Here is a 72,089-nt window from a genome sequence, read left to right on the forward strand (position 1 = left end):
ATAAATGACCAGCAGGGTCAAATAATAATCACAGTGGTTGTCGAGGGTGCAACAGGCCAGCACCTCAAGAGTAAATGTCAATTGGCTTTTCATAGCCTGACCATTCAGAGGTTGAGACAGCAGGTGCGGTAGAGAGAGTCAGAGAGCGAGAGAGGGAGAGTAGAAAACAGCAGGTCCGGGATCTGGAAGGGCATCTAGGAATCTTTGGGTTGTCTGAGAATTTATAGCGCGGCTTTTGATAATCCTTGGTTGAGGTCTGAGCAGATTATTTTCTGTGATTGCAAACGTAATAAAATGGTGGTCCGATAGAACAGGATTACTAGAAAAAACCTTTATATCCACAATATTCATTCCACGGGACAAAACTAGATCCAGGGTATGACTGTGGCAAATGCGTAGGTTCGGAGACGAGTTGGACAAAACCGATGGAGTCAATGATGGGTCCGAAAGCCTTTTGGAGAGGGTCTGTGGACTTTTCCATATGACTATTGAAGTATTTTAGTAAAATTAACCACAATAACCACAGTTAATCTAGTTAGATAACCACAGCCACTCCACAATAAATAAATATATATATATATATATTAACCTAGTTAAATAACCATAACCACTCTATAATACATAACCATAGTTAACCTAGTTAAATAACCATAACCACTCTACAATACATAACCATAGTTAACCTAGTTAAATAACCACAACCACTCTATAATACATAACCATAGTTAACCTAGTTAAATAACCACAACCACTCTATAATACATAACCATAGTTAACCTAGTTAAATAACCATAACCACTCTACAATACATAACCATAGTTAACCTAGTTAAATAACCATAACCACTCTATAATACATAACCATAGTTAACCTAGTTAAATAACCACAACCATAGTTAACCTAGTTAAATAACCATAACCACTCTATAATACATAACCATAGTTAACTAGTTAAATAACCACAACCACTCTATAATATATAACCATAGTTAACCTAGTTAAATAACCACAACCACTCTATAATACATAACCATAGTTAACCTAGTTAAATAACCACAACCACTCTATAATACATAACCATAGTTAACCTAGTTAAATAACCATAACCAATCTATAATATATAACCATAGTTAACCTAGTTAAATAACCATAACCACTCTATAATACATAACCATAGTTAACTAGTTAAATAACCATAACCACTCTATAATACATAACCATAGTTAACCTAGTTAAATAACCACAACCACTCTATAATACATAACCATAGTTAACCTAGTTAAATAACCACAACCACTCTATAATACATAACCATAGTTAACCTAGTTAAATAACCACAACCACTCTATAATACATAACCATAGTTAACCTAGTTAAATAACCACAACCACTCTATAATACATAACCATAGTTAACCTAGTTAAACAACCAGACTTCACATCTCCACCTGAGTGTCTGTGAGTCAGCGTGTAGTGAGGGCTTCCCCTGACAGCTTGATGGCCAGCCAATTCATAGCCAACATGTGTTATTGTTTTAGGAAACGGGGGATCACTGCAGTACATCAGCAAGGACTTCCCCGTGTTCTAAATCAATAAAGTTTGATGGTTCTTTCCGCCTCAAAAAGCACAAGAAAGAGGATTGACCCCCGTCGTCTCAGATTGTGCTGAAATCACTTCTGTAGTTATGAACAGATATGATTAGCACTCCTGAAACATTATTTTGTCGAAATATAATTTGATCTCTGAGAAAATAAACTCCCACCTCAACAACCAGTATGCAGTATCAGTTCTCTATGTCTGACAAGCGTTCTTTATCATAAATTAGTGTGAAAGTACCAGATTTGCCCACTAGATGCCGCTGGTCCTACTACTGCCACCACACCCTTTTATGTAATTTAATGGTCTCTTGTGTTCATTAAATGGCTCACAACATTTTCTTTACAGTTTTGGGAAGAAACCCAATAGCTTTAGGGCATGATGAAAATAGGTGTGGTCATACTCACAATTCAAGCCAGTCCTCCTTGAAAGCAATTCAGTTTGTCCTTCTCTTTGCAACCTAATGCTTCAACCCAACTCTAGTGAATAATCCAACTCTCCCGAGCGTAACTTCGTTAACAGTATATCAGTGTCACCCTCCACATCCCCACAACCCCTCCTAAACTTCGTTAACAGTATATCAGTGTCCCCCTCTACCCCCCCCCCCCCCCGCCCCCCAGACCAAGTTTGGAGCTTAGAGAAACATGTCCCTCAAATACAAAAACAAAGGTCACATATCATGCAATATCTTTAAAATAAATTGTCATAAACTCTTAGTCTGCAGGGTATAAAAATGTTCTCTCCACCCACAAACAGGCCCCAAAATATCTTCTGTCTAATTAAATATCTAAACATTTTGTTAAAGAGTTTAAACATGTATTTAATAGAGTAGATTCAAACAGTATTTGAGTCCCAGTGGTATTTGATGATGTCATAATTTTTGGTAATGGCCACTATCCTTTATATAAATTCAGTGAAAATTAAAGTAATGTAGTGTGGTGCTCCTGGAAGTTGGTGACGCTGGTAAGACAGAGAAACACAGAGGTCTCTCCTCCAATCCATTTCCTTAACCAGACTGGTCCATAATTAACTTGTGCTTGGTTGGCACTTTCAACCAGATATAAGGAGACTGAGGCACCAGCATCCACAAGTCAGATACCTTCTTCCTCTGTGGTAAGGCTGTCTCCATCTCCTCACATTTTTACCTTTGTATCGTGTTTGTGCTCAGCATCTGCAACAGTAACTAACTGCACTGTTTAAATTGAGTTCTAGATTATTTTTTTTTACGTGTCTATTGAAAGATGTTACAATATGCAATCAAGTGGCTTTTGATTTAAAATGTTGCTTAAAAAAATGTGTATTACTTTGAATGTGTTTTACTTAAAATCTGTACCTTTCATTTACTGTCAAATGTGATGCTCCTGCACTTGTTTGGAATTTGAATGTAACTGAGTTTTCAGGGATGTACATTTGAATTCTTTACATAATGTGTAGTAAAGTGAGTTACCAACCAGGAAAATGAAAGTTACCAGTTGCACCTGTAGCTGAATTGGAAATGGCTGTAATGATTGTGTTGAATGATGCCATTCCCCCCAAAAATGATTCGGGGGCTAAATGACAAGGCTTTGGACTTGTGAATATTCACACCCCCTCTCTGTTTCACAGCGTCCTCCAAGAAGTACAACGTAATCTGTAGGAGGAGGGAAAGAAGGTGAGCCATGGTTTTAGTCTTCACATTAAAAAGTGACAAAAAATATGATATGAGATATGTCGCTCACCTAACTCTGATGACTAGTGAGGAAACAGAGTCAGTCCTGTTTCTATTCCTAATTTAATCTCTTTCCTAGTGATCCGTCACCATGAGCACGGACGCAGAGATGGCCATCTACGGCAAGGCTGCCATATACCTCCGTAAGCCTGAGAGGGAGAGGATTGAGGCACAAACAGCACCCTTTGATTCAAAGAATTCCTGCTATGTGTCAGATGCCAAGGAGCTTTACCTTAAGGGTTTAATTACTGGCAGGGCCGACGGAAAGTGTACCGTGACAGTCACAAATCCTAACGGCACTAAGGAGGTAAGCCTGATTTGAAAAGTGTTGAAGTTTGTGGAATTACTCTATTTTTCTAAACCTTAACTAGGCTAGTCAGTTAAGAAAAAATTCTTATTTACAATGATGGCCTACAAAAAGGCACAATACCTCCTGTGGGGACGGGGGCTGGGATATATATATATATATATATTCTTTTATATGAAAAAATATATAGGACAAAACACACATCACGACAAGAGACAACGCTACATAAAGAGAGACCTAAGACAACAACACAGCATGGTAGCAACACAACATGGTAGCAACATGGTAGCAGCACAACATGATGACAACATGGTAGCAGCACAGAACACGGTACAAACATTATTGGGCCCAGACAACAGCACAAAGGGCAAGAAGGTAGAGACAACAATACATCACGTAAAGCAGCCACAACTGTCAGTAAGAGTGTCCATGATGGAGTCTTTGAATGAAGAGATTGAGATAAAACTGTCCAGTTTGAGTGTTTGTTGCGGCTCGTTCCAGTCGCTAGCTGCAGCGAACTGAAAAGACGAGCGACCCAGGGATGTGTGTGCTTTGGGGACCTTTAACAGAATGTGACTGGCAGAACGGGTGTTATATGTGGAGGATGAGGGCTGCAGTAGATATCTCAGATAGGGGGGAGTGAGGACAAAGAGGGTTTTATAAGTAAGCATCAACCAGTGGGTCTTGCGACGGGTATACAGAGATGACCAGTTTACAGAGGAGTATAGAGTGCAGTGATGTGTCCTATAAGGAGCATTGGTGGCAAATCTGATGGCCGAATGGTAAAGAACATCTAGCCGCTCGAGAGCACCCTTACCTTCCGATCTATAAATGATGTCTCCGTAATCTAGCACGGGTAGGATGGTCATCTGAATCAGGGTTAGTTTGGCAGCTGGGGTGAAAGAGGAGCGATTACGATAGAGGAAACCAAGTCTAGAGTTAACCTTTAGTCTGCAGCTTTGATATGTGCTGAGAGAAGGACAGTGTACCGTCTAGCTATACTCCCAAGTACTTGTATGAGGTGACTACCTCAAGCTCTAAACCCTCAGAGGTAGTAATCACACCGGTGGGGAGAGGGGCATTCTTCTTACCAAACCACATGACCTTTGTTTTGGAGGTGTTCAGAACAAGGTCAAGGGCAGAGAAACCTTGTTGGACACTAAGAAAGCTTTGTTGTAGAGCATTTAACACACAATCCGGGGAGGGGCCAGCTGAGTATAAGACTGTATCATCTGCATATAAATGGATGAGAGAGCTTCCTACTGCCTGAGCTATGTTGTTGAAGTAAATTGAGAAGAGTGTGGGGCCTAGGATTGAGCCTTGGGGTAGTCCCTTGGTGACTGGCAGTGGAGAGAGGTAGTTAGCAAACCAGGCCAAAGACCCCTCAGAGACACCAATACTCCTTAGCTGGCCCACAAGAATGTGATGGTCTACCGTATCAAACGCTTTGGCCAAGTCAATAAAAATAGGAGCAAAACATTGCCTAGAATCAAGGGAAATGGTGACATCATTGAGGACCTTTAAGGTTGCAGTGACACATCCATAACCTGAGCGGAAACCAGATTACGTACCCGAGAGAATACTACAGACATCAAGACAGCCAGTCAGTTGATTTTTGACAAGTTTTACCAAAACTTTTGATAAACATGGCAATAGAACTAGGCCTGTAACAATTAGGATCAGCTTGATCTCCCCCTTAAAGAAAAAAATTGTAACAAAAGACAGATTAAGAAGGATTTATTTGTTTTCTATAAACAGAATATAACCTTTAAACACATGATTTTTATAGCTACTATTTAAAAATGGCATCATTTTTATATTGACTAGTCAAAAATCTCCATGTATGTGTCAGTGGGTGATAATATATATGTAGTTTATATGTAGATAACGACAATGTAGTTGGATTGAACAGGGCTGCAAATACACATGTGTATTTAATGAGCAACACGTTTTCAGTCCAGTTTGATCTGCGTGTAATCTAGATTTTCTGACTGTTTCAGGAAGGAAAAGAGTACAAAGAGGCAGACATCTTCCAGATGAACCCCCCTAAATACGACAAGATTGAGGACATGGCCATGATGACCTACCTGAACGAAGCCTCTGTGTTGTACAACCTCAAAGAGCGTTACGCAGCATGGATGATCTATGTGAGTAAACACAGACACACATACATGAACATAACAAACACACACATACAATACTACACATCCGAACACATACCAATACAGCAGATCTACATCAGTATCCCAGACACCCACATCCTCACAGAAATCCAGGTAAATGTCAGTCAGATTTTGCTAATCCCCTAATTGAATCCCCTTTCATCCAGACCTACTCTGGGCTGTTCTGTGCCACGGTGAACCCCTACAAGTGGCTCCCCGTGTACGACATGGAGGTTGTCAACGCCTACAGAGGGAAGAAGAGGATGGAGGCTCCACCCCATATCTTCTCCGTCTCTGACAACGCCTTCCAGTTCATGCAGATCGGTACGAGCTCTCGCGGATGGATGGATGGATGGATGAATGGATGGAAGGATGGATGGATGGATGGATGGATGGATGGATGGATGGATGGATGGATGTATGGATGGATGAATGGATGGAAGGAAGTTAAAATATGCTTTAGAGAGGTATCTACTGCTTTCTAGTCTAGGTTTGAACAGTCTGCTGGGAATATCTGATTTCACTAGCCTTGAATGGAAAATGCCAAGGCAGCAGCTACTCTTCCTGGGGTCCAGCAACATGAAGGCAGTAATATACAATTAAAAACATAGCACATTTCATAGCTACTATTGCGTCAATATGTTTTGACCATAACAGTTTACAATCCAAGCGGTTTAGTCACCTCAAATTGCTCCATTTCCACATGATTTATTGCAAAATTGAGTTGAGGTTTAAGGTTTAGTAAATGACTTGTCCCCAAATACAAGGCTTTTAGTTCAAACAAATATTTAGGACTAATGTATTCCTTTCCACCCATTGTGAAACTGACTGCAGCTCTTTGTTAAGTGTTGCAGTGATTTCCCTTGTTGTAGTAGCTGACATGTAGTGTTGAGTCATCAGCATAGACACACAGGCAGTGTCAGAGACTCCAGTCACCCAAGTCATAGACTGTTCTCTCTGCTAACGCACGACATGCGGTACCAGAACGCCATGTCTAGGACCAAAAGGCTCCTTAAACAACTTCTACCCCCAAGCCATAAGACTGCTGAACAATTCATTAAATGGCTACCGGACCAATAGATTGACCCCCCCTCGCTTTTGTACACTGCTGCTACTCGCTGTTTATTATCTATGCATAGTCACTTCACCCTTATCTGCATGTACAAATTACCTCAACTACCCTGTACCCCCGCACATTGACTCGGTACCGGTGCCCCCTGTATATAACCTCATTATTGTTATTTTATTGTGTTACTTTTTATAAATTTTTACATTAGTTTATTTGGTAAATATTTTTTTAACTTTTCTTGAACTGCACTGTTGGTTAAGGGCTTGTAAGTAAGCATTGCATGGTAAGGTCTACACTTGTTGTATTCGGCGCATGTGAGAAATAAAGCTTGATTTGTTTTACTCAGTGCCAGTTACAGGTCATTAGTAAAGAATGAGACGAGTAAGTGACCTAAACAGCTGCCTGGATTATGGTGGATTCCATTAAAGAACACCCGCGGTGTTCTGTTAGACAGATAACTCTCAATCCACAATATAGCAGAGGACGTAAAGCCATGACTCAATCCACAATATAGCAGAGGACGTAAAGTCATGACTCAATCCACAATATAGCAGAGGACGTAAAGCCATAACTCAATCCACAATATAGCAGAGGGCGTAAAGCCATAACTCAATCCACAATATAGCAGAGGACGTAAAGTCATGACTCAACCCACAATATAGCAGAGGACGTAAAGCCATGACTCAATCCACAATATAGCAGAGGACGTAAAGCCATGACTCAATCCACAATATAGCAGAGGACGTAAAGCCATGACTCAATCCACAATATAGCAGAGGACGTAAAGCCATGACTCAAACCACAATATAGCAGAGGACGTAAAGCCATGACTGAATCCACAATATAGCAGAGGATGTAAAGCCATGACTCAACCCACAATATAGCAGAGGACGTAAAGCCATGACTGAATCCACAATATAGCAGAGGGCGTAAAGCCATGACTCAATCCACAATATAGCAGAGGGCGTAAAGCCATGACTCAATGCACAATATAGCAGAGGACGTAAAGCCATGACTGAATCCACAATATAGCAGAGGACGTAAAGCCATGACTCAACCCACAATATAGCAGAGGACGTAAAGCCATGACTGAATCCACAATATAGCAGAGGACGTAAAGCCATGACTCAATCCACAATATAGCAGAGGACGTAAAGCCGTGACTCAATCCACAATATAGCAGAGGACGTAAAGCCATGACTCAATCCACAATATAGCAGAGGACGTAAAGTCATGACTCAACCCACAATATAGCAGAGGACGTAAAGCCATGACTGAATCCACAATATAGCAGAGGACGTAAAGCCATGACTCAATCCACAATATAGCAGAGGACGTAAAGCCATGACTCAATCCACAATATAGCAGAGGACGTAAAGTCATGACTCAACCCACAATATAGCAGAGGGCGTAAAGCCATGACTCAATGCACAATATAGCAGGGGATGTAAAGCCATGACTCAATCCACAATATAGCAGAGGACGTAAAGCCATGACTCAATCCACAATATAGCAGAGGACGTAAAGCCATGACTCCATCCACAATATAGCAGAGGACATAAAGCCGTGACTCAATCCACAATATAGCAGAGGACGTAAAGCCGTGACTCAATCCACAATATAGCAGAGGACGTAAAGCCGTGACTCAATCCACAATATAGCAGAGGACGTAAAGCCGTGACTCAATCCACAATATAGCAGAGGACGTAAAGCCATGACTGAATCCACAATATAGCAGAGGACGTAAAGCCATGACTGAATCCACAATATAGCATAGGACGTAAAGCCGTGACTCAATCCACAATATAGCAGAGGACGTAAAGCCATGTTTCCAGCGGCAGATAATGTCAAAAGCTGCACTTTCTGTCTAACAAAACATCCCCCACAATCCTTTAATTATAAATTTCTCTAAGTTAATCATCAGTGATTTGTGTAAATGCCATACATGTTGCTTGAGTATGATTTTTATTTAACCTTTATTTTACGAGGCAAGTGAGTTAAGAACAACTTCTTATTTACAACAACAGCCTACCGGGGAAACGTGGTTTAACTGCTCTGTTCAGGGGCAGAACAACAGATGTTTAACTTGTCAGCTCTGGGATTTGATCCAGCAACCTTTCGGTTATTGGCCCAACGCTCTAACTACTAGGCTACCTGCCGCCCAACACTCTAACCACTAGGCTACCTGTCGCCCAACACTCTAACCACTAGGCTACCTGCCGCCCAAAGCTCTAACCACTAGGCTACCTGCCGCCCAACACTCTAACCACTAGGCTACCTGTCGCCCAACACTCTAACCACTAGGCTACCTGTCGCCCCTACACTCTAACCACTAGGCTACCTGTCGCCCAACACTCTAACCACTAGGCTACCTGTCGCCCCTACACTCTAACCACTAGGCTACCTGTCGCCCCTACACTCTAACCACTAGGCTACCTGTCGCCCCTACACTCTAACCACTAGGCTACCTGTCGCCCAACACTCTAACCACTAGGCTACCTGTCGCCCCTACACTCTAACCACTAGGCTACCTGTCGCCCAACACTCTAACCACTAGGCTACCTGCCGCCCAAAGCTCTAACCACTAGGCTACCTGCCGCCCAACACTCTAACCACTAGGCTACCTGTCGCCCAACTCTCTAACCACTAGGCTACCTGCCGCCCAACACTCTAACCACTAGGCTACCTGCCGCCCAACACTCTAACCACTAGGCTACCTGCCACCCAACGCTCTAACCACTAGGCTACCTGCCGCCCAACGCTCTAACCACTAGGCTACAGGTCGCCAAACGCTCTAACCACTACTGTAGACTACCTGTCGCCCAACGCTCTAACCACTAGGCTACCTGTCGCCAAACGCTCTAACCACTACTGTAGACTACCTGTCGCCCAACGCTCTAACCACTACTGTAGACTACCTGTCGCCCAACGCTCTAACCACTACTGTAGGCTACCTGTCGCCCAACGCTCTAACCACTACTGTAGACTACCTGCCGCCCAACGCTCTAACCACTACTGTAGACTACCTGTCGCCCAACGCTCTAACCACTACTGTAGACTACCTGTCGCCCAACGCTCTAACCACTACTGTAGACTACCTGTCGCCCAACGCTCTAACCACTACTGTAGACTACCTGTCGCCCAACGCTCTAACCACTAGGCTACCTGCCGCCCAACGCTCTAACCACTAGGCTACCTGCCGCCCAACGCTCTAACCACTACTGTAGACTACCTGTCGCCCAACGCTCTAACCACTACTGTAGACTACCTGTCGCCCAACGCTCTAACCACTACTGTAGACTACCTGTCACCCAACGCTCTAACCACTAGGCTACCTGTCGCCCAACGCTCTAACCACTACTGTAGACTACCTGTCGCCCAACGCTCTAACCACTACTGTAGACTACCTGTCGCCCAACGCTCTAACCACTACTGTAGGCTATCTGTCGCCCAACGCTCTAACCACTACTGTAGGCTACCTGCCACCCAACGCTCTAACCACTAGGCTACCTGCCGCCCAACGCTCTAACCACTAGGCTACCTGTCGCCCAACGCTCTAACCACTACTGTAGACTACCTGTCGCCCAACGCTCTAACCACTATTGTAGACTACCTGTCGCCCAACGCTCTAACCACTACTGTAGGCTACCTGTCGCCCAACGCTCTAACCACTACTGTAGACTACCTGCCGCCCAACGCTCTAACCACTACTGTAGACTACCTGTCGCCCAACGCTCTAACCACTACTGTAGACTACCTGTCGCCCAACGCTCTAACCACTAGGCTACCTGCCGCCCAACGCTCTAACCACTAGGCTACCTGCCGCCCAACGCTCTAACCACTACTGTAGGCTACCTGTCGCCCAACGCTCTAACCACTACTGTAGGCTACCTGCCGCCCAACGCTCTAACCACTAGGCTACCTGTCGCCCAACGCTCTAACCACTACTGTAGACTACCTGTCGCCCAACGCTCTAACCACTACTGTAGGCTACCTGTCGCCCAACGCTCTAACCACTACTGTAGACTACCTGTCGCCCAACGCTCTAACCACTACTGTAGACTACCTGTCGCCCAACGCTCTAACCACTACTGTAGGCTACCTGTCGCCCAACGCTCTAACCACTACTGTAGACTACCTGTCGCCCAACGCTCTAACCACTACTGTAGACTACCTGTCGCCCAACGCTCTAACCACTACTGTAGACTACCTGTCGCCCAACGCTCTAACCACTACTGTAGACTACCTGTCGCCCAACGCTCTAACCACTACTGTAGACTACCTGCTGCCCAACGCTCTAACCACTACTGCAGACTACCTGTCGCCCAACGCTCTAACCACTACTGTAGGCTACCTGTCGCCCAACGCTCTAACCACTAGACTACCTGTCGCCCAGCGCTCTAACCACTACTGTAGACTACCTGTCGCCCAACGCTCTAACCACTACTGTAGACTACCTGTCGCCCAACGCTCTAACCACTACTGTAGACTACCTGTCACCCAACGCTCTAACCACTACTGTAGACTACCTGTCGCCCAACGCTTCTAACCACTACTGTAGACTACCTGTCGCCCAACGCTCTAACCACTACTGTAGGCTACCTGCCACCCAACGCTCTAACCACTACTGTAGGCTACCTGTCGCCCAACGCTCTAACCACTACTGTAGACTACCTGTCGCCCAACGCTCTAACCACTACTGTAGACTACCTGTCGCCCAACGCTCTAACCACTACTGTAGACTACCTGTCGCCCAACGCTCTAACCACTACTGTGAGCTACCTGTCGCCCAACGCTCTAACCACTACTGTAGACTACCTGTCGCCCAGCGCTCTAACCACTACTGTAGACTACCTGTCGCCCAACGCTCTAACCACTAGGCTACCTGTCGCCCAACGCTCTAACCACTACTGTAGACTACCTGTCGCCCAACGCTCTAACCACTACTGTAGACTACCTGTCGCCCAACGCTCTAACCACTACTGTAGACTACCTGTCGCCCAACGCTCTAACCACTACTGTAGACTACCTGTCGCCCAACGCTCTAACCACTACTGTAGACTACCTGTCGCCCAACGCTCTAACCACTTCTGTAGACTACCTGTCGCCCAACGCTCTAACCACTACTGTAGACTACCTGTCGCCCAACGCTCTAACCACTACTGTACACTACCTGTCGCCCAACGCTCTAACCACTACTGTAGACTACCTGTCGCCCAACGCTCTAACCACTACTGTAGACTACCTGTCGCCCAACGCTCTAACCACTACTGTAGACTACCTGTCGCCCAACGCTCTAACCACTACTGTAGACCTGTCGCCCCAAAATGATAAGCAATGTGTTTTTGGTTCCAGATAATGAGAACCAGTCCGTCCTGATTACGTAAGTTGTATACAAACATTTCAAAGTGTTTCTATTATAACTTGGGTGTGATGAAAATACACGACATTATGATTGGATTAGGCTACGCGTAATGATAAGTCGATTACTGCGAATATTTTAGTGAATCCCAATCTGATACTCAAACATGTGACTGAAAACCCCTATTTCCCTCTCATATAAACCAGCGGAGAATCCGGTGCAGGAAAAACGGTCAACACAAAGCGTGTCATCCAGTACTTCGCCACCATTGCAGTGTCTGGTGGTGAAAAGAAAAAGGACGAGCCCGGCAAAATGCAGGTAGGTTAGGGTTGGGGCTTGTGTTTGCCTTTTTAACACATTTCAGTCTGATGGGCTGTGTAAACTCTTTTTTCCAGCTGTGAATCCTGTTTCAAGAAAAGTGTTCAAGCTATTTAGCAAAAACAAACTTTACCTCTTTATCAGTTTCCGAGCTACTTGTGTTTGTCTCAATCAGGGGTCTCTTGAGGATCAGATCATTGCTGCTAACCCTCTGCTGGAGGCTTACGGTAATGCCAAGACAGTGAGGAACGACAACTCGTCTCGCTTTGTAAGTATGAAGGGCATACTGTGGAAGTTACCTTGCATTGGAAACATTTATTTTAGTAGTTCCCTATTGTTGTATCTATATATGTCCTACAAACTGTAACATTTAAAGGGGTCTATCAAAATAGTTGACCTATTTCTAACCCCCATGCTCTACTATAGGGTAAATTCATTAGGATTCATTTCCAAGGAGGCAAACTGGCTAAAGCTGACATTGAGACCTGTGAGTTGGTTTTGATTGTTTCTCAATGCTTTCCTAAATTCACACATACTTTTTTGAGAACGTTTTTTGTAATCTCTGTCTGTCTGTCTGTCTGTCTGTCTGTCTGTCTCTTGCTCTCTCTCTCTCTCGCTCTCTCGCTCTCGCTCTCGCCCTCTCTCGCCCTCGCTCTCTCTCTCGCTCTCTCTCTCTCAGACCTGCTGGAGAAGTCCAGAGTGTCCTTCCAGCTGCCCGATGAGAGAGGCTACCACATCTTCTTCCAAATGATGACAGGCCACAAACCTGAGATAGTTGGTATGGAAATGTAGAGGTTCAGAGAACATTACATCCCTATCTGTGGAACTTATAAAAAATGGTTAATGGTCCACACTATTAATACTATTAAAATAGGTACATTCAAGGTACCAAGTAATGAACTGTGAAGCACTAGTCCAGGTGTCTCAGTCCCCTCTTTTCATGCTATTTATTGTTGTGACATTACTACCATTAATGCGATGACAGCTATTCATTGAATAATCACATACCACTTTAAATTATTACGCAATTAAATGAATCATATAACAATTCATTAAGTAGTAATCTGCGGGAAAATATAATTTAATGAGTTACCGTTTCCCAACTTCATCAGAATATCTCGATATAATATCCGTCATGCATCATTCATTTGCTCCTATTTCAGTCTCATTCTGAACTTCGTAATATCCAAAAATCTGCACAAACCCTAGTCTCTATGATGAGTCAGCGATACACAAATTGGCTGAATTATTTATTCACTAACTAACTAAATAATCACACAGAATTACATAAATACACAGGATAGATTATACACTAATTGTTCTGACTTCTTGGGGATAGGCGTCCCGCTAGCGGGACACCAGCCGACAACATCCGGTGAAATTGGAGGGCGTGCAATTTAAATAAATCATCGTAATATTAAACATTTATGAACATACAAGTATCTTATATGGGTTAAAAGCTTAAATTCTTGTTAATCTAACTGCGTAGTCCGATTTACAATAGGCTTTACGGCGAAAGCATGCCATGCGATTGTCTGAGGACGGCGCCCCACATCAACATATTTTTCAACCAGCACAGGCTTCATAAAATCACAAATAGCGATTAAATAATCACTTACTTTTGAAGATCTTCCTCTGTTTGTAATCCCAAGGGTCCCAGCTACAGCATAAATAGTCGTTTTGTTATTTAAAATTATTCTTTAATTCCCAAAAAGTCTGTTTAGTTGGCGCTATTTATTTCAGTAATCCGCTCGTTCAACATGCAGACAAAGGAGTCCCAAAAGCTGCCGCTAAACTTTGTTAAAACAAGTCAAACGACATTTCTATTTCATCCTCAGGTACTCTAAAATCAAAATAAACTATAATATTTCATACGGAAAGTAGTATGATTGTTCTTTAAGTCCCTCACAACCACTTCCCTCATTATTTACGGTATAAATATTGTTTCAATGTCCTGCGGATGTTAAAGTTTTGGGCGGAGTCTCTCTCTACACACAAAGGATTGCAGTGCAGAGCGAGTGGACGTTTACGACCGGTCGTTAAAGTCCTAGGACCGGCCCCACTTCCTCTCTGGTGGGAGAGAGGGGGGGGGGGGCTCCCTTTGATCCTCACCCAGGAGGGAAAGTCATGACATTATTGTATACTACATGTATCCTTGAGTCCACCTATGGAGTAAAGGAAGGACAGGTACAGGTAGACAGGTACAGGTACTGTACAGGTAGACAGCAGAATTCTAAGAGATTGAACTGCCATCGTCTGTTGTCCACAGAAATGTCCCTCATCACCACCAACCCGTACGACTTCCCCATGTGCAGCCAGGGTCAGATCACTGTGGCCAGCATCAACGACAAGGAAGAGCTGGATGCCACAGACGTGAGTTATACAAAGGGTTAATCAAACTCTACATATGGAATGGGTAGAACCACCGTACACACTGAATGCACTGAGCAATTTCAACATGGTGGCAGCTGGGAATTGTCACATATGTTTTAGTTTGATTCTAAATGCCTTGTGTTAGTTAGGCCTTCACACTTCACCTTGGGGCACATACATGTAAAACATCCACAAGAGAGTGCCGCTAAACGCCCTGTGGAACTGTGTTAAAACTCCTTTTGTGCTGCCATCTACTAGCGTGTTAGGAAAGGTATGTGAAACAGAGAAGCCAGTCAATTCCATTCATACAATTTTCTTCTGTAGTGAGCACTGTATCGTGCTGTAGCCTAACAAATTATCGTCAGTTAATCACTGTTACACGTCCTCTCCAATGCCAGGATGCCATTGGAATCCTAGGCTTCACTAATGAGGAGAAGATGGGCATCTACAAGCTGACAGGAGCTGTACTGCACCATGGCAACTTGCACTTCAAGCAGAAGCAACGTGAGGAGCAGGCCGAGCCAGATGGCACAGAAGGTGAGTCCCATTCATTGATATACAATATGGAAAGCATTAGTCCCATTTCCAAACATAGAAATAAAACACTTAAGATAGACAGTGCCACATGAGTCCGGCAGGAGACCAAATTCCTACCTCCAGAATTGATTTGAAATGGTGGATGTGGTTGAAAATCAAAACGTTTTGTCATTATGACATCAGAAACCAAATCAAAACGTTTTGTCATTATGACATCAGAAACCAAATCAAAACGTTTTGTCATTATGACATCATAAACAAGCCTGGGTCTGTTGTTGTTGTTGGCTCTCCAGTGGCTGATAAAATCGGTTACCTGCTGGGCCTGAACTCAGCTGAGATGCTGAAGGCTCTCTGCTACCCCAGAGTGAAGGTCGGCAATGAGTACGTGACCAAGGGACAGACTGTGCCTCAGGTAAGGTGGTAAATAACAGCATCTTCTGAGCACAGGAATTATTTTGGGGATGAGTGCATTACCCCCGTTTCTCCCAAATTCAATGACTATCTTGTCTCATCGCTGCAACTCCCCAGAAGCGAACAGTAATGTGTTTTTCCCCTTTTATCACCTTATTACTAGACATGGTCAACATCTCATTCATTTGAGCTGTTATTATTGCAGGTCAATAACTCCGTCTCGGCCCTGGCCAAGTCCATCTATGAGAGGATGTTCTTGTGGATGGTCATCCGTATAAACCAGATGTTGGACACCAAGAATCCAAGGAAGTACTATATTGGTGTGCTCGACATTGCCGGGTTTGAGATCTTTGATGTGAGTATGAGACCAGAATTAGACAATGAGTTGTGATTGAGAGGGATTACAGCCTTGTATGATGATGAAATGATCCCTTATGAAACTCCTTCAACAGTACAACAGCATGGAGCAGCTGTGCATCAACTTCACCAATGAGAAACTGCAACAGTTTTTCAACCACACCATGTTCGTCCTGGAACAAGAGGAGTACAAGAAGGAGGGAATCGTCTGGGCCTTCATTGACTTCGGCATGGACTTGGCTGCCTGCATTGAGCTAATTGAGAAGGTAAGCTGTCTGTGAGAATTCAAATGGACCGTAACAGCATAGCTCATAGGGAGCACTGTGTGAGATTATCACAATGGTACGAGGAATCTGACTGTTGAGAACTCAGTATGTTTCCTATGACATACCCCTAAATGAATATAATCCTATAATAGCATGTTTGGTAAAGGAATAAATGTGATCCTAATTGTACATTCAATAATTTGATATACATCTCTTTTCGTGAAGCCAATGGGCATCTTCTCCATCCTTGAAGAGGAGTGCATGTTCCCCAAGTCTTCAGACACTACCTTCAAGAACAAGCTTTATGACCAGCATCTTGGCAAAAACCAGGCGTTTGAGAAGCCCAAGCCAGCCAAAGGCAAGGCAGAGGCCCACTTCTCCCTGGTGCACTATGCCGGCACTGTGGACTACAACATCACTGGCTGGCTGGACAAAAACAAGGACCCCCTGAACGACTCTGTTCTTCAGCTGTATGGAAAGTCCTCAGTCAAACTGTTGGCTACCCTGTATGTCGCTGCCCCACCTGAGGGTAAGACTAGCATCACGTCAACAGATTTAACTAAGCGATACCCACTGAGCCACGTCATTTCACCGTGGAATGTGGGTAATATTGGTTGACGCATTGATCAACCAAATTCCAACCTTTATTCACCAATTCAAAAAGACAGCCCAAAGTTTATTGATATCCTTATGCGTTATCAATATGCTTTTAACCATATTAAAGCACAACCAAATTCCAATGGAAAAACAAAATGTCAGATTTTTGGTTTTAGTTCTCATCTAAATGTGTTATCGCTGCGCTTTCAACTATTTAAAAGCAAAGTTCAAAAACAAAGCTTTCTATGATTACATAAGAAGACATTTATAGTTACAACCAGAACATGTGGCCATGGATGTGTAACTCATTTTAAGGTTGAATAAATACTGTATAATAATATAATAATAATAATAATAATAATATAATAATAAATACTGTATAATAATATAATAATAATAATAATATAATAATAAATACTGTACAATAATATAATAATAATAATAATAATATAATAATAATAAATACTGTATAATAATATAATAATAATAAATACTGTATAATAATATAATAATAATAATAATAATATAATAATAAATACTGTATAATAATATAATAATAATAATAATATAATAATAAATACTGTATAATAATATAATAATAATAATAATAATAATAATATAATAATAAATACTGTATAATAATATAATAATAATAATAATAATATAATAATAAATACTGTATAATAATATAATAATAATAATAATAATAATAATAATATAATAATAAATACTGTATAATAATAATATAATAATAATAATAATAATAATAATAATATAATAATAAATACTGTTACATTAGTTGGTAAGATAGCCTTAACTTCAGGCAATTTACTGTATTGCAAAAGTCATATTGAATTGTGTTTGCCTGACAACTCAACCAAATATCAACATCTAAAGGACATCTAATGCAGAATAGTTAATCTGGCTTTATCCTATTCTTTTAGTTTTGGTTTAGTTGGAGACGTGAATCCAACATATAATTTGTTTACCTTTTTCGACAAGTTAACAGGCTATATTGAATTGTGTTTGGTTGTCAACGCAACCAAATATCAACATTTGAAGGAGATTTATCTTTTGTGCCACTGACTTAGTCTGGCTTTAATTCCAGTTTGTCTACAAACTGGAACGTTTGTTTTACTCTCTGTGTAACTCTGTGTTGTTGTATGTGTCGAACTGATTTGCCCTTAACTTGGCCAGGTCGCAGTTGTAAATGAGAACTTGTTCTCAACTAACCTGGTTAAATAAAGGTGAAATAAATAAATAATAATAATAATAGTATGTTGGATTGACATCTCATTCGCAACCAAGAATCAAAGTTAAAGAATAGGATTACATCAAATGAAACTTTATTTAAGGTGCATTTAAAACTTGATTCGATTTCTGGTTTGGATGTAGACGTGAATCCACCACTTCAATTATGAATTATTAACTAACTGGAGTCAAAGGAGATGAAATCACAGATGGAACTAAGCAGAACAAACATCTCCCTCAAATGTTGATATTTGGTTGCGCTGACAACCAAGCACAATTCAATATGCAGTTTGTCTACAAATTAATAATTGATATGTTGGATTCACGTCTAGATCTCAACCAAAAATCTATGTTAAAGAATAGGACTAAATCTAATCTAAATCAAACTCTAAAAGCACTTTAAATAAAGTTTGATTTAGTCTAGTCACATTATTTAACTTCAAATTTTTGGTTGAGATGGAGACGTGAATTCAACATCTTAATGATTAACTTGAAGATAACATTTCAAATCCAGTGTATTTTCCACGTCACGACACATTAACAAATGACTTTGAAACAACATTGATTTAACCTGTTTCTGCCCAGTGGGTAGTTAGACCTCCAACCTGCATTTTCTTTTAAGTCTTTGAATGTATCACATTTCCCTGGGTTCATTTACTCAACAACATTTGCATTAAGATAAATGTGAAGTTAACCCGAGATTATCTTGTTTATAATGATCTCTTACTTTTGCCCTTTTTAACAGATACAAGCAAGAAAGGAGGCAAGAAGAAGGGTGGTTCCATGCAGACTGTGTCCTCGCAGTTCAGGGTGATCTTTTGAAATGTGTATATTCAGTCCTTCAAAAGGTGCATCGATTATCATCGATGATTTATATTTAAAAAATGGTTTGTAATCCTCTTACAGGAGAACCTGGGCAAGCTGATGACCAACTTGAGGAGCACTCATCCTCACTTTGTGCGCTGCCTGATCCCCAACGAGTCAAAGACTCCAGGTACAAGAAATATTGAGTGATATATTTTTTATGGAATCAGTAAAGTATCAGTAACCTTAACGAGCTCAATCTTGAACCTGTTTATGAGTATTAAAAAGAGACGTGGTTTGTGTTTCCAGGTCTGATGGAGAACTTCCTGGTTATCCACCAGCTCAGGTGTAATGGTGTTCTGGAGGGGATTAGGATCTGCAGGAAGGGCTTCCCCAGCAGAATCATCTATGCTGACTTCAAGCAGAGGTTCACACACACAAACAGAAATGCACACATACATACATACACATTACATTTACATTTGAGTCATTTAGCAGATGGTGTTATCCAGCAGCATACCACCCTGCATCCCACTGCCGGCTTCCCTCTGAAGCTAAGCCGGGTTGGTCCTGGTTGGTCCCTGGATGGGAGACCAGCTGGTGTTATCCAGCAGCATACCACCCTGCATCCCACTGCCGGCTTGCCTCTGAAGCTAAGCCGGGTTGGTCCTGGTTGGTCCCTGGATGGGAGACCAGATGCTGCTGGAAGTGGTGTTGGAGGGCCAGCAGGCAGCACTCTTTCCTCTGGTCAAAGGCAATCCCAATGTGCCAGGGCAGTTAAACAGATGTCCTGACACTCTGAGGTCATAAAAAATCCCATGGTGTATAATGTAAGGGTGTTATTAACCCTGGTCTCCTGGCTAAATGTCTGATCTGGAACTCATACTGTCATGGCCACCTAATCATCCCCAGCTTCCAATTGGCTCCATCTGATCTCCTGTAACTGTTCCCCAGGTTGTTGATGAGAATGTCAGTCAACTTACCTGGTAAAAAATTGATACTTTTTCGTACTGGTCAATCCACGCACACACAAAACAACGGAAAAGATCAACTCTAAGGGTCAGAATAGGTTACCTTTTACATAATATAACCAACCTATTTCAACTTGACATATGTTAAGCATGTCTCCTCATTCAGGTATAAAGTACTGAATGCCAGCGTCATCCCCGAGGGCCAGTTCATGGACAACAAGAAGGCTTCTGAGAAGCTGCTGGGGTCAATTGATGTGAATCACGAGGATTACAAGTTTGGACACACCAAGGTCAGTCAAATAGCCCCAGCAAGAGCTGACAAAACACAACTTGAATTATATTTTCCTTACCATTCAACATCTCTCCAGTTAATCACCCATCATGTGATACTTTCTTCTTCATTAAGCTAATATAAAAAGGTAGAGAAACATTCTACTGTTATTTTCTTCAAAGTCATACACCACAGGTAAAGAAGAGAAACTACATTTATTAACCTGTGCATTGTGTTACAGTGGCTGCAGTTCTGTATCAGTTAACATTAAATCATCTACAACTGCACAATACCTTTCAACTTATGAACACACTATCCTATGGTCTGTGGTGATTTTCCCCTCTGTTGATCCAACCCTTTCTATCTGTTTCCATCTGACTGTGGTTCCATTGACCGTGTTTACCTGTGGCTCAGGTGTTCTTCAAAGCCGGTCTGCTGGGGGTCCTGGAGGAGATGAGAGATGAGAAGCTGGCCTCTCTGGTTGGCATGGTCCAGGCTCTCAGCCGTGGATTCCTCATGAGGAGAGAGTTCACCAAAATGATGGAGAGGAGGTGAGGAATAGTAGGCATCTTCGCACAACTTCCTATACAACTTCCTGTATGTAAGGAATTATGATTCCATCCTGTATATGCTGCGAGTTGTTCAGAATGAGGAAGTACGTCTTACAATGTTCTTTTAAAGCTGCAGTTTAGGATTTGGAAAGCTGTTCAATTGTCATTTTAATGTGTTTTAATATGTTGAATTTACCTATTGATTCTGGAAGAGTATAAAAGGCAAGCCAGTCGTTGCATATAGAGCACTGTCAATGAAGGGGTTCCCTTTCCCTCTTCCTCAGCTGTAAACATAAAGTGGCAGAGGGGTTCTGTTTTGTTGTTCTTCCTCGCCTTGTCAGTCACCATGCCACTCTATCCTTTCTGTTGACCAGAGATGCCGTCTACTCCATCCAGTACAACATCCGTTCATTCATGAATGTGAAAACCTGGCCGTGGATGAAGGTGTACTTCAAGATCAAGCCCCTGCTGAAGAGCGCTGAGACTGAGAAGGAGATGGCCAACATGAAGGAGAACTATGAGAAGATGCAGACAGACCTGGCCAAGGCTCTGGCCAAGAAGAAGGAGTTGGAGGAGAAGATGGTGACCCTGCTGCAGGAGAAGAATGACCTGGCACTCCAAAACGCATCTGTGAGTGAGCAACTACCCTCATAAGGGTACATTTACACACATGAATACATCAATACACACATGAACACACATGAATACACACATGAACACACATGCAAGCAGGCAGACAGACACACACACACAAACACATTTTCGCACTCTCCACATACACTGCTGCAACTCTGTTTATAATTTTTCCTGTTTGCCTTGTCACTTTTACCCCGCCCTACATGTACGTTACATGATGTATTACCTCAACTACCTGGTACCCCTGCACATTGACTCAGTACTGGTACTCCCTGTATATAGCCTCATTACTACCTGGTACCCCTGCACATTGACTCGTTACTGGTACTCCCTGTATATATAGCCTTGTTATTGTTATTTATTGTGTTACTATTTCCTATTTTTCTTAGCAATTTTTTAAAACTCTGCAGGAAAAGGCTCGTAAGTTAGCATTTCACGGTAAAGTCTACACCTGTTGCATTCGGCGTATATGACAAATAACATTTGATTCGATGAACACACTGTGAAGTGACTACCAAAATAAAGGAAAAACAAACAAAGTTTCTTAAAGGCCCAAAGGAAGTTTCCACCACGACTTCGATGTCCTTCCTATCCGAGTGCGGAAATGCTCGTTTAGTTCCGAACTCCGACATATGATAATATAAATAATATATAATATAAATATTGATTAATCAGGCGTGCACATCTACACCAAGGCAAAGGGTGGCTACTTTGAAGAATCATAAATATAAAATATATTTTGATTTGTTTAACACTTTTTTGGTTACTACATGATTCCATATGTGTTATTTCATAGTGTTGATGTCTTCACTAATATTCTACAATGTAGGAAATAGTCAAAATAAAGAAAAACCCTGGAATGAGTAGGTGTGTCCAAAATTTCTACTGGTATTGTATATATTGAAGTTATGTTGATTTTCTTTGACCTCTTTGACAAATGTTAGTCTATATTTTCATACAGAAAGTGAGGACGCATATTTTTTATCCTGTTCTGAAAACAGGAATCAGAAAATCTGAACGATGCTGAGGAAAGGTGTGAGGGGCTAATCAAGAGCAAGATCCAGCTGGAGGCCAAACTCAAAGAGACGACCGAAAGGCTGGAGGACGAGGAGGAGATGAACGCTGAGTTGACTGCCAAGAAGAGGAAGCTGGAGGATGAGTGCTCTGAGCTGAAGAAGGACATTGATGACCTGGAGCTCACTCTGGCTAAAGTGGAGAAGGAGAAGCACGCCACTGAAAACAAGGTCTCGTGTTTTTACCAGAGACAGTCTAACCAAACAATAATCCAAACAATAATCAACTCAAAACATAGCTGAAATGGAATTCAAGTCGTATTCTGGGTGCAGGAAAAATAGTGGAATTTAAGTTGCGGGGTACTCCTCTCATTCATTGAATGTTCAGCTCCCCCTTCGTTTATGACGTCCATTCTGTACCCTGGCTCCTCTTCGTTTATGACGTCCATTCTGTACCCTGGCATGGTGTACAATTCCATCTAGTGTTTAAATCAATAATACAGTTCTAATCTGAATTAAATGAATGAAATACATTTCAAACTAAATCTTTCTTTTATGGTGAAGAGACCAAAGACAAATTTTGTTGTGACCGTTTTCAGATTAAAAATCTGACAGAGGAGATGTCGTCTATGGATGAGAGTGTTGCCAAGCTGACCAAGGAGAAGAAAGCCCTCCAAGAGGCCCACCAGCAGACACTGGATGACCTGCAGGCAGAGGAGGACAAAGTCAACACTCTGACCAAGGCCAAGACCAAGCTGGAACAGCAAGTGGACGACGTGAGTGGAGTTTGACATTTCGCCATGATAGAATGTGAGATGGTATCATCATCAGCTGTTTAGATTTCAACAATATGTCTGTTTATATCTTATAGCTTGAGGGTTCTCTGGAACAAGAGAAGAAGCTCCGTATGGACCTTGAGAGATCCAAGAGAAAGCTGGAGGGAGATCTGAAACTGGCCCAGGAGTCCATAATGGACCTGGAGAATGACAAGCAGCAGTCTGATGAGAAAATCAAGAAGTAAACACAATCAAATGGCTACAGTATTACCTACTATGTTGATCAACACAATGGTTGTTCTTGACTAATTATTGTAATTGTGAATTCATATTTGCATGTGATTATTAAAAACGATGTGAATGGTGTAATTCTCTGTCTTTAAACTATCGAACCAAACCCAATTATGCAATCAATGTGTTTGTATTTCTTAGGAAGGACTTTGAGACCACCCAGCTCCTCAGCAAGATTGAGGATGAGCAGTCTCTGGGAGCTCAGCTGCAGAAGAAGATCAAGGAACTCCAGGTACATTACAGGATATTAGCTCCAGTACAGGATATAAGCACCTGAATCATTTCCTGACAAAACTGTGACATATTTCTTCTGGTAGCACACATTTTTACTGGTGGCTTCTTCTTCTACTCAGTAGGTTGGAAGATGTTGTTTCTTGCTGATGTTTCTTACCGTTGTTAAGATGGTGCTTCCATAGAGTTAGATAGAGGACAAATACTTTATCTGTGACATTACGGTCTATGTGATAGCATGGACAGCTCCATTTTAATACAGTCAATTGTCTTCTTCTTTTGTGCTTGAAAAAAGTGTTAACCTAATATTGGTGATTTACCACCACCTGCAGAGCGGGAGTCCTGAGCCATATCAAAATATTGTCATTTATTTATTGCTATGACTAGATGGCTGTGTTATAGCTTAAAGCCATTTTATAACCATAGGCAACCCAATTTGAAGAAGACAATGCTCTAATCATTGGCCCAGTTAACTACTTTAAAATGGTGGAAGCTCTCAATGGCAATGTCCATGCTAAAATGGTTTATATCCATTTAGAGACCTCTATCTAACTTTATGTGTGGATTTTACTGATTTGGGTTTGGTCCTGCATGGGACACTGTCTATTGAATATATTAGTGTAACTGGCTTTGTTTTAACATGTGAATATTCTTGGTACCATTTCAATGGAAACACTTTAAAGTTTGTGGAAATGTGAATTGAATGTAGGAGAATAACACAATAGATCTGGTAGAAGAAAATAAATTTTTTCTACCACCATCTTTGAAATGCAACAGAAAGGTCCCAAGTCTAGCCATCACTCTGACTGTAATTCCAATGGTGTCCACAAGAGGGCAGCAGTGCGTGTGAAGACATTTAGTGTGACGTCACCCAGGTACATTTGGGCAAATCGTGAAGGGCACATTTACATTTACATTACATTTTTCTGCAAGAATATCATCAAATCTGTATACTTGGACTTTGATTTAGCTTTTCCAGTATTAGTAGCCATATTGTAAGTTCAACACTTGCAAAACAACCAGTTTTCATAACTCTCCATATTCTTGCAATTTTTGTCCAAAAGGACAGTGTGATAGATACTCCCGTAAAGCCCAGCTCAGTGGCTATCTAGCTAGCTTTGTTTGACCCTGATTGGTGCTTATTTGACAAAGTTACAGTCAATCAAGTGAAGACCGCCCGTGTCATTGGCGCGCCATGAAGGCGTCGCTCTCTGACCAAATGTGGATATCTTATCTATATATATATATATATCTATATCTATATCCTACAGGATATACTACACCTCTAATGATATAGTGAAGTCTGGTTATGTTCTAGAATCTCTGGGGAATAAATACAAACGTAATTTTACTGGTTGAAACAATGTTTAGGGTTACATTTCCACAGAATCCTTTCTTTTGTAAATTGAACGAGTTCAAAATCAATTGTGCTTCTGCTACATGGACCTTTTTAGGATATGAAAAAGGATTTTATCTAACTAAACGACTCTTCCTGTTATCTCTGGGACCCTTTGGATGATAAATCAGAGCAAGATTTCAGAATGTAAAATGCTAAATATACATCCTTTTATTATTTTGTGAGGTTCCAAAGTTTGAACTTTATTGTTCATTCCCCGCTGCTCCTGCGCCCTACTTTAGGCCCGTATTGAGGAGCTGGAAGAAGAAATTGAGGCTGAGCGTGCTGCCAGGGCCAAAGTTGAGAAGCAGAGGGCTGATCTCTCCAGGGAACTTGAGGAGATCAGCGAGAGGCTGGAGGAGGCCGGAGGTGCCACTGCTGCTCAGATTGAGATGAACAAGAAGCGTGAGGCTGAGTTCCAGAAGCTGCGTCGTGATCTTGAAGAGTCCACTTTGCAGCATGAAGCCACAGCCGCCGCTCTGCGCAAGAAGCAGGCCGACAGTGTGGCTGAGCTCGGGGAGCAGATCGACAACCTGCAGCGCGTCAAGCAGAAGCTGGAGAAGGAGAAGAGTGAGTACAAGATGGAGATTGATGACCTCTCCAGCAACATGGACTCCATTGCCAAGGCTAAGGTGATTAGTGATGATTTGGTCAAGCGGTGTTGAGGAGGGTCAACTACATTACCATTTATGTGAACTGAAGTAATAATGGTACATGTTTCACTAACAGGGCAATCTGGAGAAGATGTGCCGTACTCTTGAGGACCAGCTAAGTGAGATCAAGACTAAGAATGATGAGAATCTTCGCCAGGTCACTGACATCAGTGGACAGAGGGCCAGACTTCTGACAGAAAATGGTACCATCAACAATGAACAACAAAGCAATGCTTTCCTTAAGTGGTACACAATAAAATGTGCTGAGGGCTTGAAGTCCAGCCCACATTAAAATATTTGTAGAAAATACTATTCACCATCTAACATTGCCCTAAAAAACATTTGTAATCATAGAGAACAGAGACCCCATTAACAACCTCTTTCTCTGCAGGTGAGTTTGGCCGCCAGCTGGAAGAGAAGGAAGCACTGGTGTCTCAGCTGACCAGAGGCAAACAGGCCTTCACCCAGCAGGTGGAGGAGCTGAAGAGGCAGATTGAGGAGGAGGTCAAGGTAAGGAACCCAATATCGACTCCACCAATCACAGAGTTTAGAGAAATATTTATTTATGTAGACGGTGACTACGCCACCCTCAGAGACTTCAAATCAAAATCAAATTGTCACGTGCTTCGTAAACAACAAGCCTGGTTTAACAGTGAAATGCTAACTTATGGGCCCAACAATGCAGAGAGAAAAATAGAGAAGTAATAGAAAGATAATGACACGAGTAATAAATTCACAGTAATGATAACTTGGCTATATACACGGGGTACCAGAGTCGATGTGCAGGGGAACGAGGTCATTGAGGTAGATATGTACATATAGGTAGGGGTAAAGTGACTAGGGAGCAGGATAGATAATAAGAAGTCGCTGCAGCGTATGGGATGAGTCAAAAGAGTTAGTGCAAAAAGGGTTGTCAATGCAGATAGTCTGGGTAGCTATTTGGTTAACTATTTATTATTATTCTCGTGGCTTGAGGGTAGAAGCTGTTCAGGGTCCTGTTTTTTCCAGTCTGGGAGCATCGGTACAGTTTGCAGAAGCAGAGTGAACAGTTTATGACTTGGGTGGCTGCAGTCTTTGACAATTTTTAAGTCCTTTCTCTGACATTGCCTAGCACAGAAGTCCTGGATGGCAGAGCTCAGCCCCAGCGATGTACTGCTCCATACGCACTACCCTCTGTAGCACCTTGCGGTTAGATGCCAAGAAGTTGCCAAACCAAGCGATGATGCAGGATGATCATCATATCCTCAATGATGCAGCTGTAGAACTTTTTGAAGATCTGAGGGCCCATGCCAAATCTTTTCAGCTTCCTGAGGAGGAAGCTGTCATTGCTGATGTGGGGCGAACAGGGAGTACAGGTGGGGACTAAGCACGCACCCGAAGGGCCCCTGTATTGAGGGTCAGTGTGGCGGATGTGTTGTTGCCTAGCATCACCACCTGGGGGCGGCCGGTCAGAAAGTCACAGGGTCCTGAGCTTAGTGATGAGTTTGGAGGGCGCTATGGTGTTGAATGGACCCCAGGAAGAGTAGCTGCTGCTTTTGCAACAGCTAATGGGGATCATAATAAAATACCAAATACCAAATGCTTAGCTGTAGTCAATGAACAGCATTCTCACATAGGTGTTCCTCTTGTCCAGGTGGGGAAGAGCAATGTGGAGTGCAATAGAGATAGCGTCATCTGTGGATCTGTTGGGGCGGTATGCGAGTTGGAGTGGGTCCAGAGTGTCCATGTCCTTGTTCAGCCAAGACTCAGAGAAACAGAATATTACAGTTCTTCAGGTCCCGTTGATAGGAGTTCATCCAGTTTTTCACCAGTGACAGAGGGCAATGGTGGTCTATTTGTTTGCTGACGTAATCTCGTTAGGAGGCTGCCTCACGTGCCTCTTTTTGGCCGCCACTTCCTCTTTCGAGTACCAGGGATTAGGGCCTGGTCCGGAGTACGCAGAACGCCCAGAGCTGACGATTCGTTGAGGTAGAAATCTTCATCCAAATTGAGGCAAGTGATCGCTGTTCTGATGTCCAGAATACGTTTTCGGTCATAGGAAATGATGGTGGAGACATTGCGTACCAAAAAGTTAAGATCAGCATACATTATTTACATTTTTTAATAGCAGAGTAAAATGTCCACTATCCACTGTAGCGCCATCTCCTGTAATTTGTTTGTACTATCTCTCTAATCTCTCTGTCTTTCCCTTTCTCTCTCACAGGCAAAAAATGCACTGGCCCACGGTGTCCAGTCTGCCCGCCATGACTGTGACCTCCTGAGAGAGCAGTTTGAGGAGGAGCAGGAGGCCAAGGCAGAGCTGCAACGCTGCATGTCCAAGGCCAACAGCGAGGTGGCTCAGTGGAGGACTAAGTATGAAACTGATGCCATTCAGCGCACAGAGGAGCTGGAGGAGGCCAAGTGAGTCGCACGCAACAGCAGAAACTCACATATAGGGTGTGGATGGTGACGTGCTGGTACGGTAGTCTCAAAAAACCACACCATAGGCAACAGCAGTGTGGTCTGGTTTCAATTTTGACACTTTCTTGGCAACTTTAATAAGAAAAAGAATGTGGGGTGGGTCCTCTTAACCTGTCTAGGATGAGGGTGCCGCTAGCGGCACTCCCCCCCTACCCACTGAAAAACCAGTGCCGCGAAATTCAAAAAAAATATTTTTTTAAAATATTTAACTTTCACACATTAAAGTCCAATACAGCTAATGAAAGACACAGATCTTGTGAATCCAGCCAACATGTCCGATTTTTAAAATGTTTTACAGGGAAGACACAATATGTAAAGATGTACATCTATTACCTAAAAACACATTAGCATAATCCACCATCTTTTATTTGTCCACCAACACCAGTAGCTATCACCAATTCGGCTAAACTAAGATATTTATAGCCCCTAACCAAGAAAAAAACTCATCAGATGACAGTCTGATAACATATTTATGGTATGGGATAGGTTTTGTTAGAAAAAAGTGCATATTTCAGGTAGATGGCATAGGTTACAATTGCACCCACCGTCACAAATGGACTAGAAAAACTACATAGAGCAACGTGTTTACCTACTTACTAATCATCAAACATTTCGTAAAAATACACAGCATACACTAATCGAAAGACACAGATCCTGTGAATACAGACAATAATTCAGATTTTCTAAGTGTATTACAGCGAAAACACAATAAATCGTTATATTAGCATAGCACATAGCACATAGCAGCCCAGCATTGATTCTAGCCAAATTGAGCGATAACGTCAACATCGTCAAAATATATTAATTTTTTCACTAACCTTCTCAGAATTCTTCAGATGACACTCCTGTAACATCATATTACACAATCCATATAGAGTTTGATCGAAAATGTTTATATTTAGCCACCAAAATCATGGTTAGACAATGTGAAATGTAGCCCAGCTGGTGAGAAAATGTCCGTGCGCCATATTAGACAGTGATCTACTCTTATACATAAATACTCATAAACGTGACTAAAAAATATAGGGTGGACAGGGATTGATAGACAATTTAATTCTTAATACAATCGCGGAATTACATTTTTTAAATTATCCTTACTTTTCAATACAGTTTGCGCCAAGCGACGCTACGTCAAAAAACATGGCGTCCTAAGCCACTAACATTTTTCGACAGAAACACGATTTATCATAATAAAAATGTCCTACTTTGAGCTGTTCTTCCATCAGTATCTTGGGCAAAGGATCCTTTCTTGGGTCTAATCGTCTTTTGGTGGAAAGCTGTCCTCTTGCCATGTGGAAATGCCAACTGCGTTCGGGATGAACTGGAAGCGTGCCCAGCAATTCACAGCGTTTCAGAAATAAATGTCCCAAAATCGCACTAAACGGATATAAATTGCTATAAAACGCTTTAAATTAACTACCTTATGATGTTTTTAACTCCCATAACGAGTAGAAACATGACCAAGTAATATTACTCCCTCCACTAATGCTTGGAACAAGTGCGGGTCGATGTCCTCCAGGCGCATTACGCAGCAAGAAAAGAGTTCCTAGCTACAGGTTTTTTCATTTGTAGTGCCTGTGAACGCGCAATCGACCCCATTCAAATCGTCATCACGTAAAGGCATCCAGGGGAAGACGTAAGCAGTGTCCGTATACTCATAGCAATAACAGTGCCCTTTTAACTGACTCCAGATCAGGGGCCAACATTTCTGAAATCTGACTCCATGTCAGGGAAATTGCTGTAGAATGACTTCTGTTCCACTTAGAGACAAAATTTCAACTCCTATAGAAACTATAGACTGTTTTCTATCCAATAATAATAATAATATGCATATTGTACGATCAAGAATTTTGTGGGAAGCCGTTTCAAAAATTACACGATTAGCATAAATAGTGACAACAGCGCCCCCATCCTCAACAGGTTAAAAATAACCTGTGATCCCCATCTTGCTAGCTGCTATCTTGCTAGCTGCTATCTATGTTTTATTCAAACAGATACGGTACCCACTGGCACACCACGTCATTTCAACGTGGAGAATTTGGGTCATATTTGGTAGATACATTGATCAATGAGATTCCAGCACATTTTCACCCATATTTTAAAAAAAAATCTAATCAATCAGATCATGCGTTAACCGGCGAGAGCCGACACCCACATAGCTGATGTTTTGGCGGTGTCGAAGGTGTGACTTCATTGGAACTGTCAAATCGCTTAGAAGCCGCTCTTGATCATTGTCATCAAGCCACACCTGTCCCACTTGCGTAACAAATTCAGACCAAGAAAGTGTAGCTGTATAGAAATGATGACGCTCAAATTGAAAATCATTAAACTAAACAATGAGGAGTTCTATCATCCTAATGTACTGTAGGTTTAGATTACACCTATCATCCTAATGGAGGTGTAAACTATATCTAACATCCTAATGGAGGTGTAGACTATATCTATCATCCTAATGGAGGAGTAGATTACATCTATCATCCTAATGGAGGAGTAGATTACATCTATCATCCTAATGGAGGAGTAGATTACATCTATCATCCTAATGGAGGAGTAGATTACATCTATCATCCTAATGGAGGAGTAGATTACATCTATCATCCTAATGGAGGAGTAGATTACATCTATCATCCTAATGGAGGAGTAGATTACATCTATCATCCTAATGGAGGAGTAGATTACATCTATCATCCTAATGGAGGTGTAGACTATATCTATCATCCTAATGGAGGTGTGGATTACATCTATCATCCTAATGGAGGAGTAGATTGCATCTCACATTTCAGTGTTCAAATCTGTAAACAAGGCTGCACAATATTTCTCTTAAATGACTGTGCCAGTTTTTATGTGTATGCCAGGTGCCACTTGTGGATTTAACAGCCCTAATGCAGTTCCATCTTTGACACAACTACATTACCTGGATTTCACCTCGTTGACATTAAAGTATATAGTGCAAGTGATCAATGCCGTTTGAGATTCTGTGCAGATTAATACAGACCGACAACCCTGAATGCTTTCTATGATTACATAAGAAGACATTTATTGTTACAGTAACCTCAAAATGTGGCCATGGACGTGTTACTTATTACTCTGTGGAAATCTAATGTACAAGAATAAATACTTGTACATTAGTTTGTAAGATAGTTAATAGCTTAATGTTAGGTGGTCTTACAAAAGTAATTTTAAATTGTGAGTCTTGATTAAATTTCCAAATTAATAATTAATGTTGCATTCACATCTCCATCTCAACCAAACATCTCAGTTCATTAATAGGTCTAAATCAAACTTTAAAGGATGATTTGATTTAGTCATTTTTTAACTTGGATTTTTGGTTGAGAGACTTGAGATAGAGACATAAATCCAACTTTTTAATTTGCTAACTTGTGGATTCCATTTGAAAGATACCAAAGCTTAAAACTCTAGGCCTATATGTATTGTCTATTTTTAGTTTAATCCTGGGTTAAATTTAAACAATAGCTGTTGATGACTTCCCATCAACAGCATCATTGATAATCAAATTGATAACGTATGGTTCCATTTCATTTGCTCTGTTAAACCGTTTGGAATGACTTTGATAGCAACGCAACAGTGAATCTATTCAGTGGAGATTTCTCAACAACCATTCTTACGACAGCACATTGGTGTCAGCCTGTGGCAAATATGGAAGCCCAGTCGGGTTAAAACCCTGGATGGGGGACCAAAGGGTAGCTGTAGGTAGATCACCTCTCCAGTAGGAGAGCTGGAAGCCCAGTCGGGTTAAAACTCTGGATGGGGGACCAAAGGGTAGCTGTAGGTAGATCACCTCTCCAGTAGGAGAACTGGAAGCCCAGTCGGGTTAAAACCCTGGATGGGGGACCAAAGGGTAGCTGTAGGTAGATCACCTCTCCAGTAGGAGAGCTGGAAGCCCAGTCGGGTTAAAACCCTGGATGGGGGACCAAAGGGTAGCTGTAGGTAGATCACCTCTCCAGTAGGAGAGCTGGAAGCCCAGTCGGGTTAAAACCCTGGATGGGGGACCAAAGGGTAGCTGTAGGTAGATCAGCTCTCCAGTAGGAGAGCTGGAAGCCCAGTCGGGTTAAAACCCTGGATGGGGGACCAAAGGGTAGCTGTAGGTAGATCACCTCTCCAGTAGGAGAACTGGAAGCCCAGTCTATTGTTTTTTTCTGATAGAGGATATTATGTTCAAGATCTGATGTTGTTTCAAAGGTACAAATTCAACATATTTTACGCAAGGTTTGTCAGTGTTGAAAATGTTACCATGTTGATGTAATCCTGTAGTTGAATTTTCACCTTAAAAAAAAGTTTGTTAACTTTTTTCAAAATCAATGTATTTTCCATGTAACAATACATTGACAAATGATGTTGAAACAATGTTGATTTAATAACCAGTTTGTGCCCAGTGGGTAGTTATATAGGCCGTGACATAGTACCAAACTGCCATTCTATTATGTAAGGAGGGGTTAGGCCAGAACATTGTGGGAAGCAACCCAGATGTCTAGAGAGACATCTTAGTGATAGGGGGCTCTGAGAAAATGTCAATAAGTATTTTAACATTTGTTATGGAACAAATTGTTCACAATAAAACCACCCTCTGTCGTCCAACAGGAAGAAGCTGGCCCAGCGTCTGCAGGAGGCTGAAGAGACCATCGAGGCGGTTAACGCCAAGTGCGCCTCCCTGGAGAAGACCAAGCAGAGGCTGCAGGGAGAGGTGGAGGACATGATGATTGACGTTGAGAGAGCTAACGCAATGGCCTCCAACCTTGACAAGAAGCAGAGAAACTTTGACAAGGTGAACATGAATAAACCTCACCCATCATATCTTCTGTCCCCTATTTGATCAGTTGTAGTATAATTGTACCATATTCCTGATTCAAAACTCCATCAATGAGTTCTAATGAAAATCCTATGGATTTCCCTAGGTTCTGTCAGAGTGGAAGCAGAAGTATGAGGAAGGCCAGGCTGAGCTGGAAGGAGCTCAGAAGGAGGCTCGCTCTATGAGCACTGAACTCTTCAAGATGAAGAACTCGTACGAGGAAGCTCTGGATCATCTGGAGACTCTGAAGAGAGAGAACAAGAACCTGCAACGTGAGCATCTGACAGCAGTTATATTTTGTTCATGTTTGACTAGTGTTGTAAAAATGGAGGGAGCTTTAACCATCAAAATTACACTAAATTACTATTACACCATCTCTGAGTATGAAATTATATTTTTTATACTCGTGACCATGTTCCTTTGAACAACCCAAGGAAGTGGAGGGCAATTATATTTGCAAGACCATATGAAGTGCTGTTAATTATTTATCTGTTATTATGATTCAATGTCAACTTCAGTGCATTGGTAATATCCACAAAAAAATAATCTCTCCAGTCTAAACTGCTCCTGTGTTTGTGTGTGCAGAGGAGATCTCTGACCTGACTGAGCAGATCGGAGAGACTGGCAAGAGCATCCATGAGCTGGAGAAGGCCAAGAAAACCGTGGAGACAGAGAAGTCTGAGATCCAGACGGCTCTGGAGGAGGCTGAGGTACAAACTACAGCTGTTTGATGGGAAAAGCAGTGTTACACGAGCCAATGCTAGCTACAGTCCAATGATCCCTGTATTGGTGTTTATTGTAGTCATATATATTTAATTGCTGGTGTTATTCACATCCAAATGTATTGAAATCAAATCACCTGACTGCTTCTCCTTGTCCAGGGCACACTGGAGCACGAGGAATCCAAGATTCTGCGTGTGCAGCTGGAGCTGAACCAGATCAAGGGTGAGGTGGACAGGAAGATCGCTGAGAAGGATGAGGAGATGGAGCAGATCAAGAGGAACAGCCAGAGGTTGACTGACTCCATGCAGAGCACCCTGGACTCTGAGGTCAGGAGCAGGAATGACGCCCTGAGGGTGAAGAAGAAGATGGAGGGAGACCTGAACGAGATGGAGATCCAGCTGAGCCACGCCAACCGCCAAGCGGCCGAGGCCCAGAAACATCTGAGGAACGTCCAGGGACAGCTAAAGGTAAAGGGACTGGGACATCAGGCTCAAACATCTGAGGAACGTACAGCGACAGCTAAAGGTAAAGGGACATCAGGCTCAAACATCTGAGGAACGTCCAGCGACATCTAAAGGTAAAGGGAATGGGACATCAGGCTCAAACATCTGAGGAACGTCCAGCGACATCTAAAGGTAAAGGGAATGGGACATCAGGCTCAAACATCTGAGGAACGTCCAGGGACAGCTAAAGGTAAAGGGACGTCAGGCTCAAACATCTGAGGAACGTCCAGGGACAGCTAAAGGTAATGGGACATCAGGCTCAAACATCTGAGGAACGTCCAGGGACAGCTAAAGGTAAGGGGACTGGGACATCAGGCTCAAACATCTGAGGAACGTCCAGGGACAGCTAAAGGTAAAGGGAATGGGACATCAAGCTCAAACATCTGAGAATGGGGAGGGATTTGTTTGTGAACCTTTAAAAAAGGCTTGAACCAAGGAATTGAAAATATTGAATAGATTGGACTAATATACTGTAGAAATGTAGGGATATTGAGGAAATTCTTACCAATAAACATTTTTATCACCGATCCTATCACCTCTACTTCCACAAGTCCTAATAAACCTGTCATTGTGAACCCCAGGATGCCCAACTGCACCTTGACGACGCCGTCCGTGCCTCAGAGGACATGAAGGAGCAGGCAGCCATGGTGGAGCGCAGGAACGGTCTGATGGTGTCTGAAATCGAGGAGCTGAGAGCTGCCCTGGAGGTGACAGAGAGAGGCCGTAAAGTGGCTGAGACTGAGCTGGTAGACGCCAGCGAGCGTGTCGGCCTGCTGCACTCCCAGGTACAGGTCAAAATCAATTTCTTATGAAACTCAACCAAACATACCATTTACACAGTGCTTGTTTTTATATGTCGTAACTTCTGCCTTATGACATATAAGTTATCTTGAGAGTCAAACAATTTGTCTTGTTTTCCCCCAGAACACCAGCCTTCTGAACACCAAGAAGAAGCTGGAGACTGACCTGGTGCAGGTGCAGGGAGAGGTGGATGATATCGTCCAGGAAAGCAGGGATGCAGAGGAGAAGGCCAAGAAGGCCGTCACTGATGTGAGTTCTTATGATCTATTCAATTACATCGACTTCATTTGGCCCCAATGGTAACGGTAGTATTGGCTGAGCCTCAAGGCATCCCAGTTTGAGGCAATGTCGATTCTAACAGCCTCATGAATACATTTAATCTACAGTGCCTTCAGAACGTATTCATACCCCTTGACTAATTCCACATTTTGTTGTGTTACTGCTTGAAATCAAAATGAATTAAATAGATTTTTCCTCTCACCCATCTACACACTATACCCCATAATGACAAAGTGGAAACATGTTTTTAGGACATTTTTGAAATATGTTAAATGAAATACAGATGTAATTTCCATAAGCATAACACCCCTGAGTCAATACTTTGTAGAAGCACCTTTGACAGTGATTACAGCTTTGATTCGTCTTGGGTATGTCTGTATCAGCTTTGATTCGTCTTGGGTATGTCTGTATCAGCTTTGATTCGTCTTGGGTATGTCTGTATCAGCTTTGATTCGTCTTGGGTATGTCTGTATCAGCTTTGATTCGTCTTGGGTATGTCTGTATCAGCTTTGAATCGTCTTGGGTATGTCTGTATCAGCTTTGATTCGTCTTGGGTATGTCTGTATCAGCTTTGATTCGTCTTGGGTATGTCTGTATCAGCTTTGATTCGTCTTGGGTATGTCTGTATCAGCTTTGATTAGTCTTGGGTATGTCTGTATCAGCTTTGAATCGTCTTGGGTATGTCTGTATCAGCTTTGAATCGTCTTGGGTATGTCTGTATCAGCTTTGAATCGTCTTGGGTATGTCTGTATCAGCTTTGATTCGTCTTGGGTATGTCTGTATCAGCTTTGCGCCTCTGGATTTGAGGATTTTCTCCCATTCTTCCTTGCAGATTTTCTCAAGCTCTGTTATTAAGTTCTATGGGGACTGGATGTGAACAGAAGTTTTTCCACAGATTTTCAATGGGATTCAAGTCTGGGCTTTTACTGCACTTTCACTTGCTGTGAAGCCATTCCAGTGTTGCTGTGGCTGTATGCTTGGGGTCACTGCCACATTTTTGCCGTAGTCTACGGTCACTGGCACTCTTAGTCAGGTTTACATGTATTTGGTTCCATTCAGGGTTCCCTCTATCTTTACCAGTCTCCCTGCCGCTGAAAAGCAGCCCCATAGCATGATGCTGCCACCACCATGCTTCACAGTAGGGATGCTGCCACCACCATGCTTCACAGTAGGGATGGTGTTAGAAGGGTGTAACAGCACTTTGCATTCAGGCCAAAGAGTTATATTTTTGTAGAAAGAGGAGGAAGGGAAGCGCTACTAAGGTACACTATAGTATATTTTGGTAGACAGAAGGTGCTCTTTGGTAAAAGGTGTAAATTGGTCATCAAAAAGAAAGGAGGACCAAGGCACTCTTCATATAATTAATTAAAATGCCTTTATTAGTATGGCATGTTCAATAGAAACAAAGTTGTTTAAAAACCGACGCGTTTCGGCTGCATGGCCTTCGTCAGGGAGTACAGAAAAAGGAGAATACAATGTCCTCTTTTGAAAGGCTTTTCCAATTAGCCCTAATTAGAAGAGGGAGTGGTTACCAAATTGGGCACACCTAGTAAGCAATAATATACACATGAAAAGGTGAAATACTGTAGCTATGTTATCATGAGCATACAACTCCAAGCTAGAAGCATCAGAACACCCAGAGAGGCAGTTCCAACCCTAACGGAGTTACGGAGTTATATTTTTGTGTCAGAATTTTTTACCTTATGCTCACAGCCGTTCATGTGCCTTTTTTGCAAGCTCCAGGCGTGCTGTCATGTGCCTTTCTCTCAGGAATGGCTTCCATCTAGACTGACGTAGGGGATAACCCTGGACAGGGCCAACCAGGCAGGACATAACCCCACCCATTTTGCCAAAGCACAGTCCCCTCACCACTAAAGGGATATCAACAGATCACCAACTTACTACCCTGAGTATAGCCCACTAAGATCTCCTCCAACGAACAAGCCCGAGGGGGGAGCAAAACACTCAAGTGACGCACCCCTCCTAGGAACGGCATGGAAGAGCACTAGTAAGCCAGTGACTCAGCTGTCACGTTCCTGACCTGTTTTCCCTTGTTTTGTATTTATTTAGTGTGGTCAGGGCGTGAGTTGGGTGGGTTGTCTATGTGTGATTTTCTATGTTGGGATTTTGTGTTCGGCCTGGTATGATTCAGAGGCAGCTGTCAATCGTTGTCCCTGATTGAGAATCATACTTAGGCAGCCTGGGTTTCACGTGTGTTTTGGTGGGTGTTTGTCTACCGTGTTAGTGTTTTCACCACACGGTACTGTTTCGGTTTTCTGCACTTCGTTTATTGTTTTGTATTTCAGTGTTCAGTTTCGGTTTTAATAAATCATCATGAGCACGAACCACTCTGCATATTGGTCCGATCCTTCTCGCCTCTCCTCGTCCGATGAGGAGGACGAAATAGACTATCGTTACATCAGCTCCTATAATAGGGTCAGAGGCAGAGAATCCCAGTGGAGAGAGCTGAGCAGGCCAGGCTGACACAGCAAAGGATAGCACTGGAGTAATATGATCAAGATTTTAGCAGCCATATTTCAAATCAAATCAAATTGTATTAGTCACATGCGCCGAATACAACAAATGTAGACCTTACAGTGAAATGCTTACTTACGAGCCCCTAACCAACAATGCAGTTAAAAAAAATATGGATAAGAATAAGGAATAAAAGAAACAAGTAATTAAAGAGCAGCGGTAAAATATCAACATCAAGACGATATACAAATGATAACAACAGAGAGTAGCAGCGATGAAAAAGAGGGCAGCGGTTGCCTGTAATCCATGGTTTCTGGTTTGGGTATGTACGTACGGTCACTGTGGGGATGACATCATCGATGCACATATTGATGAAGCCAATGACTGACGTGGTGTACTTATCAATGTCATCGGAGGAATCCCGGAACATATTCCAGTCTGTGCTAGCAAAACAGTCCTGTAGCTTAGCATCTGCTTCATCTGACCACTTTTTTATTGATCTAGTCACTCGTCCTTCCCGATAACATTTTTGCTTGTAAGCAGGAATCAGGAGGATAGAATTATGGTCAGATTTGCCAAATGGAGGGCAAGGGAAACCTTTGTATGCGTCTCTGTGTGTGGAGTAAAGGTGGTTCAGAGATATGTTTTCCTCTGGTTGCACATATAACATGCTGATAGTAATTTGGTAAAACTGATTTAAGTTTCCCAGCATTAAAGTCCCTGGCTACTAGAAGCGCCACCTCTAGGTGAGCGTTTTCTTGTTTTTCAGATGAAAACTCTCTAGATAGTGTTGTCGTTCAGCCATGTCTCCGTGAAGTATAAGATATTACAGTTGAATGTCCCGTTGGTAGTTTAATCTTCCACGTAGGTCATCTATTTTATTGGCCAAAGATTGCACGTTTGCTTGCAGAATGGTTGGAAGTGTTTTTTTTCTCCGATCGCTTACGAATTCTCAGAAGGCAGCCAGCCCTCCGGACCCTTTTTCTCCGCCTCCTCTTCACGTAAATCACGGGGATCTGGGCCTGTTCCTGAGAAAGAAGTATAATCGTTCGCGTCGGCCTCATCAGACTCGCTAAAGGAAAAAAAGGATTCTGACACTCCGTGGTGAGTAATCGCAGTCCTGATGTACAGAAGTTATTTTCGGTCATAAGAGACTGTTGCGGCAACAATATGTACAAAATAAGTACAAAAAATAAGTTGCAAATAATCTAATAATCAATAAAACACAATTGGTTGGGGGCACATAAAACTCCAGCGCCAGAACTCGGGAACTAACTGAAGTTTATTTGATGTTTTATCCGGGTAGGCAGAGAGTAGAGCATTGCAGTAGTCTAATCTAGAAGTGAACAAAAATATGGATTATCTTTGGACAACATGTTTTACATTTTTGCAATGTTATGATGGTGGGAAAAAAAGCTGCCCTTGAAATATTCTTGATATGTTCATCAAGAGAGAGATCAGGGTCCAGAGTAACGCAGAGGTCCTTCAGTTTTATTTGAGGTGACTGTACAACCATCATTATTGTTTGTCAGATCAAAAAGCAGATCTCTTTGTTTCTTGGGGCCTAGAACAAGCATCTCTGTTTTGTCCGAGTTTAGAAGTAAAACGTTTGCCGCAGTCCACTTCCTTATGTCTGAAACACAGGCTTCCAGGGTAGGCAATTTTGGAGCTTCACCATGTTTTGTCAAAATGTACAGCTGTGTGTCGTCCACATGGCAGTGAGAGTTGAAATTGTGTTTTCGAATGACATCACCAAGAGTTTGAATATATAATGAAAACAATAGTGGTACTAAAATGTTGAAAATTCTAATAATTAGCTGGTTGATAATCTGCATCCAGTTAATTAAAACTGAGGTTGGAGCAAAAACCTACAGAAGGGTTGGAGAACCCTGGTCTAGAGAGACATACATTAAACATACTACCATTCCAGGCGGCCATGATGGCCGAGGAGCTGAAGAAGGAGCAGGACACCAGCTCTCACCTGGAGAGGATGAAGAAGAACCTGGAGGTCACAGTCAAGGACCTGCAGCACCGCCTGGATGAGGCTGAGAACCTGGCCATGAAGGGAGGCAAGAAGCAGCTCCAGAAACTGGAGTCCAGGGTGAGTTAACAACAGGGTGGATTGGAGTGGATTGAAAAACAGATTTCTGGATATTTATTTGGGCATTGTGTAATGACTTTTTTTCTCAATAACCCACCTAGATAATGAAAAGCTGCTGTTAACATTACAGATCCCTTCAATTAAAATTGTAAAAGTATATATAGTAGAAGACTATACCTCTGTGTTACAAAGATTTGTTATGTATGATTTCACCACCTCAAACAAATACCTATGTTAATTTCTTCTACAAAGGTGCGTGAGCTTGAGACCGAGTTGGAGTCCGAGCAGAAAAGAGGTGTAGATGCGGTCAAGGGAGTCCGCAAGTATGAGCGCCGAGTCAAGGAGCTCACTTACCAAGTAAGAGAAAGTCTTCACACAATTTACACTAACACAAACAGGTTTGTGTATAAAACTGAGGCAGTGAATCTTTGATTTTGTCCCACAGACTGACGAGGATAAGAAGAACGTTGGCAGGCTTCAGGACCTGGTAGATAAGCTGCAGATGAAAGTGAAGGCCTACAAGAGGCAGGCTGAGGAAGCAGTAAGTCACATGCTGTACTTAGTCAAATACTCGGAAAGCATGCTTTCGAAAACATATTTTTCCCTCGTTAACTTCATGTAAATACAGTTTAGTTACAGCTGAGATCCACAAAAGGTGAAACACTGGTCACCCCAGGCGCATTTGTTATTGGTTTTGTTTATCAAACAAAGGAGATGAGTATGAAGTGTTGTGGTAAAATAAAATCTATTGTTTGTGCAAGTTAGTGAAACTTGCAACCCCTAACCAACAGTGCAGTAGTCAATAATAGTATAACTAATAAAAAATAACGAAATATATAACCCTAACACGAGAAATAAACAAGAGGTAATTTATAGATAATTTAAGTCAATGATGTGAAAAACAAAAAGAAGTTTGTTGTTTTAACAAACGTCTTCGTTGTTATAAATAACATCTTTGTTGTTGTAATAACGTCTTCGTTGTTATAAATAACATCTTCGTTGTTGTATTAACATCTTCGTTGTTATAAATAACATCTTTGTTGTTGTAATAACATCTTTGTTGTTATAAATAACATCTTCGTTGTTATAAATAACATCTTTGTTGTTGTAATAACATCTTTGTTGTTATAAATAACATCTTCGTTGTTGTAAATAACATCTTTGTTGTTGTAATAACATCTTCGTTGTTGTAATAACATCTTCGTTGTTGTAATAACATCTTTGTTGTTGTAATAACATTGGTGTAATAACATCTTTGTAATAACATCTTTGTTGTTGTAATAACATCTTCGTTGTTATAATAACATCTTTGTTGTTGTAATAACATCTTTGTTGTTGTAATAACATCTTTGTTGTTGTAATAACATCTTTGTTGTTGTAATAACATCTTTGTTGTTGTAATAACATCTTCGTTGTTGTAATAACATTGGTGTAATAACATCTTTGTTGTTGTAATAACATCTTTGTTGTTGTAATAACGTCTTTGTTGTTGTAATAACGTCTTTGTTGTTGTAATAACATCTTTGTTGTTGTAATAACATCTTCGTTGTTGTAATAACATCTTCGTTGTTGTAATAACATCTTTGTTGTTGTAATAACATCTTTGTTGTTGTAATAACATCTTCGTTGTTGTAATAACATCTTCGTTGTTGTAATAACATCTTCGTTGTTGTAATAACATCTTCGTTGTTGTAATAACATTGGTGTAATAACATTTTTGTAATAACATTGGTGTTGTTGTAATAACAGACTCCAACTTTGAAGTGCTTCTGCACATCAGTCAATATTGACTCAATTGATATTGCAATTAATTGCTGAAGACATTATGCACATTTTCTCAGTGCTACCTACTTAAAGTATAGGGTTAGTATTAATATTAATTTGCTGTCCTGGGGACTGGTCTACTGGTAGTGCCGCCACCCTTGGATCACATATGCCTCTGCAGGCAGCAGTTTGATCCCCGTTCACACTTTCTCTGCTGTATCATCTAGCTCCCTATTTACAACACATTGCTATCTGAAGATAAAAAAAACACATTCCCTATTTACAGCACATTGCTATCTGAAGATAAAAAACTAACTTAAAATACTTATTTTTAAAGAATATGAATTTGCTTCCTGAATCTTCAAACAATATAGTGATGTTGTGCTCTCCCTCTCAGGAGGAAGCAGCTAACCAGCACATGTCTAAGTTCAGGAAGGTGCAGCATGAGCTGGAGGAGGCTGAGGAGCGTGCTGACATCGCTGAGACTCAAGTCAACAAGCTCAGGGCCAAGACCCGTGACAGTGGAAAGGTAAAGAGCTGCTGCTTAACCCATCTCATGTTCAAATATGACCACGTCAACTCCACCTATTCTTCTTCCGTATAATTCAAACTAAAATAGAACTTTGAAATTCAAAATAGAAAATCCAAGCTTATCACTGAGCTTGATCGATTATATTACTTTGATGTTCATTAATTTTGCGTGTTTTATTATTAATACTGATCCATTCATTTATTTCTTCCTTCTTACAGGGCAAAGAAGCTTCTGAATAAACAAGATCAAAGTCTCTTAACATTTCACTGTGTTGCATAAAATATGATTTTCATGGTGAAATTGTGAGCATTGATTAAAAACATGTTGGCCAACATATACTTTTTTTTGTTGTGTCTTACTATTATTTAATTATAGGACATGCTATTTTATCAAATTGATTACCTAATGTTTAATTGATTACGTGATTGAATTAAACCATGCCTCAATTAAAGTATTAATAACCTGGGGCACCATGGAAGCATTACTTTATATAGAGCGGTTATCTCCCGAATCCACTCTCTTAACCTGTCTAGGATCAGCGTGGCGCTAGCGGCACACCCCCCCCCCCCCCACTGAAAAACCAGTGCCGCGAAATTCAAAAAAAATATTTTTTTTAAATATTTAACTTTCACACATTAAAGTCCAATACAGCTAATGAAAGACACAGATCTTATGAATCCAGTCAACATTTCCGATTTTTAAAATGTTTTACAGGGAAGACACAATATGTAAAGATGTACATCTATTACCTAAAAACACATTAGCATAATCCACCATCTTTTATTTGTCCACCAACACCAGTAGCCATCACCAATTCGGCTAAACTAAGATATTTATAGCCCCTAACCAACAAAAAAACTCATTAGATGACAGTCTGATAACATATTTATGGTATGGGATAGGTTTTGTTAGAAAAAAGTGCATATTTCAGGTATATGGCATAGTTTACAATTGCACCCACCATCACAAATGGACTAGAATAATTACAATGAGCAACGTGTTTACCTAACTACTAATCATCAAACATTTCGTAAAAATACACAGCATACACGAATCGAAAGACACAGATCCTGTGAATACAGACAATATTTCAGATTTTCTAAGTGTCTTACAGCGAAAACACAATAAATCGTTATATTAGCTTAGCACATAGCAATTAGCAGCCCAGCATTGATTCTAGCCAAAGTGAGCGATAAAAGTCAACATCGCCAAAAGATATTAATTTTTTCACTAACCTTCTCAGAATTCTTCCGATGACACTCCTGTAACATCACATTACAACATGCATATACAGTTTGATCGAAAATGTTTATATTTAGCCACCAAAATCATGGTTAGACAATGTGAAATGTAACTCAGCTGGTCAGAATTTGTCCTTGCGCCACTTAGACAGTGATCTACTCTTATACATAAATACTCATAAACGTGACTAAAAAATATAGGGTGGACAGGGATTGATAGACAATTTAATTCTTAATACAATTGCGTTATTACATTTTTTAATTTATCCTTACTTTTCAATACAGTTTGCGCCAAGCGAAGCTACGTCAAAAAACATGGCGTCCTAAGCCACTAAAATGTTTCGACAGAAACACGATTTATCATAATAAAAATGTCCTACCTTGAGCTGTTCTTCCATCAGTATCTTGGGCAAAGGATCCTTTCTTGGGAGAAATCGTCTTTTGGTGGAAAGCTGTCCTCTTGCCATGTGGAAAAGTCAACTGCGTTCGGGATGAACTGAAAAGCGTGCCCAACTTTTCACATCGTTGCAAAAATAAATGTCCCAAAATCGCACTAAACGGATATAAATTGCTATAAAACGCTTTAAATTAACTACCTTATGATGTTTTTAACTCCTATAACGAGTGAAAAGATGACCGGAGAAATATAACAGGCTAAACTAACGCTTGGAACAGGTGCGCGCCGGTGTCCACTTTGCTCATGACGCAGCTCCCAAAGAATGACTAGCTTCAGGGTTTTTTCATTTGTAGGGCCTGTGAACGTGCAATCGACCCCGTTGGAATCGTCATCACGTAAAGGCATCCAGGGGAAGACGTAAGAAGTGTCCGTATAGTCATAGCAACGACAGTGCCCTTTTAAATGACTTCAGAACAGTGGCCAACATTTCTCAAATCTGACTCCATGTCAGGGAAATTGCTGTAGAATGGGCTCTGTTCCACTTAGAGACAAAATTTCAACTCCTATAGAAACTATAGACTGTTTTCTATCCAATAATAATAATAATATGCATATTGTACGATCAAGGATTTTGTGGGAAGCCGTTTAAAAAATTAGCCACATTAGCATAAGTAGTCTAAACAGCGCCCCCATCCCCAACAGGTTTAAAGATCTGAAGATCTTTTATATCAATAGCAGTCAATTATTAATCGTCACCTCGATCGGTCTCATTCTGATTGTCGTAAGTACTTGGTTATCTTCACGAACTCTAGCTAATAAGTTGAATCAGCCATACACAAATTGGCTTAATTATTTATTCACTAAATACCTAAATAATCACACAGAATGACATATATATATATATATATACACAGGATAGATCCCACATCGATTACTAATCATGTCATGAAAAGCCCCTAGTGGGCTAACCCGATATGACGGCTGGTTACACAAGGGAAGGGGGTTGGGTTTGAATGAAAGAGCGGGAAGACTGAGGGACAAAGGGTCTCTATCGGACCTTGAGAAACTACCGTAAATACAGAATCTTCAGCATTCTAATAGCCTCCCATTCGGAAAAGGAAAATGCAAGATATATGCACTGCTCAAAAAAATAAAGGGAACACTTAAACAACACAATGTAACTCCAAGTCAATCACACTTCTGTGAAATCAAACTGTCCACTTAGGAAGCAACACTGATTGACAATAAATTTAACATGCTGTTGTGCAAATGGAATAGACAAAAGGTGGAAATTATAGGCAATAAGTAAGACACCCCCAAAAAAGGAATGGTTCTGCAGGTGGTGACCACACACCACTTCTCAGTTCCTATGCTTCCTGGCTGATGTTTTGGTCACTTTTGAATGCTGGCGGTGCTCTCACTCTAGTGGTAGCATGAGACGGAGTCTACAACCCACACAAGTGGCTCAGGTAGTGCAGCTCATCCAGGATGGCACATCAATGCGAGCTGTGGCAAGAAGGTTTGCTGTGTCTGTCAGCGTAGTGTCCAGAGCATGGAGGCGCTACCAGGAGACAGGCCAGTACATCAGGAGACGTGGAGGAGGCCGTAGGAGGGCAACAACCCAGCAGCAGGACCGCTACCTCCGCCTTTGTGCAAGGAGGTGCACTGCCAGAGCCCTGCAAAATGACCTCCAGCAGGCCACAAATGTGCATGTGTCAGCATATGGTCTCACAAGGGGTCTAAGGATCTCATCTCGGTACCTAATGGCAGTCAGGCTTCCTCTGGCGAGCACATGGAGGGCTGTGCAGCCCCACAAAGAAATGCCACCCCACACCATGACTGACCCACCGCCAAACCGGTCATGCTGGAGGATGTTGCAGGCAGCAGAACGTTCTCCACGGCGTCTCCAGACTCTGTCACGTCTGTCACATGTGCTCATGTGCTCAGTGTGAACCTGCTTTCATCTGTGAAGAGCACAGGGCGCCAGTGGCGAATTTGCCAATATTGGTGTTCTCTGGCAAATGCCAAACGTCCTGCACGGTGTTGGGCTGTAAGCACAACCCCCACCTGTGGACGTCGGGCCCTCATACCACCCTCATGGAGTCTGTTTCTGACCGTTTGAGCAGACACATGCACATTTGTGGCCTGCTGGAGGTCACACCGGTCTCGAACGCCGATCTCCTGAGTGATAGTATAGCGCTCTACACACTGAGCCAAGCACACTCATGTGAGTATAGTGGCAACGAGGTGGCCTTGACCTTTCAATTTCCCTCCAGTTCAATTAACAATGCCACGCCTGTACCCACACCTGGCTATAATTAGGACCCATGATTAGGGTTCGGTTTTTTGGCAGACACAAACATACACGGAGGAAGGCAGGCAGGAGAGAGAAGCTATGAACAGCAAACAACGACATGACTGTGGACTTTGTACCAAGACGCATATCGCGCGGCTCGACAAACATTTTAAGACTGTCCATGGACTTAAGAATAAGACGTTATCATGGAAGCACGCTTTGCAATCTTGCCGGGTTTCGACTGATATAGAGCAGCCCTACTCAAGCCAGTGTATGCAGCCTAACAACAACATTGAACAGCGGCTGGAGCCCGGTGACGACTCTGGGTTTATGCAGTCTGTTGAAAGCGATTGTTCCCCGGAGAAGCAACTGAGTGGCGAGAGTGAGCAGTCGGCGGTGCAGTCAACCAGTCATATCGGTGGTGAACAACGCCCGGAACAGAGGGAGCAAGCCTGCGTCGTGTCGACATCCACCGAGATCGACAGTGATGAAGACGCCGGTGTGTCGCCAATGATTCAAGGTTGGAATACTGTAATTTTTAAAGACTATGCGACCTTTACTAATGGTATCAACCCTTCGGTTAAACGCATTGATAATAGTCGCACCAGTCTGTCCCGAGTCCGGGAATTCCTCTGCATTATGTCCGAGGGCAAACTCGACGAAGGACTGTGTTTTCTGGACAACTACATGCGTGTGTATGACTGGTATGGGAAGATTGAAGGCCGTGGTTTGGCACCATCCACGTTAAAAATGTACCGATCCGATGTTCGAAGTTTCCTGAAATATCTTATTGAGTTCCGGCCGCAAAATCTGCAAGCTGAAGTCAGTATGATTCAAAAAATGTTGCTATGCTTTGCAAAGATGGACAGGAGTTCTAGGCAGAGTCAGGCAACGCACAAGGCACAATTTCGCAGACGCTGCAGGGACGAGGTGCTCAGCGCTGCGGATTTAAACCGATTTGTTGAGTTAAGTAATCAATCTATTCCTGATGTTCTCAGTAGGCTGGAAGTCCGAGCCACCGCCTCTGACAGACGTATATTTGCGGCTCTCATGTCCAGCCGGTTGGCCATATTTAATGGCACTCGACGATCCCCAGTCACCATGTTCAGTGAGAGTGATTTTACAGAAGTATCCTTGGAAAGTGGGGGTTATCAGATGTGCGTTGCAAGCCACAAAACTAACTCCAGCTTCGGGGAGTGCAGAATTGTTCTATCTCAGGAGGAATACACTTGGCTTAAACAATTCCATGAGATCCGGCCTTATCTGAGTGGAATTACCCCAGATACAACACTCTTCTTTTTCACATCCTGCGGGAAACCATATTTTAATCTCTGTGCATTTGTGGGAAAGATATTTGCAGAGTTCGGCATTGGAAGTAAAGTGACATTTGGTACAATTCGACGAAGCATTGCTACATTGAACTTTAATCATGGGTTGGTTACAGACCTGGGAACTGTGGCTGACCATATGTGTCACTCTCTGGAAACACAGTCACGTTACTACCGTTACCATAATTTGCCTCGTAACGCAAGCCAAGCTCGGATATTAATTGAGAGACAAATCAATCCATGAAGAACTCTAAATAAATACAATATTTTTGAAATTAATCCTTTTCTTTGTGTGTCATTTAAAACCATTATAAAAATATGCACCTGGTAACCCAAAAATAATACCAGGCGCACGGAACCCCAAAAATAATACCAGGCGCACGGTGGATTAGTCCAGACATTTTTTAAAAGCTCCATAAATCCCTCAGGCCGGCCCCCACTGACTTGTGCCCGCAGTATGGTGCTTCCATGTTGGGCATGTAGGTATGTAGCCCATCTAAATTAATTTAAAACCATTATAAATATATGCACCTGGTAACCCAAAAATAATACCAGGCGCACGGAACCCAAAAATAATACCAGGCGCACGGTGGATGAGTACAGACATTTATTTTAAAAGCTCCATAAATCCCTCAGGCCGGCCCCCACTGACTTGTGCCCGCAGTATGGTGCCCCTATAGCGGGCATGTAGGTATGTAGCCCATCTAAAATAATTTAAATTCGTTTTGAACATATGCAGCTGGTAACCCAAAAGAGGGCACTTAGCCGTTTTTCGGGACAGTTCAACATAGAAAGTTTTCAGACCTTTTTTTAAAAGCTCCATAAATCCCTCAGGCCGGCCCCCACTGACTTGGGCCCGCAGTATGGTGCCCCTATAGCGGGCATGGGTGTATGTAGCCCATCTAAAAGCAATTAAAACCATTAAAAAAATATGCACCTGGTAACCCAAAAATAATACCAGGCGCACGGAACCCAAAAATAATACCAGGCGCACGGTGGATGAGTACAGACATGTTTTAAAAGCTCCATAAATCCCTCAGGCCGGCCCCCACTGACTTGGGTCCGTAGTATGGTTCTTCCATATAGGGTATTGAGGTATGTAGCCTATCTAAAAGCATTTAAAACCATTATAAAAATATGCACCTGGTAACCCAAAAATAATACCAGGTGCACGGAGGTGGCACTCTGTCACTTTTTCGACCAATTCCCGAAATATTCAAATAATAATTAAAAATAATTCCCGATGGGCTAGAGGTCCCACATTTTGGCTCATACCCTCTCTCGAGATGGGCAACAGTTATCCAGTGTAAAAAAAAAATACGGAACCATAGGAATCTATTGTACTGGCAATTGCAACTCTTTTCCCAAAACATTAAAACACGATTTTCTATTAAAATGTTTTATTGAAAAACGGTTATAATTAGATGAAAATGTTCATCTATGTGTACCCTTTCGTGCAAAAAAAACTCAACCAGATTGGAGTTGTGCTTTTTGAGTTATTAACGGTTTAATATATTGAGTGTCCATAAACTTTTGTCCAAAATTCAGAGCACAATGACATCTATCGATTGACACGCACTTTTTCGATAATTCCGCCTGTCCGGCGATGACACACTCCCTGGTGTGTGGACCAGACAGGTACCAGCGCGATATCAGAAACCTGGCTTTTGACAACAAGAGTTCCATGTCCTAGAGAGATCGGGGTTGGCAAACTGCTCAGTCCGATTATAAAACGTTACACGGACATGTTTGAGGGATGTGAGCCCCTCGGAACCATGGTCCATTGGACCTTTTACCGCCGGCGACCGATTTAGGGTGCTTCCCAACCCTTCAGTGCCCGATTTAGGGTGTTTTTCCAACCCTTCGTCGCCCGATTTGTCCTAACTTTTGTTCTAAGTGTCCCAGCTTGGTTGTGGGCGGATATTGAGCTCTGTCCTGGACAGGTGCTCTATCCCAGCTATCACCTTGTGGGTTTGGTTCACGTTGGGTCTCCATGGTTCTCCTCTGTTGTCAAGCGAGTTAAAGTTCTTCTGACCGATTTGCATTCGATTTCCACCTGGGAGGGCACCTGTCGGCCGGCAACTGAGCTGGTGTTCAGACGGTGTGTTCCTCCCGCCCCATGTGGATTTGCCTTTATCGGGGGAGCCCCTTTCGTATACGGTTCACCCCGTATTTCGATATGCTTCAGCCGCGCACCGTCCGAGCGAGATCCAGCCGACCCGTCTGACCTAGTGGCCCTACATTGGTGTTCCGGTGCGGGGAGTGACCCACCCAGGCAGTGATGCATGAGGTGCCGTTCATCCCGCAACGCACCGGCGCCAGAGACACAATTTCTCAAACCCTGTCTTCACAAATATCTTCCCATATACTGACCCCAGTGGTCTGGTTATGGTTGTGGTTACCCGCGGTTCAGTTGATGGCCTTCCGAATTAGCCCTCCGGCTAGACAAGCGACCTCTCGAGCGGTGCCCCGGCACCTGTGGCACTTCCGGCCATGGGCAGTTCAGGGCGTCCCGCTGGGCGCACGGTGGATTGCACCAGGGCCTCCTCCCTAACGGGATAGGACTGGTTCCTGGTCGTTCTTTGCTTAGTGCGCCCAGGTACAAGATCTAAGTTGTGAGTGGCTACCTGGTTGATCCTGCCAGTAGCATATGCTTGTCTCAAAGATTAAGCCATGCAAGTCTAAGTACACACGGCCGGTACAGTGAAACTGCGAATGGCTCATTAAATCAGTTATGGTTCCTTTGATCGCTCCAACGTTACTTGGATAACTGTGGCAATTCTAGAGCTAATACCTGCAAACGAGCGCTGACCTCCGGGGATGCGTGCATTTATCAGACCCAAAACCCATGCGGGCCAACCTCGGTTGCCTCGGCCGCTTTGGTGACTCTAGATAACCTCGAGCCGATCGCGCGCCCTTTGTGGCGGTGACGTCTCATTCGAATGTCTGCCCTATCAACTTTCGATGGTACTTTCTGCGCCTCCCATGGTGACCACGTGTAACGGGGAATCAGGGTTCGATTCCGGAGAGGGAGCCTGAGAAACGGCTACCACATCCAAGGAAGGCAGCAGGCGCGCAAATTACCCACTCCCGACTCGGGTAGGTAGTGACGAAAAATAACAATACAGGACTCTTTCGAGGCCCTGTAATTGGAATGAGTACACTTTAAATCCTTTAACGAGGATCCATTGGAGGGCAAGTCTGGTGCCAGCAGCCGCGATAATTCCAGCTCCAATTGCGTATCTTAAAGTTGCTGCAGTTAACTTCTTGGGGATAGGGGGCAGAGTTTTCACATATGGAAAAATAGCGTGCACAATTTCAACTTCGTTCTACTCACCCCAGAATATAAGATATGCATATCATTAGTATATTTGGATAGAAAACACTCTGAAGTTTCTTAAAGTGTTGGAATCATATCTGTAAGTATAACAGAACTTATATAGCAGTCAAAACCCTGAGGACCAACCTTTTTTTTTAAGTCATTGTGTGTTCAATGGGTTCTCATGGGCAAACCAGAATTCTAATCACTATCCACACAGTTTCTACTGCTTCCACTGGATGTCGCCATTGTATGGAAAAAGGTTAAGGTTTTTCATTAGAGAACTGAGAAAGATATTGACCCGGAAGTGGAGTGACGTCTTGTATTTATGTTTTTAGAGTTTAGCAAGACTTGAAAAGTACCGTGAGTTTGTTGATATCCTGTATTGAAAACAGATTGACCCGTCTTCAATTTGATCGATTATTAACGTTTACAAATACCTACAGTTGTATAACAAAAGTACTTTGAAATGTTTTGGCAAGTTGAGGTAATTTTTTTAGATATTTTGTCGTGACTTTGTGCAAATTGGACGATGCTTTTTCTGGTACAACGGCGCCAAATAAATGGACAATTTGGATATATATGGACGGAATTAATCGAACAAAAGGACCATTTGTGTTGTTTATGGGTCATATTGGAGTGCCAACAAAAGAATCTCGTCAAAGGTAATGCATGTTTTATATTTTATTTCTGCGTTTTGAGTAGCTCCAGCATGGTTTAAATAGACTACACTCTCTTGTTTACATTGGGCTATCATCAGATAATAGCATCTTATGCTTTCGCCGAAAAGCCTTTTTGAAATCTGACATGTTGGCTGGATTCACAACGAGTGTAGCTTTAATTTGGTATCTTATATGTGTGGTTTAATTTTATATAATTTTTTTGAATCTGGCGCTCTACATTTTACAGGCTGTTGGGACGCAAGCGTCCAGCGATCCCAGAGAGGTTAAAAAGCTCATAGTTGGATCTCGGGATCGAGCTGGCGGTCCGCCGCAAGGCGAGCTACCGCCTGTCCCAGCCCCTGCCTCTTGGCGCCCCCTCGATGCTCTTAACTGATTGTCCCGGGGGGTCCGAAGCGTTTATTTTGAAAAAATTAGAGTGTTCAAAGCACGCCCGGTCGCCTGAATTATATTATGACAGACCAGCTAGATCTACTGTCTCTAATATATTATGACAGACCAGGTATATCTACTGTCTCTATTATATTATGACAGACCAGCTAGATCTAATGTCCCTATTATATTACGATCTAATGTCTCTATTATATTATGACAGACCAGCTAGATCTAAAGTCTCTATTATAGTATGACAGATCAGCTAGATCTACTGTCTCGATTATGTTATGACAAACCAGCTACATCTTCTGTCTCTATTATATTATGACAGACCAGCTAGATCTACTTTCTCTATTATATTATGACAGACCAGCTAGATCTACTGTCTCTATTATATTATGACAGACCAACTAGATCCAATGTCTCTATTATATTATGACAGACCAGCTAGATCTACTGTCTCTATAATATTATGACAGACCAGCTAGATATACTGTCTCTATTATATTATGACAATTCAGCTAGATATACTGTCTCTATTATATTATGACAGACCAGCTAGATCTTTTGTCTCTATTATATTATGGCAGACCAGCTAGATCTTCAGTATGTATTATATTATGAAAGACCAGCTAGATCTACTTTCTCTATTATATTATGACAGGCCAGCTAGATCTACTGTCTCTATTATATTATGACAGACCAGCTAGATCTACTGTCTCTATTATATTATGACAATTCAGCTAGATATACTGTCTCTATTATATTATGACAGACCAGCTAGATCTTTTGTCTCTATTATATTATGGCAGACCAGCTAGATCTTCAGTATGTATTATATTATGAAAGACCAGCTAGATCTACTTTCTCTATTATATTATGACAGACCAGCTAGATCTACTGTCTCTATTATATTATGACAGACCAGCTAGATCTACTGTCTCTATTATATTATGACAGACAAGCTAGATTGAATGTCTCTATTATATTATGACAGACCAGCTAGATCTACTGTCTCTAATATATTATGACAGACCAGCTAGATCTAATGTCTCAATTACATTATGACAGACCAGCTAGATCTAATGTCTCTATTATATTATGCCAGACCAGCTAGATTTAATGTCTCTATTATAGTATGACAGATCAGCTATATCTACTGTCTCTATTATAGTATGACAGACCAGGTAGATCTACTGTCTATTATATTATGACAGACCAGCTTGATCTAATGACTCTATTATATTATGACAGACCAGCTTGATCTAATGTCTCTGTTATATTATGACATACCAGCTAGATCTTCTGTCTCTATTATATTATGACAGACCAGCTAGATCTTCAGTATCGATTATATTATGACAGACCAGCTAGATCTTCAGTATCGATTATATTATGACAGACCAGCTAAATCTAGTGTCTCTATTATATTATGACAGACCAGCTAAATCTAGTGTCTGTTTTTTATTATGACAGACCAGCTAGATCTAGTTGCTCTTTTATATTATGACAGACCAGCTAGATCTACTGTCTCTATTATATAATGACAGACCAGATCGATCTACTGTCTCTATTATATTATGACAGACCAGCTAGATCTAATGTCTCTATTATATTATGACAGACCAGCTAGATCTAATGTCTCTATTATATTATGACAGACCAGCTAGATCTACTGTCTCGATTATGTTATGACAAACCAGCTAAATCTACTCTCTCGATTATATTATGACAGACCAGGTAGATCTACTGTCTATTATATTATGACAGACCAGCTTGATCTAATGACTCTATTATATTATGACAGACCAGCTAGATCTAATGTCTCTATTATATTATGACAGACCAGCTAGATCTACTGTCTCGATTATATTATGACAGACCAGCTAGATCTACTGTCTCTATTATATTATGACAGACCAGCTAGATCTTCTGTCTCTATTATGTTATGACAATTCAGCTAGATCTACTGTCTCTATTATATTATGACAGACCAGGTAGATCTACTGTCTCTATTATATTATGACAGACCAGCTAAATCTAATGTCTCTATTATATTATGACAGACCAGATAGATCTACTGTCTCTATTATATTATGACAGACCAGGTAGATCTACTGTCTCAATTATATTATGACAGACCAGCTAGATCTAATGTCTCTATTATATTATGACAGACCAGCTAGATGTACTGTCTCGATTATGTCATGACAAACCAGCTAGATCTAATGTCTCTATTATATTATGACAGACCACCTAGATCTAATGTCTCTATTATATTATGACAGACCAGATAGATCTAATGTCTCTATTATAGTATGACAGTTCAGCTACATCTACTGTCTCTATTATATTATGACAGACCAGCTAGATCTACAGTATGCATTATATTATGACAGACCAGCTAGATCTAATGTCTCTAATATATTATGACAGACCAGCTAGATCTAATGTCTGTTTTTTATTATGACAGACCAGCTAGATCTACTGTCTCGATTATATTATGACAGACCAGGTAGATCTACTGTCTATTATATTATGACAGACCAGCTTGATCTAAGGACTCTATTATATTATGAAAGACCAGCTAGATCTAGTGTCTGTTTTTTATTATGACAGACCAGCTAGATCTAGTGTCTGTTTTTTATTATGACAGACCAGCTAGATCTAGTTTCTCTTTTATATTATGACAGACCAGCTAGATCTAATGTCTCTATTAGATTATGACAGACCAGCTAGATCTAGTGTTTCTATTATATTATGACAGACCAGCTAGATCTAGTGTCTGTTTTTTATTATGACAGACCAGCTAGATCTAGTTTCTCTTTTATATTATGACAGACCAGCTAGATATACTGTCTCTATTATATAATGACAGACCAGATCGATCTTCTGTCTCTATTATATTATGACAGACCAGCTAGATCAAATGTCTCTGTTATATTATGACAGACCAGCTAGATCTAGTGTCTCGATTATGTTATGACAAACCAGCTAGATCTAATGTCTCTATTATATTATGACAGATCACCTAGATCTACTGTCTCTATTATATTATGACAGACCAGATAGATCTAATGTCTCTATTATAGTATGACAGATCATCTACATCTACTGTTTCTATTATATTATGACAGGCCAGCTAGATATACAGTATGTATTATATTAAGACAGACAACCTAGATCTACAGTCTCTATTATATTATTGACAGACCAGCTAGATCTACTGTCTCGATTATGTTATGACAGACCAGCTAGATCTACTGTCTCTATTATATTATTGACAGACCAGCTAGATCTAATGTCTCTATTATATTATGACATACCAGCTAGATCTACTGTCTCAATAATGTAATGACAAACCAGCTAGATCTACTGTCTTGATAATGTTATGAAAAACCAGCTAGATCTTCAGTATCGATTATATTAAGACAGACCAGCTAGATCTAGTGTCTCTATTATATTATGACAGACCAGCTAGATCTAATTGTCTCTGCTATATTATGACAAACCAGCTAAATCTCCTGTCTCTATTATATTATGACAGACCAGCTAGATCTACTGTCTCTATTATATTATGACAGTTCAGCTAGATCTACTCTCTCTATTATATTATGACAGACCACTTAGATCTACTGTCTCTATTATATTATGACAGACCAGCTAGATCTACTGTCTCTATTATATTATGACAGACCAGCTAGATCTTCTGTCTCTATTATGTTATGACAATTCAGCTAGATCTACTGTCTCTATTATATTATGACAGACCAGGTAGATCTACTGTCTCTATTATATTATGACAGACCAGCTAAATCTAATGTCTCTATTATATTATGACAGACCAGATAGATCTACTGTCTCTATTATATTATGACAGACCAGGTAGATCTACTGTCTCAATTATATTATGACAGACCAGCTAGATCTAATGTCTCTATTATATTATGACAGACCAGCTAGATGTACTGTCTCGATTATGTCATGACAAACCAGCTAGATCTAATGTCTCTATTATATTATGACAGACCACCTAGATCTAATGTCTCTATTATATTATGACAGACCAGATAGATCTAATGTCTCTATTATAGTATGACAGTTCAGCTACATCTACTGTCTCTATTATATTATGACAGACCAGCTAGATCTACAGTATGCATTATATTATGACAGACCAGCTAGATCTAATGTCTCTAATATATTATGACAGACCAGCTAGATCTAATGTCTCTATTATATTATGACAGACCAGCTAGATCTACTGTCTCGATAATGTAATGACAAACCAGCTAGATCTACTGTCTCTATTATATTATGACAGACCAGCTAAATCTAATGTCTCTATTATATTATGACAGACCAGATAGATCTACTGTCTCTATTATATTATGACAGACCAGGTAGATCTACTGTCTCAATTATATTATGAAAAACCAGCTAAATCTCCTGTCTCTATTATATTATGAAAGACCAGGTTGATATACTTTCTCTATTATATTATGACAGGCCAGCTAGATCTACTGTCTCTATTATATTATGACAGACCAGCTAGATCTACTGTCTCTATTATATTATGACAGACAAGCTAGATCGAATGTCTCTATTATATTATGACAGACCAGCTAGATCTACTGTCTCTAATATATTATGACAGACCAGCTAGATCTAATGTCTCTATTACATTATGACAGACCAGCTAGATCTAATGTCTCTATTATATTATGCCAGACCAGCTAGTTTTAATGTCTCTATTATAGTATGACAGATCAGCTATATCTACTGTCTCGATTATAGTATGACAGACCAGGTAGATCTGCTGTCTATTATATTATGACAGACCAGCTTGATCTAAGGACTCTATTATATTATGAAAGACCAGCTAGATCTAGTGTCTGTTTTTTATTATGACAGACCAGCTAGATCTAGTGTCTGTTTTTTATTATGACAGACCAGCTAGATCTAGTTTCTCTTTTATATTATGACAGACCAGCTAGATCTAATGTCTCTATTAGATTATGACAGACCAGCTAGATCTAGTGTTTCTATTATATTATGACAGACCAGCTAGATCTAGTGTCTGTTTTTTATTATGACAGACCAGCTAGATCTAGTTTCTCTTTTATATTATGACAGACCAGCTAGATATACTGTCTCTATTATATAATGACAGACCAGATCGATCTTCTGTCTCTATTATATTATGACAGACCAGCTAGATCAAATGTCTCTGTTATATTATGACAGACCAGCTAGATCTAGTGTCTCGATTATGTTATGACAAACCAGCTAGATCTAATGTCTCTATTATATTATGACAGACCACCTAGATCTACTGTCTCTATTATATTATGACAGACCAGATAGATCTAATGTCTCTATTATAGTATGACAGATCATCTACATCTACTGTTTCTATTATATTATGACAGGCCAGCTAGATATACAGTATGTATTATATTAAGACAGACAACCTAGATCTACAGTCTCTATTATATTATTGACAGACCAGCTAGATCTACTGTCTCGATTATGTTATGACAGACCAGCTAGATCTACTGTCTCTATTATATTATTGACAGACCAGCTAGATCTAATGTCTCTATTATATTATGACATACCAGCTAGATCTACTGTCTCAATAATGTAATGACAAACCAGCTAGATCTACTGTCTTGATAATGTTATGAAAAACCAGCTAGATCTTCAGTATCGATTATATTAAGACAGACCAGCTAGATCTAGTGTCTCTATTTTATTATGACAGACCAGGTAGATCTACTGTCTCTATTATATTATGACAGACCAGCTAGATCTAATTGTCTCTGCTATATTATGACAAACCAGCTAAATCTCCTGTCTCTATTATATTATGACAGACCAGCTAGATCTACTGTCTCTATTATATTATGACAGTTCAGCTAGATCTACTCTCTCTATTATATTATGACAGACCACTTAGATCTACTGTCTCTATTATATTATGACAGACCAGCTAGATCTACTGTCTCTATTATATTATGACAGACCAGCTAGATCTTCTGTCTCTATTATGTTATGACAATTCAGCTAGATCTACTGTCTCTATTATATTATGACAGACCAGGTAGATCTACTGTCTCTATTATATTATGACAGACCAGCTAAATCTAATGTCTCTATTATATTATGACAGACCAGATAGATCTACTGTCTCTATTATATTATGACAGACCAGGTAGATCTACTGTCTCAATTATATTATGACAGACCAGCTAGATCTAATGTCTCTATTATATTATGACAGACCAGCTAGATGTACTGTCTCGATTATGTCATGACAAACCAGCTAGATCTAATGTCTCTATTATATTATGACAGACCACCTAGATCTAATGTCTCTATTATATTATGACAGACCAGATAGATCTAATGTCTCTATTATAGTATGACAGTTCAGCTACATCTACTGTCTCTATTATATTATGACAGACCAGCTAGATCTACAGTATGCATTATATTATGACAGACCAGCTAGATCTAATGTCTCTAATATATTATGACAGACCAGCTAGATCTAATGTCTCTATTATATTATGACAGACCAGCTAGATCTACTGTCTCGATAATGTAATGACAAACCAAGTAGATCTACTGTCTCTATTATATTATGCCAATTCAGCTAGATCTACTGTCTAGATTATGTTATGAGATACCAAATAGATCTAATGTCTCTATTATAGTATGACAGATCATCTACATCTACTGTCTCTATTATATTATGACAGACCAGCTAGATCTACAGTATGTATTATATTATGACAGACAACCTAGATCTACTGTCTCTATTATATTATTGACAGACCAGCTAGATCTAATGTCTCTATTATATTATGACATACCAGCTAGATCTACTGTCTCAATAATGTAATGACAAACCAGCTAGATCTACTGTCTTGATAATGTTATGACAAACCAGCTAGATCTACTGTCTCTATTATATTATGACAGACCAGGTAGATCTACTGTCTCTATTATATTATGACAGACCAGGTAGATCTACTGTCTCTATTATATTATGACAGACCAGCTAGATCTAATTGTCTCTGCTATATTATGAAAAACCAGCTAAATCTCCTGTCTCTATTATATTATGAAAGACCAGGTTGATCTACTTTCTCTATTATATTATGACAGGCCAGCTAGATCTACTGTCTCTATTATATTATGACAGACCAGCTAGATCTACTGTCTCTATTATATTATGACAGACAAGCTAGATCGAATGTCTCTATTATATTATGACAGACCAGCTAGATCTACTGTCTCTAATATATTATGACAGACCAGCTAGATCTAATGTCTCTATTACATTATGACAGACCAGCTAGATCTAATGTCTCTATTATATTATGCCAGACCAGCTAGATTTAATGTCTCTATTATAGTATGACAGATCAGCTATATCTACTGTCTCGATTATAGTATGACAGACCAGGTAGATCTACTGTCTATTATATTATGACAGACCAGCTTGATCTAATGACTCTATTATATTATGACACACCAGCTAGATCTACTGTCTCTATTATACTATGACAGACCAGCTAGATCTACTCTCTCGATTATGTTATGACAAACCAGCTAGATCTAATGTCTCTATTATATTATGACATACCAGCTAGATCTTCTGTCTCTATTATATTATGACAGACCAGCTAGATCTTCAGTATCGATTATATTATGACAGACCAGCTAGATCTTCAGTATCGATTATATTATGACAGACCAGCTAAATCTAGTGTCTCTATTATATTATGACAGACCAGCTAGATCTAGTGTCTGTTTTTTATTATGACAGACCAGCTAGATCTAGTTTCTCTTTTATATTATGACAGACCAGCTAGATCTACTGTCTCTATTATATAATGACAGACCAGATCGATCTACTGTCTCTATTATATTATGACAGACCAGCTAGATCTACTGTCTCTATTATATTATGACAGACCAGCTAGATCTAATTGTCTCTGTTATATTATGAAAAACCAGCTAAATCTCCTGTCTCTATTATATTATGAAAGACCAGCTAGATCTACTTTCTCTATTATATTATGACAGGCCAGCTAGATCTACTGTCTCTATTATATTATGACAGACCAGCTAGATCTACTGTCTCTAATATATTATGACAGACCAGCTAGATCTAATGTCTCTATTACATTATGACAGACCAGCTAGATCTAATGTCTCTATTATATTATGCCAGACCAGCTAGATTTAATGTCTCTATTATAATATGACAGATCAGCTATATCTACTGTCTCGATTATAGTATGACAGACCAGGTAGATCTACTGTCTATTATAGTATGACAGACCAGCTTGATCTAATGACTCTATTATATTATGACAGACCAGCTAGATCTACTGTCTCTATTATACTATGACAGACCAGCTAGATCTACTGTCTCGATTATGTTATGACAAACCAGCTAGATCTAATGTCTCTATTATGTTATGACATACCAGCTAGATCTTCTGTCTCTATTATATTATGACAGACCAGCTAGATCTTCAGTATCGATTATATTATGACAGACCAGCTAGATCTTCAGTATCGATTATGTTATGACAGACCAGCTAAATCTAGTGTCTCTATTATATTATGACAGACCAGCTAGATCTAGTGTCTGTTTTTTATTATGACAGACCAGCTAGATCTAGTTTCTCTTTTATATTATGACAGACCAGCTAGATCTACTGTCTCTATTATATAATGACAGACCAGATCGATCTACTGTCTCTATTATATTATGACAGACCAGCTAGATCTAATGTCTCTATTATATTATGACAGACCAGCTAGATCTAATGTCTCAATTATATTATGACAGACCAGCTAGATCTAATGTCTCTATTATATTATGACAGACCAGCTAGATCTACTGTCTCGATTATGTTATGACAAACCAGCTAGATCTACTGTCTCGATTATATTATGACAGACCAGGTAGATCTACTGTCTATTATATTATGAAAGACCAGCTAGATCTAGTGTCTGTTTTTTATTATGACAGACCAGCTAGATCTAGTTTCTCTATTAGATTATGACAGACCAGCTAGATCTAGTGTTTCTATTATATTATGACAGACCAGCTAGATCTAGTGTCTGTTTTTTATTATGACAGACCAGCTAGATCTAGTTTCTCCTTTATATTATGACAGACCAGCTAGATATACTGTCTCTATTATATAATGACAGACCAGATCGATCTTCTGTCTCTATTATATTATGACAGACCAGCTAGATCAAATGTCTCTGTTATATTATGACAGACCACCTAGATCTAGTGTCTCTATTATATTATGAAAAATCTGCTAAATCTACTGTCTCTATTATATTATGACAGACCAGCTAGATCTACTGTCTCTATTATATTATGACAGACCAGATAGATCTACTGTTTCTATTATATTATGACAGACCAGCTAGATCCAATGTCTCTATTATATTGTGACAGACCAGCTAAATGTACTGTCTCGATTATGTTATGACAAACCAGCTAGATCTAATGTCTCTATTATATTATGACAGACCACCTAGATCTACTGTCTATATTATATTATGACAGACCAGATAGATCTAATGTCTCTATTATAGTATGACAGATCATCTACATCTACTGTCTCTATTATATTATGACAGGCCAGCTAGATATACATTATGTATTATATTATGACAGACAACCTAGATCTACATTCTCTATTATATTATTGACAGACCAGCTAGATCTACTGTCTTGATAATGTTATGACAAACCAGCTAGATCTTCAGTATCGATTATATTATGACAGACCAGCTAGATCTAGTGTCTCTATTATATTATGACAGACCAGCTAGATCTACTGTGTCTATTATATTATGACAGTTCAGCTAGATCTACTCTCTCTATTATATTATGACAGACCACCTAGATCTACTGTCTCTATTATATTATGACAGACCAGCTAGATCTACTGTCTCTATTATATTATGACAGACCAGCTAGATCTTCTGTCTCTATTATGTTATGACAATTCAGCTAGATCTACTGTCTCTATTATATTATGACAGACCAGGTAGATCTACTGTCTCTATTATATTATGACAGACCAGCTAGATCTAATGTCTTTATTATATTATGACAGACCAGCTAGATCTACTGTCTCGATTATGTTATGACAGACCAGCTAGATCTACTGTCTCGATTAGATTATGACAGACCAGGTAGATCTACTGTCTATTATATCATGACAGACCAGCTTGATCTAATGTCTCTATTATATTATGACAGACCAGATAGATCTAATGTCTCTATTATAGTATGACAGTTCAGCTACATCTACTGTCTCTATTATATTATGACAGACCAGCTAGATCTACAGTATGCATTATATTATGACAGACCAGCTAGATCTAATGTCTCTAATATATTATGACAGACCAGCTAGATCTAATGTCTCTATTATATTATGACAGACCAGCTAGATCTACTGTCTCGATAATGTAATGACAAACCAGCTAGATCTACTGTCTCTATTATATTATGCCTATTCAGCTAGATCTACTGTCTAGATTATGTTATGAGATACCAAATAGATCTAATGTCTCTATTATAGTATGACAGATCATCTACATCTACTGTCTCTATTATATTATGACAGACCAGCTAGATCTACAGTATGTATTATATTACGACAGACAACCTAGATCTACTGTCTCTATTATATTATTGACAGACCAGCTAGATCTACTGTCTCAATAATGTAATGACAAACCAGCTAGATCTCCTGTCTTGATAATGTTATGACAAACCAGCTAGATCTACTGTCTCTATTATATTATGACAGACCAGGTAGATCTACTGTCTCTATTATATTATGACAGACCAGGTAGATCTACTGTCTCTATTATATTATGACAGACCAGCTAGATCTAATTGTCTCTGCTATATTATGAAAAACCAGCTAAATCTCCTGTCTCTATTATATTATGAAAGACCAGGTTGATATACTTTCTCTATTATATTATGACAGGCCAGCTAGATCTACTGTCTCTATTATATTATGACAGACCAGCTAGATCTACTGTCTCTATTATATTATGACAGACAAGCTAGATCGAATGTCTCTATTATATTATGACAGACCAGCTAGATCTACTGTCTCTAATATATTATGACAGACCAGCTAGATCTAATGTCTCTATTACATTATGACAGACCAGCTAGATCTAATGTCTCTATTATATTATGCCAGACCAGCTAGTTTTAATGTCTCTATTATAGTATGACAGATCAGCTATATCTACTGTCTCGATTATAGTATGACAGACCAGGTAGATCTGCTGTCTATTATATTATGACAGACCAGCTTGATCTAAGGACTCTATTATATTATGAAAGACCAGCTAGATCTAGTGTCTGTTTTTTATTATGACAGACCAGCTAGATCTAGTGTCTGTTTTTTATTATGACAGACCAGCTAGATCTAGTTTCTCTTTTATATTATGACAGACCAGCTAGATCTAATGTCTCTATTAGATTATGACAGACCAGCTAGATCTAGTTTTTCTATTATATTATGACAGACCAGCTAGATCTAGTGTCTGTTTTTTATTATGACAGACCAGCTAGATCTAGTTTCTCTTTTATATTATGACAGACCAGCTAGATATACTGTCTCTATTATATAATGACAGACCAGATCGATCTTCTGTCTCTATTATATTATGACAGACCAGCTAGATCAAATGTCTCTGTTATATTATGACAGACCAGCTAGATCTAGTGTCTCGATTATGTTATGACAAACCAGCTAGATCTAATGTCTCTATTATATTATGACAGACCACCTAGATCTACTGTCTCTATTATATTATGACAGACCAGATAGATCTAATGTCTCTATTATAGTATGACAGATCATCTACATCTACTGTTTCTATTATATTATGACAGGCCAGCTAGATATACAGTATGTATTATATTAAGACAGACAACCTAGATCTACAGTCTCTATTATATTATTGACAGACCAGCTAGATCTACTGTCTCGATTATGTTATGACAGACCAGCTAGATCTACTGTCTCTATTATATTATTGACAGACCAGCTAGATCTAATGTCTCTATTATATTATGACATACCAGCTAGATCTACTGTCTCAATAATGTAATGACAAACCAGCTAGATCTACTGTCTTGATAATGTTATGAAAAACCAGCTAGATCTTCAGTATCGATTATATTAAGACAGACCAGCTAGATCTAGTGTCTCTATTTTATTATGACAGACCAGGTAGATCTACTGTCTCTATTATATTATGACAGACCAGCTAGATCTAATTGTCTCTGCTATATTATGACAAACCAGCTAAATCTCCTGTCTCTATTATATTATGACAGACCAGCTAGATCTACTGTCTCTATTATATTATGACAGTTCAGCTAGATCTACTCTCTCTATTATATTATGACAGACCACTTAGATCTACTGTCTCTATTATATTATGACAGACCAGCTAGATCTACTGTCTCTATTATATTATGACAGACCAGCTAGATCTTCTGTCTCTATTATGTTATGACAATTCAGCTAGATCTACTGTCTCTATTATATTATGACAGACCAGGTAGATCTACTGTCTCTATTATATTATGACAGACCAGCTAAATCTAATGTCTCTATTATATTATGACAGACCAGATAGATCTACTGTCTCTATTATATTATGACAGACCAGGTAGATCTACTGTCTCAATTATATTATGACAGACCAGCTAGATCTAATGTCTCTATTATATTATGACAGACCAGCTAGATGTACTGTCTCGATTATGTCATGACAAACCAGCTAGATCTAATGTCTCTATTATATTATGACAGACCACCTAGATCTAATGTCTCTATTATATTATGACAGACCAGATAGATCTAATGTCTCTATTATAGTATGACAGTTCAGCTACATCTACTGTCTCTATTATATTATGACAGACCAGCTAGATCTACAGTATGCATTATATTATGACAGACCAGCTAGATCTAATGTCTCTAATATATTATGACAGACCAGCTAGATCTAATGTCTCTATTATATTATGACAGACCAGCTAGATCTACTGTCTCGATAATGTAATGACAAACCAGCTAGATCTACTGTCTCTATTATATTATGCCAATTCAGCTAGATCTACTGTCTAGATTATGTTATGAGATACCAAATAGATCTAATGTCTCTATTATAGTATGACAGATCATCTACATCTACTGTCTCTATTATATTATGACAGACCAGCTAGATCTACAGTATGTATTATATTATGACAGACAACCTAGATCTACTGTCTCTATTATATTATTGACAGACCAGCTAGATCTAATGTCTCTATTATATTATGACATACCAGCTAGATCTACTGTCTCAATAATGTAATGACAAACCAGCTAGATCTACTGTCTTGATAATGTTATGACAAACCAGCTAGATCTACTGTCTCTATTATATTATGACAGACCAGGTAGATCTACTGTCTCTATTATATTATGACAGACCAGGTAGATCTACTGTCTCTATTATATTATGACAGACCAGCTAGATCTAATTGTCTCTGCTATATTATGAAAAACCAGCTAAATCTCCTGTCTCTATTATATTATGAAAGACCAGGTTGATCTACTTTCTCTATTATATTATGACAGGCCAGCTAGATCTACTGTCTCTATTATATTATGACAGACCAGCTAGATCTACTGTCTCTATTATATTATGACAGACAAGCTAGATCGAATGTCTCTATTATATTATGACAGACCAGCTAGATCTACTGTCTCTAATATATTATGACAGACCAGCTAGATCTAATGTCTCTATTACATTATGACAGACCAGCTAGATCTAATGTCTCTATTATATTATGCCAGACCAGCTAGATTTAATGTCTCTATTATAGTATGACAGATCAGCTATATCTACTGTCTCGATTATAGTATGACAGACCAGGTAGATCTACTGTCTATTATATTATGACAGACCAGCTTGATCTAATGACTCTATTATATTATGACACACCAGCTAGATCTACTGTCTCTATTATACTATGACAGACCAGCTAGATCTACTCTCTCGATTATGTTATGACAAACCAGCTAGATCTAATGTCTCTATTATATTATGACATACCAGCTAGATCTTCTGTCTCTATTATATTATGACAGACCAGCTAGATCTTCAGTATCGATTATATTATGACAGACCAGCTAGATCTTCAGTATCGATTATATTATGACAGACCAGCTAAATCTAGTGTCTCTATTATATTATGACAGACCAGCTAGATCTAGTGTCTGTTTTTTATTATGACAGACCAGCTAGATCTAGTTTCTCTTTTATATTATGACAGACCAGCTAGATCTACTGTCTCTATTATATAATGACAGACCAGATCGATCTACTGTCTCTATTATATTATGACAGACCAGCTAGATCTACTGTCTCTATTATATTATGACAGACCAGCTAGATCTAATTGTCTCTGCTATATTATGAAAAACCAGCTAAATCTCCTGTCTCTATTATATTATGAAAGACCAGCTAGATCTACTTTCTCTATTATATTATGACAGGCCAGCTAGATCTACTGTCTCTATTATATTATGACAGACCAGCTAGATCTACTGTCTCTAATATATTATGACAGACCAGCTAGATCTAATGTCTCTATTACATTATGACAGACCAGCTAGATCTAATGTCTCTATTATATTATGCCAGACCAGCTAGATTTAATGTCTCTATTATAATATGACAGATCAGCTATATCTACTGTCTCGATTATAGTATGACAGACCAGGTAGATCTACTGTCTATTATAGTATGACAGACCAGCTTGATCTAATGACTCTATTATATTATGACAGACCAGCTAGATCTACTGTCTCTATTATACTATGACAGACCAGCTAGATCTACTGTCTCGATTATGTTATGACAAACCAGCTAGATCTAATGTCTCTATTATGTTATGACATACCAGCTAGATCTTCTGTCTCTATTATATTATGACAGACCAGCTAGATCTTCAGTATCGATTATATTATGACAGACCAGCTAGATCTTCAGTATCGATTATGTTATGACAGACCAGCTAAATCTAGTGTCTCTATTATATTATGACAGACCAGCTAGATCTAGTGTCTGTTTTTTATTATGACAGACCAGCTAGATCTAGTTTCTCTTTTATATTATGACAGACCAGCTAGATCTACTGTCTCTATTATATAATGACAGACCAGATCGATCTACTGTCTCTATTATATTATGACAGACCAGCTAGATCTAATGTCTCTATTATATTATGACAGACCAGCTAGATCTAATGTCTCAATTATATTATGACAGACCAGCTAGATCTAATGTCTCTATTATATTATGACAGTCCAGCTAGATCTACTGTCTCGATTATGTTATGACAAACCAGCTAGATCTACTGTCTCGATTATATTATGACAGACCAGGTAGATCTACTGTCTATTATATTATGACAGACCAGCTTGATCTAATGACTCTATTATATTATGAAAGACCAGCTAGATCTAGTGTCTGTTTTTTATTATGACAGACCAGCTAGATCTAGTTTCTCTATTAGATTATGACAGACCAGCTAGATCTAGTGTTTCTATTATATTATGACAGACCAGCTAGATCTAGTGTCTGTTTTTTATTATGACAGACCAGCTAGATCTAGTTTCTCCTTTATATTATGACAGACCAGCTAGATATACTGTCTCTATTATATAATGACAGACCAGATCGATCTTCTGTCTCTATTATATTATGACAGACCAGCTAGATCAAATGTCTCTGTTATATTATGACAGACCACCTAGATCTAGTGTCTCTATTATATTATGAAAAATCTGCTAAATCTACTGTCTCTATTATATTATGACAGACCAGCTAGATCTACTGTCTCTATTATATTATGACAGACCAGATAGATCTACTGTTTCTATTATATTATGACAGACCAGCTAGATCCAATGTCTCTATTATATTGTGACAGACCAGCTAAATGTACTGTCTCGATTATGTTATGACAAACCAGCTAGATCTAATGTCTCTATTATATTATGACAGACCACCTAGATCTACTGTCTATATTATATTATGACAGACCAGATAGATCTAATGTCTCTATTATAGTATGACAGATCATCTACATCTACTGTCTCTATTATATTATGACAGGCCAGCTAGATATACATTATGTATTATATTATGACAGACAACCTAGATCTACATTCTCTATTATATTATTGACAGACCAGCTAGATCTACTGTCTTGATAATGTTATGACAAACCAGCTAGATCTTCAGTATCGATTATATTATGACAGACCAGCTAGATCTAGTGTCTCTATTATATTATGACAGACCAGCTAGATCTACTGTGTCTATTATATTATGACAGTTCAGCTAGATCTACTCTCTCTATTATATTATGACAGACCACCTAGATCTACTGTCTCTATTATATTATGACAGACCAGCTAGATCTACTGTCTCTATTATATTATGACAGACCAGCTAGATCTTCTGTCTCTATTATGTTATGACAATTCAGCTAGATCTACTGTCTCTATTATATTATGACAGACCAGGTAGATCTACTGTCTCTATTATATTATGACAGACCAGCTAGATCTAATGTCTCTATTATATTATGACAGACCAGCTAGATCTACTGTCTCGATTATGTTATGACAGACCAGCTAGATCTACTGTCTCGATTAGATTATGACAGACCAGGTAGATCTACTGTCTATTATATCATGACAGACCAGCTTGATCTAATGTCTCTATTATATTATGACAGACCAGCTTGATCTAATGTCTCTATTATATTATGACAGACCAGCTAGATCTACTGTCTCGATTATGTTATGACAAACTTGCTAGATCTAATGTCTCTATTATATTATGACATACCAGCTAGATCTTCTGTCTCTATTATATTATGACAGACCAGCTAGATCTTCATTATCGATTATATTATGACAGACCAGCTAGATCTACTGTCTCTATTATATTATGACAGACCAGCTAGATCTTCATTATCGATTATATTATGACAGGCCAGCTAGATCTACTGACTTTATTATATTATGACAGACCAGCTAGATCGAATGTCTCTATTACATTATGACAGACCAGCTAGATCGAAGGTCTCTATTACATTATGACAGACCAGCTAGATCTAACGTCTCTATTACATTCTGACAGACCAGCTAGATCTAACGTCTCTATTATATTATGACAGACCAGCTAGAACTAACGTCTCTGTTATATTATGACAGACCAGCAAGATTTAAAGTCTCTGTTATATTATGACAGACCAGCTAGATCTACTGTCTCTGTTATGTTATGACAAACCAGCTAGATCTAATGTCTCTATTATATTATGACATACAAGCTAGATCTTCTGTCTCTATTATATTATGACAGACCAGCTAGATCTTCAGTATCGATTATAATATGACAGACCAGCTAGATCTTCAGTATCGATTATATTATGACAGACCAGCTAGATCTAGTGTCTCTATTATATTATGACAGACCAGCTAGATCTACTGTCTCTATTATGTTATGACAGACCAGCTAGATCTACTGTCTCGATTATGTTATGACAAACCAGCTAGATCTAATGTCTCTATTATATTATGACATACCAGCTAGATCTTCTGTCTCTATTATATTATGACAGACCAGCTAGATCTTCAGTATCGATTATATTATGACAGACCAGCTAGATCTTCAGTATCAATTATATTATGACAGACTAGCTAGATCTAGTGTCTCTATTATATTATGACAGAACAGCTAGATCTAGTGTCTGTTTTTTATTATGACAGACCAGCTAGATCTAGTTTCTCTTTTATATTATGACAATTCAGCTAGATCTACTGTCTCTATTATATTATGACAGACCAGATCGATCTACTGTCTCTATTATATCATGACAGACCAGCTTGATCTAATGTCTCTATTATATTATGACAGACCAGCTTGATCTAATGTCTCTATTATATTATGACAGACCAGCTTGATCTAATGTCTCTATTATGTTATGACAAACTTGCTAGATCTAATGTCTCTATTATCTTATGACAGACCAGCTAGATCTTCTGTCTCTATTATATTATGACAGACCAGCTAGATCTTCATTATCGATTATATTATGACAGACCAGCTAGATCTACTGTCTCTATTATATTATGACAGACCAGCTAGATCTACTGTCTCGATTATGTTATGACAAACCAGCTAGATCTAATGTCTCTATTATATTATGACAGACCAGCTAGATCTTCAGTATCGATTATATTATGACAGACCAGCTAGATCTAGTGTCTCTATTATATTATGACAGACCAGCTAGATCTACTGTCTCTATTATATTATGACAGACCAGCTAGATCTTCAGTATCGATTATATTATGACAGACCAGCTAGATCTTCAGTATCGATTATATTATGACAGACCAGCTAGATCTAGTGTCTCTATTATATTATGACAGACCAGCTAGATCTAGTGTCTGTTTTTTATTATGACAGACCAGCTAGATCTAGTTTCTCTTTTATATTATGACAGACCAGCTAGATCTACTGTCTCTATTATATAATGACAGACCAGATCGATCTACTGTCTCTATTATATTATGACAGACCAGCTAGATCTAATGTCTCTATTATATTATGACAGACCAGCTAGATCTAATGTCTCTATTATATTATGACAGACCAGCTAGATCTACTGTCTCGATTATGTTATGACAAACCAGCTAGATCTACTGTCTCGATTATATTATGACAGACCAGGTAGATCTACTGTCTATTATATTATGACAGACCAGCTTGATCTAATGACTCTATTATATTATGACAGACCAGCTAGATCTACTGTCTCTATTATAGTATGACAGTTCAGGTACATCTACTGTCTCTATTATATTATGACAGACCAGCTAGATCTACAGTATGCATTATATTATGACAGACCAGCTAGATCTAATGTCTCTATTATATTATTGACAGACCAGCTAGATCTACTGTCTCGATAATGTAATGACAAACCAGCTAGATCTACTGTCTCTATTATATTATGCCAATTCAGCTAGATCTACTGTCTAGATTATGTTATGAGATACCAAATAGATCTAATGTCTCTATTATAGTATGACAGATCATCTACATCTACTGTCTCTATTATATTATGACAGACCAGCTAGATCTACAGTATGTATTATATTATGACAGACAACCTAGATCTACTGTCTCTATTATATTATTGACAGACCAGCTAGATCTAATGTCTCTATTATATTATGACATACCAGCTAGATCTACTGTCTCAATAATGTAATGACAAACCAGCTAGATCTACTGTCTTGATAATGTTATGACAAACCAGCTAGATCTACTGTCTCTATTATATTATGACAGACCAGGTAGATCTACTGTCTCTATTATATTATGACAGACCAGGTAGATCTACTGTCTCTATTATATTATGACAGACCAGCTAGATCTAATTGTCTCTGCTATATTATGAAAAACCAGCTAAATCTCCTGTCTCTATTATATTATGAAAGACCAGGTTGATCTACTTTCTCTATTATATTATGACAGGCCAGCTAGATCTACTGTCTCTATTATATTATGACAGACCAGCTAGATCTACTGTCTCTATTATATTATGACAGACAAGCTAGATCGAATGTCTCTATTATATTATGACAGACGAGCTAGATCTACTGTCTCTAATATATTATGACAGACCAGCTAGATCTAATGTCTCTATTACATTATGACAGACCAGCTAGATCTAATGTCTCTATTATATTATGCCAGACCAGCTAGATTTAATGTCTCTATTATAGTATGACAGATCAGCTATATCTACTGTCTCGATTATAGTATGACAGACCAGGTAGATCTACTGTCTATTATATTATGACAGACCAGCTTGATCTAATGACTCTATTATATTATGACACACCAGCTAGATCTACTGTCTCT

General features: G+C 39.9%; 1 protein-coding gene across 1 annotated transcript; it reads left to right on the forward strand.

The window, feature by feature from the left end:
* Positions 1–3,387: 3,387 nt before the first annotated feature.
* Positions 3,388–42,422, forward strand: LOC129865483 (myosin heavy chain, fast skeletal muscle-like). The gene is made up of 38 exons (XM_055938325.1): positions 3,388–3,609; positions 5,610–5,756; positions 5,939–6,095; positions 12,196–12,223; positions 12,409–12,520; positions 12,696–12,788; positions 12,947–13,007; positions 13,200–13,298; positions 14,790–14,893; positions 15,292–15,430; positions 15,724–15,842; positions 16,047–16,196; positions 16,294–16,464; positions 16,690–17,009; positions 19,065–19,122; positions 19,219–19,306; positions 19,426–19,543; positions 20,254–20,377; positions 20,773–20,909; positions 21,284–21,539; positions 22,547–22,789; positions 23,158–23,334; positions 23,430–23,575; positions 23,767–23,857; positions 25,495–25,884; positions 25,982–26,108; positions 26,297–26,415; positions 28,109–28,305; positions 32,965–33,148; positions 33,279–33,444; positions 33,758–33,882; positions 34,054–34,362; positions 34,980–35,183; positions 35,323–35,448; positions 39,884–40,054; positions 40,307–40,411; positions 40,500–40,595; positions 42,216–42,422. Exons 1-38 carry the CDS (start codon positions 3,394–3,396, stop codon positions 42,420–42,422), a joined length of 5,880 nt encoding a protein of 1,959 aa, XP_055794300.1. The 5' UTR covers positions 3,388–3,393.
* Positions 42,423–72,089: the final 29,667 nt, after the last annotated feature.

Source organism: Salvelinus fontinalis, chromosome 1 (genome assembly GCF_029448725.1).
Source record: "Salvelinus fontinalis isolate EN_2023a chromosome 1, ASM2944872v1, whole genome shotgun sequence".
Taxonomy (NCBI): Eukaryota; Metazoa; Chordata; class Actinopteri; order Salmoniformes; family Salmonidae; genus Salvelinus; species Salvelinus fontinalis.

Coding starts and splice junctions, on each gene's coding strand:
- LOC129865483 (XM_055938325.1), top strand. CDS start 3,394: ATGAGCACGGACGCAGAGATGGCCATCTACGGCAAGGCTGCCATATAC. Junction 3,610..5,609: donor ATCCTAACGGCACTAAGGAG/GTAAGCCTGATT, acceptor TGACTGTTTCAG/GAAGGAAAAGAGTACAAAGA. Junction 13,299..14,789: donor CCACAAACCTGAGATAGTTG/GTATGGAAATGT, acceptor TGTTGTCCACAG/AAATGTCCCTCATCACCACC.